General features: G+C 32.8%; 2 protein-coding genes across 2 annotated transcripts; one reads left to right on the top strand and one right to left on the bottom strand.

The window, feature by feature from the left end:
• Positions 1–2,857: 2,857 nt before the first annotated feature.
• On the top strand, positions 2,858–4,053 carry LOC141535585 (uncharacterized). The gene is made up of 2 exons (XM_074255538.1): positions 2,858–2,875; positions 3,301–4,053. Exons 1-2 carry the CDS (start codon positions 2,858–2,860, stop codon positions 4,051–4,053), a joined length of 771 nt encoding a protein of 256 aa, XP_074111639.1.
• Positions 4,054–7,958: 3,905 nt separating this feature from the next.
• LOC141535584 (uncharacterized) lies at positions 7,959–47,480 on the bottom strand. Its single transcript, XM_074255537.1, has 5 exons — positions 47,083–47,480; positions 46,859–46,995; positions 11,977–12,153; positions 10,754–11,102; positions 7,959–8,868 (listed from the first exon to the last, which is right to left on the bottom strand). Exons 1-5 carry the CDS (start codon positions 47,258–47,260, stop codon positions 8,342–8,344), a joined length of 1,368 nt encoding a protein of 455 aa, XP_074111638.1. The 5' UTR covers positions 47,261–47,480; the 3' UTR covers positions 7,959–8,341.
• Between the last annotated feature and the right edge of the window lie 12,909 nt (positions 47,481–60,389).

Raw genomic sequence — 60,389 nt, 5'->3', positions numbered from 1 at the left:
TATTTCTGAACTTATTCCGAACAGTCCACCAATTGATGAAATCAGCAGTATGCCAGAAGAGATGGAAACAAATGAATCTGTTGAGACAAGTAACACACCTGACGCGATAAAAATTAATAAATTTTCGGACCTGTGCTCCAGTACTGAAAAACAAGAAATTACTACATATTGTATCCAGGTTTCTAGTAATAGCAATGCATTGCAAAATTTTAATTTTTCTATACTGCTATCATGTAGTATGAATTTACCACCTTCTTGGATGCGTAATAATCTTACACTCAATGGAGAAACTCTCATTAGTTTTTCTTTTATAAGTTGTGAAATGATGAACGGAAAGTATCATAGTTTTAATTTAAAAGAAGTAATTGTCGACTCAACGCTAAAACTTCATACGCACATACTAGAGAAACCTTTAGTGGATTCTTCGTACATTAGTGTAAAGGATAGTATAACAAGTATCGATGAGCTAGAAAACTATATATACGAAATTCATGCTTTAAAAGTTTGTAAAGGCACTGCTATATCAGGACTTGAAGACTGTGAAAAAACAGCTCAATTGTATTATGATAAAAGGAATGTAATGAGGCACGAAAAATGTACTTTATTATGTTTTTCTATTCAGTGTAACGTTTGCCAGAATGCTAAAAGAGCTTTAGTAAAAAAAAAAAAGAAAACGTCATGAAAGCAATTTGGTCAATAAAAATTGCAAGGCCAAGAAACTCATGTAAGCTCGAAAAAAACAGGATTAGGAAATTCTTATATGAATAAACTTAAACAAAAATTGAATCGTTCTGTGGAACAAAAAAAAATTGCGAGTTGCCAATCAAAAACTTCGAAAAAATTTGAAAAATTGCCAGCGGGATATGTCCCGAATATCTGAAGATGGTGTACTTAAACAGTTACGCGATAATGATATTGCTAAAAACCAATGTGATGTCGTCCAAGAAATACTTAAAGCTTCGCATTGTAAAAAGTCTTCAGGCCGACGATATTCAGAAAACTGGTTGATGTTATGTATGCTACTATACATGCGTTCGGTATCGGGTTATAATTTTATACGTGACAATAATATTTTGCCGCTGCCATGTGTTAGCACAATGAGAAGGTAAATAATGATTTTTAACATTAATCTTGTCAATAACAAACAGTACTTATACGTATAATTGCCCAAGTTTCATTACATTTTCTTTCCTATGAAATAATTTCAATTTTTTTTCAGAAATCTCGCTGTCATTAACACTCAATGCGGCTTTGATTCTGAGTTTTTTGAAGCATTCGCCAATTTTTTAAGTAAAAAAGAAGAAATTAATAAACATGGTCTATTGCTACTGGATGAAATAGGTTGTCGCGAAAGTCTTAGCGTCCGTTCTCAAACTCTTACGTACGTTGGATTAGAAGACTTCGGTGAAGAAAGTACAAAAGTAGTTTCAATGAATGACAAAGCCAATCATGGTTTGGTATTAATGTTTCAACCTATATGTGATACTTATACTCAACCTATAGCTGTTTTTGGATCTCATGGGCCTGCGACTGGTCAAATTTTATCACAGCTAATTGTGAAAGCAATCATTTTATTGGAGAAGTCTGGAGCCAAGATTCATGGCGTTATTACTGATGGTGCAGCAACTAATCGAAAATGTTGGAGTATTTTGGGAGTGAGTGGTCGTAAACATAATTTTAAGAATTATTTTAAGCACCCGAGTGATGCAGACCGTAAAATTTATGCATTCTCTGACACTCCGCATCTTATCAAAACAATACGAAATCGTTTATATAATAACGGAAGCTTTCAGGTACGTGAGATTTTTTTGATTATCAATTTATCACTGATTATCAGAATACAGTGATTATTTGTTGTTTTTTTTTTTTTATATTTAGATGGATCCGGATAAGCCTTGTATCGAGTGGCAGCATTTTAAGGATATGATCGAAAAAGATAGTCAACTCCCTGGTAAATTACGAATGTGTCCAAAGATAAATAATGAGCATTTAAATTTAAATAGCTCATCAAAGATGAGAGTTAGACTTGCGGTACAAGTAAGTTGGAAATTTGTTTTTAACTTTATTTTTTGTCGGTAAATTTATATCAATTTCTTTCTTAGATATTCAGTCAATCGGTAGCTAATGCGTTACAAAAATATGCTGCTAATGATCCGCTATTAGATAGTTGGGAGAGTACAGCTGAGTTTTGCTTATGGATAAACCAAATGTTTGATGCTCTGAATCGGCACGCGAGTCGGGGAGTAATTCCAAATAATGAAGATTTTAAAGTAATTTTATTTGTTAATCCTTTGTTACTTTATAAGTAACAATTATAAGTTACTGTTTCTATTTATGACTTTTAATGGATTCATTATTGCAGATTATTGAGTCTTCGTTACAAAAATTGAATAAGTGGGAAGAGAGAGTTGACAACAAAGAAATACCTCAGGCTGCATTTTTAACTACTCCAACAGCTGAAGGACTGCGAGTTTCATTACAATCTTCCTTGGACATTATTCGATTGTTGACAGGTAAGTACGGGTTTTCTGCGGTTCCAACTGGTAGAATAAATCAAGATTCGTTGGAGGTTCGATCTATTTTTAAAGAATTAATATTTTACGATAATAATTCTGTTTATAAAATAATGCTTTAGCTTTTTTAACATCTAAGCTTTATTTATCTGCTTTCTATTAATTAGTGTACTTCTCTACTTTCTTTTAGACTGGAATTTATTGCCTTGAAAACTTTAATAAAAATCAAGTGCTATTTCAATGTCGCAACTAAACAGTGCTCCTTGAAAATACTTGGTTTGGTAGTCGTAGTGTTGATTCATAAATCACTATTTTCTTAATTATCAGTTAATTAAGAATTAAATATGCATTATTTTACGATTGTAATAAATAAACATACAAAAATAATCATTGATGTCGGTTTAATTATAAATCAAGTCATTTTCCATATTTAAATAGTCATAATTTTGTTTCCAAGTTACATTGATATTAAGCTGATTGAAGACAATAAATTCATACTAACTATAATAGTTTCACATTAGCAGCTACTAATAATAATTTTCGATTCTCTACAGATTTGACATCCCTGATTAAAAAAATGAATTAAGAATTATTGGAAATAACGAAATTCGAATTCTTTTCTATACTTTCAATACTTTTGAATTCCTCCTCTTATGGAAAATTAACATTGTCAATCGTTTTGAATTTTTTTTTTTAATCAGGGATGTGAAGTCGTCACAATGGGGTAGACAATTATATTTGTCGCGAATCCTTATCTATTTAATTTTTTCTTGGTAATATTTTATAGAGGTTTTTTGGCACAGTGAGGCAAGCGAGTGGATCAAATGACCATCCTACATTCCCAACCTTCCTTCAAATTTATAAAATTCTATCTATATTTAATATTTTAAAACCTCCTAAAAGTGGAAACTGTACTGTACTATCAAAAGAATCTTTAATTACTTTAACTGAACTCAAATGTATATACTCACAAAAGTCACTGACAGAACCATCTAAAAATATTTCTATTTTAAAAGAAAAATTGAAACAGGCTGTAAAGATTGATGATTCAGGCGATGATCACTTTCTTAACATAATTCATGATCATGGCTACAACGAATCAGACACTGTGAATTGTATTTTATATTATGCTACGGAGGTCGTTGTATCACGTATTTATAAAAAAACTACATGTGAACAATGTCGTAAAGGCATTCGCGATTATTCAGTTGACTCTAATGGTGAAAATATTTTATTAAATAATAAGTGTGATGAGAATTTCATACATCCTAATCTAAACTTTTATAATTTTATAAAGCTACTAGAAAAAATTTTTATAAAACATTGCGAATCTCTTCACATATATGAAGATGTCATGGCTGAAGCTATCGCCTCTGATATTTTAAAATTTCCATGCAATCAACATGCAGGAGAGCTTTTATTATCAGCAATAACATATTATATAAGATTAAGAATGCAGCAATATACATCGCAAATAAATAAAAATACCAAGAAAATGAACCAACTGAAAAAAAAACAAGCGAAATTTTGCTCCAATTAATTATACTCTTATATTTTAAAGTATTTTATGTTAATTTTCAAAAATTTGTAAAACCAGTATAAATTATAAAAATAAATTCAATTATTTTTTACTAATTTCACTGCATTTATTTTAAGCCTATTGTCTTTTTATTTATAATTTCATACTATTATAATATGATATTTAACAAAGAAAATATTAAACAATTACTTTTGTTTAAATAAAATTCTGTGTAAGTAATTTATTTATTCTATTCAATTCATTAATTAATTCAATAAAAATATTCATTACAAATATAACTTTGTATTAATTTTCAGAACTTTGCACAGTTGGGTAGCATTTTCCTCTTTCAATTTTACTTTTCGATATCGTTCGTGATAATAATATGAGATAATTTATATTTATTAATAATTTGCATTAATTATTATCAACTATTACTAATAAATGACAGATATTTGTAATTAAATGTTAGTTATTTATAAATATGAAGCATCTTCCAGTTCAATTACCATTATTTATTATCTGTGGTTTAATTTTTATCATTCAAATATTAGTTTCTCGTGTTATTATCATCGTTACTGCTTTACTAATGCCTAATCTATAATTACTATATAATTATAATCATAAAAATTATGATAGTAATAATTAAAATAAATTGCCTGATGTTTGAAAAAAATTTAATGCTCAAGTTCCCATACTAGCCGTGCAACAACACTACTAGCGCTCTCTGCGAATCGGGACAACATTCAATCGTTTTTTTTAACACGGAGTTGCAGGGGGCTGGTTTAAAGATTGATAATCGCTGATCAAAAATTGTAATAAAATATATTGTAGGTGATACGAAGTTCACCGAATTAGCTCGTTTTCTAATAAATTCAATTGAAAAGTAACCCACAAACGACCTGCTTATGAGTAAACTATGGTTTAGATTTTTGCCTGCAATGATTTTTTTATTTCTTTAATTTTAATTAGTTTATGCTGGAAGAATAAGTGAACGCTTACTTTTTAAATAATAATATTTTTATAAATTCAATCGAGAAGTAACCTTCAAACGACCTTTGAATAATTTAGAGTTTTGTTTGCAATAATCGTCATATTTTTTAGATTCTAATTTTTGGCGCGATACTCTAAAATTCAAAATTTTAATTTCTCAACTTTCAAAAATTGTAATTTTTTTGTTTCCTTGGAAAAAATAATTATTTCTTATGAAAAATGTAATGTTTCGAAAAATATGAAAGGGTATACTTTGACAGGTCAGAACGACTTTTATTGTTACTACTCGATGTTGGGAGAATAACTCTGCACTTATTTTTTTAATAATAATTTTTTTATAAATTAAATTAACAAGTTACCTACAAACGGATTGTTCATGATTCAGAGCTTTGCCAGTTATAATTTTTGAATTTTTATCTTCCCGCTATAAAAATCGAAGATTTTAAAAAATCGGGAAGTTATTGGTTTTACCCCGTTTTTCGAAAATTGAGTTTTCATTAGATACCCTGACTCTTCCCGCTATGGTGTACGTGCGGCTGTGTGTGTGTGTGTGTGTGTGTGTGTGTGTGTGTAAACTTCTTATAACTTTTGAACGGCTTGACCGATTTGATCGCGGTTGGTGCCTTCCGAAAGGGCTTGGCCAAACTTAGATTTTAAGTATAATTTGGATCGATTCGGATCAGTAGATATTGAGAAATCTTAAAAAAACTAAGAAAAAAAATTTTTTCAAATGTGGTTTTTTTCGGATAACTTTTAAACGGCTCCACCGATCGATTCCAAAAACTACTAAGCTATATAGAGAATAAAAAACCACGTCGATCGCCACCAAGCTGGTCGAAAGGGGTTGTTGATTCGTTCGAGAGATATCGTGAACGAAAGAAAATCGAAAAAAGTGTTTTTTCGGGATTACTCTTATTATATTATTATTATTCATATATAGATTTCTATATAATTTGTTTTACTCCGGTGGGTATTTTGTGATTACTATAAAACATTCTCTTTTTTATCCAAGAGTCTGTTATTCCAATGATTATAAATCTTTCAATAAACAGTATTTTGCGAATGAAATGATAGGAATTCTTAAAAAAAAATTTAATTTCATAAAAATTATTAGTTTTGTCAAGTTCATAAATTGTTAGCCGGGCCCTCCAGCAATATATAGTTCCATATACTAAACAAAAATAATATTATTACTTATATATTTATAATTAAAATAATTAATAAATTAGATGAAAAATTTTGTTCACTATAAACCGATCATGTACACAATTTGCATTACCTGTAGTTATAACCAACTCTTCGCTACAAGTGAGTCTCTTAGGTAAACAGGTAGTGAAACAGTCATTCAAGCGTCAGGTCCACGGTTCGATCCCCACACGTGCCAAATTTTTTTTTTTTCTATGGAACTAATTATTTATAATGATACCTAATCCCATATAATTATATATGGCTATTTTTCATACATAATTATATAATATAATTATAATTATCGATAATTTTTTTTACCTGGGTGGGCATATATAGTCTGATATGGCCAATTAGCATATCAGGCCTGATATGGACGGTTTATAACAGGCCTGATATAGTCTGATCAGAAAATTTTTTCACGGGTAAGAATAAAAAAGTATAATACTTATCCCACAAAAGGTCCATTTCATGAGAAGAATTAATAATTATTCAAAATTTACGTAAACATCCGTACGCACGGATGGCCCGGAATAATTATCAAATCTAAAATAATTTTGAAAACAAAGATGATCATTGAATAAAGTTTGATAGATTCTAAAGATTTTTCGATAACACCTTGCCACAAAATACCTGGCTGAACAGTGAGGAGAAAAAGATAATAAATATTCTGCTTTGATTGTTAGTCTCTGAGTAAAGGTGAAATTTGACTTTCTAAAGCACTCCTTGCTATGTAACAGACAGACTTTTTTATATGGATAAATATCCAATCTACCTGAACATTGTTATAATTGTAAGAAAAATGTTCCGTAATGTAACTGTTTAAACTTTATACGGATAGGGCACTATTACTATAATGAATAAAAAAATAAGTGATATTTGATCAAAGGTCTATTATATTGTAAAAATCAACAACTGTTAAAAATTTTCATTAAATTTCTTGGCACGGATAACCTGGAGTCAATTATTAAATAATTTATACTTTTCATGATTTTTTAAAGATTCCATAAAAATAATGCATTACTTATAACTTCTACGGCTAAACCAAGTATTATGTTGAAATTGCAGCTTTTAATTACCTGTAGTGATTTCTTTTTCATTTTAATTGGCTACAGAGAATGAGTTGCAACCATAGAAAGTATAATTTATGAATATTATCAATTATTTAATGAGAAGTGATGGTAAATTGTGACATACAATAACCTGATCAGACATGAACAGATCTGACTGGATCCGTTTATGCCTAGCCAAGTATGATCAAGCCTGGTCATTTTTTATAATTGATCAAACCTGAAGACTTATGCCTGTTCATATCTGATTAGATTTGATCATTTCTCTCCCGGAAGACCATTATTTATAAAAGTATAACTAGTGAATAATTTAAAGGGAAATCCTTAGCACACGGAAAAAGACAACTCGAAAATTTAAACATAAAATGTAAAATGAGTCCAGCTGTAATCATAACTAGAAAAATTACAGTTTGAAATAGCATTTTTCTAAATTCAATGTTTTAATTCAATATTCAGAGCTTGCAATGTAAATATTACATTTTACAATGTAATTCTTATAAAATCCGTAATAATTACAATCTTAAATTGTAATTTTTCCAGTTTTCATCACGAAGCGCCACGTTGCATTATACACTGTAATTTTTCGAGTTTTCTTTTTCCGTGCACATGTAACACGGAATTGTTTTTAATAAATGAGGGTGTGTTGGTGTGTGGACTAATATTTATTGCTATAAAACTCTGATAATTATTTACACGGAAATCCTTAGCACGGATAGCATGGAATTTTTCTTCCTATCATTTAGGTTGTCAAAATACATAATTTACATTTATAACTTACAGTTCTACTAATAAAATGAACGATGTTCATAACTAACACACCTATTCTGACACGGATGACCCAGTATTTCATATAATAATTTTTTCATAATCAATACCCAGTCGATTGTATTTTAATTTAGAGATTTTTAAGTTTGTAATTATATTTTTAATAAAGTTTTTAATTAATATTTAGAAGAAATAAGAAAATATATTCAGTTGCACCTTAACTCATTAATATAAAAAATTATTAAAAATGTACGGATAAGACTGACACGGTTGGCCCGGTATTATTTTCCAAAAGCTCACATGAGTTCATTTTCTTTATAAATGAGGTAATATTTATAATATTTTTGAGCTGCTTCTTCTGATGAACTTTTTATATTTTCTCCAAAATTTACAGATGATTTTGGTGCATTATATACAGTAAATAGTACTGCAGGATCCGTTGAGGCGATAAGCTTATGCCTAATGTCCCTTATATGATCCATGATTGCAGGCGGATTTTTAGGATCATTGATTGCTGTATACATTGTATATCTTTCAAATTCGTATTTTTCTTCATACCTCTCTTTTATATTATTAATTAGTTTTTCGACAATCTTCCTCTCATTTTCTTGTAATTCTTTTATATGATTTATTTTTTTAATTTCATCAATTAAATTTACTTCTTCATTGTCTTTTTTTATTTTTTTTTTTATATCTTTCCAGAATTCGACGTACTCTTGATTATTTTTTTTTGATTCGGTGTTTTGGTGGGGTTGTACATATTTTCCAGTTTGTACAGAATGTAGATCTATGCGTTCCTCTTGCAAAATCATTATAAGTGTAGCTACAAAACATAAAACATTATTCTCAATTACGGAGCTATTTACATTTCTCTGTTGCATTAGTGATGCAGTTACTTGCATTTTAACACTCAGTAAGAAATTTTTCGTCATTGTGTAAAATGTAAAAGTTTAGAGTAAACTTTAAACATTTTAACGTGTTGATTTAGTACGATTAATCATTTATATCCTTTCATCGATTCGCTTTCCGATACAAAAATATATTTTTCAATACTTGAGTAACACTTTTTTAATGCTACACTTACACAAAGCTGTGTTAATTTACTTCTAAGGTAGCTGTCGCGGTTAAACCATAACTTCGAAAAATTCTAAATTTTTGTATATTTATTAATAATATGATGATACAATTACCCTTAAAATTTTGTCGAGTAGCCGCCTATAACCCGAGATGAATTCAATTAATAGTTGGATATTTAACATTGATTGCATGTGCTCTTTACAGTTATGTACCAGTTTCTTAGTTTAAAAAAAAATTGTCAGAAACTTTTAAAAAACTGACAGACAGTCTTTTAATGTATTTGTTTTGGGTTGAAAAAAAAAATTTTTTGAATTTTCGACTGCTTAATTATTTATATACAATGTATTAAAGTTCAAAAATTAATAAAAAGTTATATACAGAGTGTGTTATATATATATAGGTGATTCTCTGTAAGGATGTTTTTTGCTGTCCCGGGCATTTTTTTATTAGAAAAATTGTTATTATTTAACTAAAAAAAATTTATTACTAAAGTAAAAAAACATTTCTATTTGGAGCGTTAAAAATTAAAATGAAATAAATTTTGATTTTTTTGCTATGAATTCGTAAACCACCGAAATATCAGTCCCCTGGGCTGTTCCACTCCCAAAATTAAAATTTTAAAATTAGATTCCAAGTTATTCGTCCATGATATATAATTTTGTCCATAATGTTTATATACTTAATTAGTTAACTAACAATATTCTTCAATAAAAAGTAAGGTAAATGTAAGGTTTATAAGGATCTAACTAGCCTTAAGTTAATAACCATAGAGCTGTTAGCGCTTTATCGGTATTTTATTTAGAGTCAAAGCACCGTTTATGCTGGAAATATGTGTCTGGGCCACTTCAAAACTCAGTCCCCTGGCAGCTATTTTTGTTTATAATTTATTTATAAAATTGAATCCATATGTCTTTATATTATTCTAATTAATGTATACATTCATTGAGAACTTAAAAAGTTGAATGCATTGAAATAATTTGCTTGATTTTTCTCAATTTGATAAAAAAAAATCAGTCCCCTGTCATCAGTTCCTTGTCATGTTACGCATGCAAAAGATACACAAATATCGAAAAATCAAAAATTAATTCGGCTGTTTGTTTATTATAATTAAGCTGATAGTTTTGTAGTCGTTGTTAATTTTTTTCCTAATAAAATCAAAAAAAATTTGGTTGGACAGTTTTGTACAGATTTAAGACGTCTTTACAGAGAATCTGTATAGAGAGTATAATATATATATATATATATATATATATATATATATATATATATATATATATGAATACTATATAGTTTACTTCTACTAGGGTACAGTCTTGCGTGAAAATTATGGATTACTTAGGTTTCAAGTTCATTTACTTTAGCGGTGCATAGAATCTCTAATTATCTGACAATATTCTACCATGACAACCCTGATGGTTAAGAAATCTAATTTGAAATGATTTAAATAAATTTGAGAACTACCTTTTAACATAGATTTGTGTTATTTTTACACAAAACAGTGTTACATACAGATACTGTTCAATTAATACTATGTTTGGATAAAAAAAAAGCATTAACATACGTTTTTTAGTAAAATTTGACGAAAAATTTTTTACTGTTCAGTAAAAATCAAAATAAATGAAAATTTTTACCAAGAAATTTGTTGCAGTGTGGATGTTTGCATACTAATCTATTAAGTTGACTGTGGTAAGACTCTATAACATTAGTTGTACGGTCCTCCCCCCTATCGAAATTACAGATTTGCACAGGTCCTTCTTTGCGTAACCATTGATCATCATAGTACTCGAAGTAGTCGTCAAAAAAATCACCAAAACTTTCTGTCACTTCTTTTTTAATAGCTTCAAACGTTTTGCTAATGCAGTTTGCAGGAAGCAGAGCTAAATATTTTAATAAATTTATAACATAGAAAGTTTCAGGATTTGACCACGTACTCGAGGATGTACTAATTAGTTTTTTGTCCCGTGCATTTTTGACTAGCGCCTATAAGAGATATTATTTATCTAGGTAACTGTATGAATTCAAGAATGAGTGGTTGTGCATGATTAATGTATTGTTAAAAGAAATTACTTTAAGATGATGTAAAATGACGATTTAAAAAGGCCATACGGCATTCTAAGTGAAAATAGATTTTTTGAAGCTGAAATTTTGAGTTTTCGTGTAGTCAATGTAGAACAAAAGTTGGAGGGGTTAAACGTGTCGTCCTAAAAGATGGAACTATAAGCTTGTCTTTTCTATATTTGTAAATATATCACAGAAATTGGAATACTGCCGTTAAAAATATTTTTTTTTTTAAGAAAAGCCAGCAAAGTAGCTTCTTACGTTGTCTATGACTATTAATTTTTATTAAATTGTTAGAAACATTAATGAAGCTTAAGTTTTATAGACCAAATTGACCGTTGTGTACGGTATTCGTGGCACAGATGGCACGGCCTTACTATATTTCGGTAAAGTTAGATAATTTTTTTATATTTTTTCCAACAATTTAATTCGGTTTTATCTCACTTTGTTATTGTATATGTTCCAAATAATCTTATACTTACTTGGCTATAATGAAAATAACAAGTTCTACTAGTTATTGCAGGGTAAATAATTTTCAACGCATTCCTCATGGCGATTTCATGGTCCGTTAAACTTTCCCGTGGTTGGAAATTGGGAAATTTACGAGCAAAATACCTGAATGCTTTTAAATAGCACTCCTGTGCTTTGTTCGTCATCAAAACCCAAAAAATAGGAAAAGCCTGGAAAAAATTTTGTAATAGTCATCAAAAGCTGTCATTTTCAACAATTACTATATTTGGGGTTACTGTGCGGTAATGGTTATCATAGCAACGATTATTATAATTATCAATAATACCTTTACACATTCATTCGTTGTTACCTTAGCCAAAATGCTCAGAAACTGCATATTGTTATTATTTTGCACGTTTGGCACGGCATCGAATGTCGCGTCAACATAAATGAGACCATCAAATGGACAGAGTTGTTGTACAAATTTTTCATCGAAGAAGTACAAGTTAGTGGCGGTGATCATCTGTTTTTTATAATTTTGAAATTCAAAACTGTCCATTCCAGTACTCAGGCTGTATTCCTGTTGATTGTGTTCATATTTCATGCTTTCATTGTTCGTGTTCAATGCAAGAAATTCCCCCAATTCTTCTATTGTATGGACATTCACGCCTATGTTCAGCCGTTGAGGGTTCTCTTCATTTAGAATGCGTTGAATTCTACGACGACTCGTTGGATTATACGGCGTATATTATATATTATATATTGTATATTATACAATGTATACAGCAATCAATGATCCTAAAAATCCGCCTGCAATCATGGATCATATAAGGGACATTAGGCATAAGCTTATCGCCTCAACGGATCCTGCAGTACTATTTACTGTATATAATGCACCAAAATCATCTGTAAATTTTGGAGAAAATATAAAAAGTTCATCAGAAGAAGCAGCTCAAAAATATTATAAATATTACCTCATTTATAAAGAAAATGAACTCATGTGAGCTTTTGGAAAATAATACCGGGCCAACCGTGTCAGTCTTATCCGTACATTTTTAATAATTTTTTATATTAATGAGTTAAGGTGCAACTGAATATATTTTCTTATTTCTTCTAAATATTAATTAAAAACTTTATTAAAAATATAATTACAAACTTAAAAATCTCTAAATTAAAATACAATCGACTGGGTATTGATTATGAAAAAATTATTATATGAAATACTGGGTCATCCGTGTCAGAATAGGTGTGTTAGTTATGAACATCGTTCATTTTATTAGTAGAACTGTAAGTTATAAATGTAAATTATGTATTTTGACAACCTAAATGATAGGAAGAAAAATTCCATGCTATCCGTGCTAAGGATTTCCGTGTAAATAATTATCAGAGTTTTATAGCAATAAATATTAGTCCACACACCAACACACCCTCATTTATTAAAAACAATTCCGTGTTACATGTGCACGGAAAAAAGAAAACTCGAAAAATTACAGTGTATAATGCAACGTGGCGCTTCGTGATGAAAACTGGAAAAATTACAATTTAAGATTGTAATTATTACGGATTTTATAAGAATTACATTGTAAAATGTAATATTTACATTGCAAGCTCTGAATATTGAATTAAAACATTGAATTTAGAAAAATGCTATTTCAAACTGTAATTTTTCTAGTTATGATTACAGCTGGACTCATTTTACATTTTATGTTTAAATTTTCGAGTTGTCTTTTTCCGTGTGCTAAGGATTTCCCTTTAAATTATTCACTAGTTATACTTTTATAAATAATGGTCTTCCCGGGAGAGAAATGATCAAATCTAATCAGATATGAACAGGCATAAGTCTTCAGGTTTGATCAATTATAAAAAATGACCAGGCTTGATCATACTTGGCTAGGCATAAACGGATCCAGTCAGATCTGTTCATGTCTGATCAGGTTATTGTATGTCACAATTTACCATCACTTCTCATTAAATAATTGATAATATTCATAAATTATACTTTCTATGGTTGCAACTCATTCTCTGTAGCCAATTAAAATGAAAAAGAAATCACTACAGGTAATTAAAAGCTGCAATTTCAACATAATACTTGGTTTAGCCGTAGAAGTTATAAGTAATGCATTATTTTTATGGAATCTTTAAAAAATCATGAAAAGTATAAATTATTTAATAATTGACTCCAGGTTATCCGTGCCAAGAAATTTAATGAAAATTTTTAACAGTTGTTGATTTTTACAATATAATAGACCTTTGATCAAATATCACTTATTTTTTTTTATTCATTATAGTAATAGTGCCCTATCCGTATAAAGTTTAAACAGTTACATTACGGAACATTTTTCTTACAATTATAACAATGTTCAGGTAGATTGGATATTTATCCATATAAAAAAGTCTGTCTGTTACATAGCAAGGAGTGCTTTAGAAAGTCAAATTTCACCTTTACTCAGAGACTAACAATCAAAGCAGAATATTTATTATCTTTTTCTCCTCACTGTTCAGCCAGGTATTTTGTGGCAAGGTGTTATCGAAAAATCTTTAGAATCTATCAAACTTTATTCAATGATCATCTTTGTTTTCAAAATTATTTTAGATTTGATAATTATTCCGGGCCATCCGTGCGTACGGATGTTTACGTAAATTTTGAATAATTATTAATTCTTCTCATGAAATGGACCTTTTGTGGGATAAGTATTATACTTTTTTATTCTTACCCGTGAAAAATTTTCTGATCAGACTATATCAGGCCTGTTATAAACCGTCCATATCAGGCCTGATATGCTAATTGGCCATATCAGACTATATATGCCCACCCAGGTAAAAAAAATTATCGATAATTATAATTATATTATATAATTATGTATGAAAAATAGCCATATATAATTATATGGGATTAGGTATCATTATAAATAATTAGTTCCATAGAAAAAAAAAAAATTTGGCACGTGTGGGGATCAAACCGTGGACCTGACGCTTGAATGACTGTTTCACTACCTGTTTACCTAAGAGACTCACTTGTAGCGAAGAGTTGGTTATAACTACAGGTAATGCAAATTGTGTACATGATCGGTTTATAGTGAACAAAATTTTTCATCTAATTTATTAATTATTTTAATTATAAATATATAAGTAATAATATTATTTTTGTTTAGTATATGGAACTATATATTGCTGGAGGGCCCGGCTAACAATTTATGAACTTGACAAAACTAATAATTTTTATGAAATTAAATTTTTTTTTAAGAATTCCTATCATTTCATTCGCAAAATACTGTTTATTGAAAGATTTATAATCATTGGAATAACAGACTCTTGGATAAAAAAGAGAATGTTTTATAGTAATCACAAAATACCCACCGGAGTAAAACAAATTATATAGAAATCTATATATGAATAATAATAATATAATAAGAGTAATCCCGAAAAAACACTTTTTTCGATTTTCTTTCGTTCACGATATCTCTCGAACGAATCAACAACCCCTTTCGACCAGCTTGGTGGCGATCGACGTGGTTTTTTATTCTCTATATAGCTTAGTAGTTTTTGGAATCGATCGGTGGAGCCGTTTAAAAGTTATCCGAAAAAAACCACATTTGAAAAAATTTTTTTCTTAGTTTTTTTAAGATTTCTCAATATCTACTGATCCGAATCGATCCAAATTATACTCAAAATCTAAGTTTGGCCAAGCCCTTTCGGAAGGCACCAACCGCGATCAAATCGGTCAAGCCGTTCAAAAGTTATAAGAAGTTTACACACACACACACACACACACACACACACACACACAGCCGCACGTACACCATAGCGGGAAGAGTCAGGGTATCTAATGAAAACTCAATTTTCGAAAAACGGGGTAAAACCAATAACTTCCCGATTTTTTAAAATCTTCGATTTTTATAGCGGGAAGATAAAAATTCAAAAATTATAACTGGCAAAGCTCTGAATCATGAACAATCCGTTTGTAGGTAACTTGTTAATTTAATTTATAAAAAAATTATTATTAAAAAAATAAGTGCAGAGTTATTCTCCCAACATCGAGTAGTAACAATAAAAGTCGTTCTGACCTGTCAAAGTATACCCTTTCATATTTTTCGAAACATTACATTTTTCATAAGAAATAATTATTTTTTTCCAAGGAAACAAAAAAAATTACAATTTTTGAAAGTTGAGAAATTAAAATTTTGAATTTTAGAGTATCGCGCCAAAAATTAGAATCTAAAAAATATGACGATTATTGCAAACAAAACTCTAAATTATTCAAAGGTCGTTTGAAGGTTACTTCTCGATTGAATTTATAAAAATATTATTATTTAAAAAGTAAGCGTTCACTTATTCTTCCAGCATAAACTAATTAAAATTAAAGAAATAAAAAAATCATTGCAGGCAAAAATCTAAACCATAGTTTACTCATAAGCAGGTCGTTTGTGGGTTACTTTTCAATTGAATTTATTAGAAAACGAGCTAATTCGGTGAACTTCGTATCACCTACAATATATTTTATTACAATTTTTGATCAGCGATTATCAATCTTTAAACTCTTATCTACTTCGATGAAGTAGAATAAATACTAGCTGTATGAAGCGCGGTCAAAATTTTGTAAAGTTATTAAATGAAACTCGGTTCTGATTATCGCCTGAAAATGAAGATCCCAAAAAATGAACCCGGATTTTATGAAATTTTTTTATGTTTATATATACAAAAGATTTTGGGTTATAGCCAGACTAACCTACATCAATACATATATATAATAATAATTATTATTTATAAACAAAATCGGACCATTATAGCTAGAATGCGACTCAATGGCGATTATTTACAGCTCTTTTAAATTTTTATTATAATTGGCTGAGCCTAAATTATATTTATTTATTTTGTTTATAATTTTAGACCATCCATGCTGAGGTGAACCGCGCTAATTAATGACAACGCTTTGATTTTTATCTAATAATCGATCGGATAATGAAATTTTTAAATATATAATTTATCATTGTAAATATCAGATATTAAAAAAAAAAATGAACTCCAAAATGAATATCTTTTAGATGAATGGGAAAGACATGTTAAAGACAGATTATAAATTTCGGAGTACTTTTATTAGTAAATATAAATTATGTACATAAGAACCCTCAAAAAAAAAATCTCTATATATATATTTAAATGTTTATTTATCAGGAAACAATAAAAATATTTATAGGAATATGACATTTTTTGAATAAAAATATTAATTATTACTCACAAATGTAATTGTAATTTAACATCCTGTATTTTCTTATTTTAATCCAATGGTTATTATAAAAATTGAAACACTTTTATTTTTTAACAATTTATAGTTTATTGTTATTTATTATTATTATTATTATTATTATTATTATTATTATTATTATTATTATTATTATTTATATTTATTTTAAAACTGATGATAAATATTTCACGAGCAATAAAAAGAAATTATTATTAAAATAAATAATTTTATTTAAATAGTTATAATAAAAATATTGATTGCACAGATACTTTTAATTTAAATCACTGAATAATTATTATAATTTAAAAAACAATAAATTAATATTTTTACCATAGTTTTATATGACTTGTATAATGGAGTACATATCATCTACTTATATACAAGAGAAAAATGTATGCTTTCACAGGGAGCTCTTTAATGCTACGAGGATCCGGTGTTAAAGTTGTAAATGCATGTGTATCCGCCATCTATTAGATTTTCAATACATTAATTTAGGAAATCTGTTTTACTCTCAATTTCCACGATTAGTTTTGTCGCAACCAGGTGGCACGACGCGATAATGTTTAGTACAACCACTTGGCCAACCTTAACATACGAAATCTCATATACAGGTATGCAAAATGTCGCACACCCGTATGCATTCTAAATATTTGCACTGCGCATGCGTCAACTTTACGTATATAGACTTTTAGCGCGGTCTTTTGAAAATTATAGTGACAAGCACATCTCATGTGTAAAAAATTAAAAAATTTACGGGTGTAATTTTTTAGGAATTACTATTTAATTAATTCAAATAATTAAAAAAAAATTGTTAGACGTCAGCCAATATCAATGTCATTAAGTAAATAAATAAGTAACTAATAAATATTCATTTCATTCTAAATTTTTTAAAAATATCGAGAGAACTGTTAATCAATGCATGTACATTTTTTTTATTTTCATCAATTTTATTTTCATGAATACTACGAACTATTAAAAAAAAAAAAAAAAAAAAATCCATAACAAGTAACAAAAAATTTCAATATTTTATTAAAATAAAACTTATTATAAAATTAATAAAAACTACACGTTGCCCTTTTGTCCTGTGACCTCTATAATTGAAATTACAAGAAAAATACACTTACTCTAACACTGTGCTGGTCAATATAATTTTCAAAAGTCCGCGCTGAAAGTCTAAACGTAAAGTTGACGCATGCGCAGTGCAAATATTTAGAATACTAATATTCAGCTTATTAAAAATGTTAATTAAACAAGAAATAAACAATTTGAAGTTGGAACAAAGGTTTTTTGTACATGAACAATCATAATCAAAGGTTATTCCCATTAGATAGTGTACCATTCTATGATTTTGTGGTCATTGCCGATAGGTTGCATTGTTATCCAATCAAGTGGATTTCAAATAATTGTAATCTTTAGGTGAAAAGTCTTACAATTATGCGCATGGTGTATTGTGTCATTTACTTACAACAATGTCATAATAACAATAACACTAATAATAAAAATTATGAGACTGTAATTAATTGTTATGTCATGGCTTACAACGACAGTTTCTTTTTTTTAATGTCTTTTTTTTTAAAATACATTTTTTTTATTTTATGGTTTCTTCGAATTTTATTTCAAAGCATAAAATTCGAGAAACATTTAATGAGAAAAACATTATGTGTCTCGTCCGGTCTCTCTAAAAACTTTTCCCGACGTTAGAAAAAAATCCTAAGTACACAAATAAATGGGAGTTTTATTGCCCTTAGTTTTCAAATGCATCACTGACAAAGTCTGGGAAAGTTTTTAGTTTGTTTTAAATAAGATAAACTTAGAAAAAAAATCCTAAGTAAAATATAAAGATCGAAAATAAAAAAAAAAGATTAGATAATAAATAATTTTTAAAAATAAAAGTAGTTAAATAACAAATTACAAAATAACGAATAATAGTAGATAAAATAATGTAACGTAAATTAGAAATAACTTAAATAATTCTTTAATGGAAAATAATAATGAAAAAAAAAATGTTAAAGAAATAATAATTAAAATAATATAAAATTTTAGATAAAAATAGAAGATTAATAATTAATTATTAATAATGAAATAAACAATTAATTAATAAATAAATTAGTAATAGTTATAAATAAAATAAAAGATTTAGTTAAATAAAGAAACTATGTATTTGTGTGCATGTAAATGTGCTTGCACGTACACGGATATATAGAAATATATATAGTCTATAAGTTAGAGAGAGAGAGAGGGATAGCGTACCCTCAGAGCCCAATAGAGGAGAGTTCAAGCGAACATCTTCGGGAAACTCGGAAGAGAGGGTAGAAGCCGAGGAAAATAGGCCACTAATTGGTTACTGTTTTCCCCCAAATCTTAATTTTTAAAACGCCAAACTTCGAGGCCCGGAGATTCTCGCATGAACTCGCTCTCTTCGTCCTCCAGAGTTTGTCAAGTGCGGATCGCCAATAAAAATTGTAAAATTTAGTGTTTTGTTCTCTTGAATTTAAGGTATAACTTAAAATAGAATCAGTGTAAAAAAATTTTAAGTGTAATTAAAGTAATTTCGAAGTAAAAAAAACCAACGGTTCAATTCTGCGGTCGCAATTAGGCGGAAATTAAGGTTTGGAAAATTTTATTTACTAAAATTACCGGTAAAATTCTGTAACACGACTAAACAAATTTAAATAACGAACAGCCAATTAATTTAGTTTAATTGATTGTATTTATGGTAAAAACTAGATAATTTTGTATCATCAAATTTTGTTCTATTTGTATCTAAATAAATAGTTTAAATTTAAAATTTTTATTAAAATCATTTCGATAATATTATCTTTTGCATCCCTTCTGAGTCCCGGTCTAGAGGCTTCGGCTTGGACCAAAAATAAATAAATTAATATTTTACGTACTTCATTGAGACGTAACATAATTATATCGGTAATACCAAATTGAGGTTAAAAATATCATTATCATAATTATTACTGAATGAATTATTGTTATTATTAAATTAATGTGTATTAGAGTATTAAATCCAAATCAACAACTTTATTAATTCAAAAAAATGTTAAAATTTTTACTGTATATAAATAAAAATGTAAAATCCCTATTAATAAGATAGTTAACCGCTTTTAACCGCGGAGTTTACGCGGATCAGTCACGTTAAGTTTTTTAATGCTACTAGCTACTATGAGAGCAACAGAATTTCAATTTTTTTATTAGGATTTGATTATCAAAATTAATGAATAAACAACCAATCATATTAGAATAGCTTTGCCTGCATTAATTTATTCATTTATGAATTTTCAATTTTGCGCGGGAAAAATTTAATTTTGAAATTAAGAATGTTAAAATACTTTATAAATACAAAATTTCTAGAACAAACTATCAAACAACTTCATATGTGGATGGATTTCAAACCTATTCTTTCTATTGAATTTCATTTATTAACTAGACTAAATACACAACAGGCTAAAGATTGTTTGAGTTTTACTTTCTTCCCTCAGGCCAGCAGTTCACGATTTAGGCAATTCTCATTGGATAGTGTACACATTCTACGACTTTGTAGACGTTGCCTGTAGGTGGCATTGTTATTCAATCGATCGGATTTCAAATAATTGTAATTTTTAGGCCATAGGTATTACAATTATGCGTATAATGCATTGTCCCCTTTATTAACAATAATGTCATTGTAACAATAACAATAATAATCATTATAAAAATGAAATTTATTATATCGGTAATGATAAATTGATGTTAAAAGTATCATTATCATTGTTTATCAATACCAAAATAATTATTGTTATTGTTAAATTAATGTGTAGTAGAGCATTAAATCTAGATTAACAACTTTTTTAATTCAAAAAAATGTTAAACTTTAACTATATATACATAAAAAATTTCAAATCCCCATTGATAAGCTAGTTAATTGATTGAATCCGAAGAGTTTACACGGGTCAGTCACGTTAAGTTTTTTAATTCTACTAGCTACTATGAGAGAAACAGAATTTTAATTTTTTTGTTAGGATTTGATTTTCAAAATTAACGAACAAATATATGTTAACAAGTTAACAAAATAACCTTTTATATGATAACAGCTTTACCTGCATTAATTAATTTATTTACATATTTCTAATTTTGCGAGGGAAAAGTTCAATTTTAAAATTAAGAGGCGAGCAAAAAATTACACTTAACAAAAAGATATGAAATCCGAACAAAAACAGTTTCACTGTAAAAAATTGCGCCAAGTCCACGTTCATAAAACTCATCTCAATAACATCTGCACTTTGCAAAAAAAATAAGACTCGTTACAATAATTTTCATTCTATACAAAAAAAAGGTAAATACAAAAAAATACCAAGAAAGCGTCATAATGTTGAAAAAATTGAAAAAAATTTGTTGAAAATTTAAAAATTAAGAAAAAATTTTTTTATCGTACTTGGTGCGCGTCATTGAGTACCCCAAATGTTTTCGAACGAATTTCAACTCGAGAAAAAAAGATTTCGCTTGAATTTATGTAATGTAAATATGTATAATTATATAATATATATATATATATATATATATATATATATATATATATATATATATATATATATATATATATATATATATATATATATATATCAGCTCTAATTATATAATATATGATTTCATACATTGTTATGTTTATAGATTCACATCAGTGAAGTATACTCAACGAATTAAAAACACTGCTTACTGGATTAATATCAGTTTCAATGAAAAAATCCGTTTCGAAAATTTTTTTCAGATTTTTAGTGAAAATATCTGTCAATATGGTAGTCTGGTGAAGATATCTGAAATAACACAAAATTTTTTAATTCAATGTTTTTCAGTTCCGTCATTAAGCTTTCATGAAGAAACTTGATCATGCTTCGTTCAATTGTAATTAACACATTTTGATTGGCAATCACATCGCATTTTGTCAATTTAGTCGGCCATACGTTTTATTTTTTAATCAACTCAATTTTCGCAGTGATTCCACGACAGAGTCAATGTATGCAGGCGTATTCACTTGTAAGCAAATTGCATAACCGAACAGGAGAGGGCGTTTTATTGAAATCATAAACGATGGGCGGAGAATTTAAAAATTTCAAATAAAATACGTATGCCATGTTGATTTTACCTAACTTTTGTTAAACGTATCATAAAATAATATTTCATTAATTACATTTATGCATTTTATAGGTTGACTTACTTATAAATGTTGAAATATTAAAAGGATGTTCATGTATCCTGAAAAAATTTGGGGTACTCAATGAGGCGCGCCGAGTACGATAAAAAAATTTTTTCTTAATTTTTAAATTATCAACAAATTTTTTTCAATTTTTTCAACATTATGACGGTTTCTTGGTATTTTTTGGTATTTAACTTTTTTTTGTATAGAATGAAAATTATTGTAACGAGTCTTATTTTTTTTGCAAAGTGTAGATGTTATTGAGATGAGTTTTATGAACGTGGACTTGGCGCAATTTTTTACAGTGAAACTGTTTTTGTTCGGAGCTTCTGTACAGTGTACTCAACGATTTTCATGAGTTTTTTTTCTTAATCACCAATGGACAACGAGAAATGAGCTTTAAAATGTCAAACTTCTGTAAAATTCTCCACAAATCGCCACTTACGGGGCTGTTTCTCGGTGTCTGTGGGGTGGATCTATCGATTATCAGTCTGGAAATCTTTCATAGAGTCTCCTGTATTTTATTGAAGAGTTTCCTTCCTAAATCTCCGGTGGACACCGAGAAAGGAATTTTAAAACGTCAAACTTCTGTAAAATTCTCCAAAAATCGCCACTTACGGGGCTGTTTCTCGGTGTCTGTGGGGTGGATCTATCGATTATCGGTCTGGAAATCTTTCATAGAGTCTCCTGTATTTTATTGAAGAGTTTCCTTCATTAATCTCCAGTGGACACCGAGAAAGGAATTTTAAAACGTCAAACTTCTGTAAAATTCTCCAAAAATCGCCACTTACGGGGCTGATTGTCGGTGCCCATAGGGTTGATCGATCGATTGAGGGTCTGCAAATCTTCTGTACCGTGTACTCTACGATTTTCATGAGCTTTTTTTCTTAATCAGTCATGGACAACGAGAAATGAGTTTGAAAACGTCAAACTTCTGTAAAATTCTCCAAAAATCGCCACTTACGGTGCTGTTTCTCGGTGTCTATGGGGTGGATCAATCGATTTCTGGTCTGGGAATTTTCCATAGAGTCTCCTGTATGTTATTGAAGAGTTTTCTACCTTAATCTCGAGTGGACACCGAGTAAGGAATTATAAAACATCAAACTTCTGTAAAATTCTCCAAAAATCGCCACTTACGGGGCTGTTTGTCGATGCCTATAGGTTTGATCGATCGATTAAGAGTCTGTAAATCTTCTGTACAGTGTAGTCTACGATTTCCATGAGTTTTTTTTCTTAATCACCAATAGACACCGAGAAATGAGATTTAAGACGTCAAACTTCTGTAAAATTCTCCAAAAATCGCCACTTACGGGGCTGTTTCTCGGTGGCTGTTGGGTGGACCTATTGATTACCGATCTGGAAATCTTTCATGGAATGTCCTGTATGTTATCTAACAGTTTCGTTCCATAATCTCCGGTGGACACCGAGAAAGGAATTTTAAAACGTGAAACTTCTGTAAAATTCTCCAAAAATCGCCACTTACGGTGCTGTTTCTCGGTGTCTATGGGGTGGATCAATCGATTTCTGGTCTGGGAATTTTCCATAGAGTCTCCTGTATGTTATTGAAGAGTTTTCTACCTTAATCTCGAGTGGACACCGAGTAAGGAATTATAAAACATCAAACTTCTGTAAATTTCTCCACAAATCGCCACTTACGGGGCTGATTGTCGGTGCCTATAGCGTTGATCGATCGATTGAGGGTCTACAAATCTTCTGTACCGTGTACTCTACGATTTCCATGAGCTTTTTTTCTTAATCACCCATGGACAACGAGAAATGAGATTGAAAACGTCAAACTTCTGTAAAATTCTCCAAAAATCGCTACTTACGGACTGTTTCTCGGTGTCTGTTGGGTGGATCTATTGATTATCGAACTCGAAATCTTTCATGGTATGTCCTGTATGTTATCTAACAGTTTCCTTCCATAATCTCCAGTGGACAACGAGAAAGGAATATTAAAACGTCAAACTTCTGTAAAATTCTCCAAAAATCGCCAACTTAAGGGGCTGTTTCTCGGTGTCTGTCGGGTGGATCTATCGATTATCGGTCTGGAAATCTTTCATAGAGTCTCCTGTATGTTACTGAAAAGTTTCCTCCCTTAATCTCCACTGGACACCGAGAAAGGAATTTTAAAACGTCAAACTTCTGTAAAATTCTCCAAAAATCGCCACTTACGGAGCTGTTTCTCGGTGTCTATGGGGTGGATCAATCGATTTCCGTTCTGGGAATTTTCCATAGAGTCTCCTGTATGTTATTGAAGAGTTTCCTTCCATAATCTCCCGTGGACACCGAGAAAGGAATTTGAAAACGTCAAACTTCTGTAAAATTCTCCAAAAATCGCCACTTACGGGGCTGTTTCTCGGTGACTATGGGGCTGATCGATCGAATAAGGATCTAGAAATCTTCTGTGCAGTGTACTCTACGTTTTTCTTGAGTTCTTTTTCGTAATCACCAATGGACACCGAGAAGTGAGATTTAAAATGTCAAACTTCTGTAAAATTCTCCAAAAATCGCAACTTACGGGGCTGTTTCTCGGTGTCTGTTGGGTGGATCTATTGATTACCGATCTGCAAATGTGTCATGGAATGTCCTGTATGTTATCTAACAGTTTCCTTCCATAATCTCCAGTGGAAACCGAGAAATGAATTTTAAAACGTCAAACTTCTGTAAAATTCTCCATAAATCGCCACTTACGGTGCTGTTTCTCGTTGTCTATGGGGTGGAACAATCGATTTCCGGTCTGGGAATTTTCCATAGAGTCTCCTGTTTGTTATTGAAGAGTTTCCTTCCCTAATCTCCAGTGGACACCGAGAAAGGAATATTAAAACGTCAAACTTCTGTAAAATTCTCCAAAAATCGCCACTTACGGAGCTGTTTCTCGGTGTCTATGGGGTGGATCAGTCGATTTCCGGTCTGGAAATTTTCCATAGAGTCTCCTGTATGTTATTGAAGAGTTTCCTTCCCTAATCTCCGGTGGACACCGAGAAAGGAATTTTAAAACATCAAACTTCTGTAAATTTCTCCACAAATCGCCACTTACGGGGCTGATTGTCGGTGTCTGTAGGGTTGATCGATCGATTGAGGGTCTACAAATCTTCTGTACCGTGTACTCTACGATTTCCATGAGCTTTTTTTCTTAATGACCCATGGACAACGAGAAATGGGATTGAAAACGTCAAACTTCTGTAAAATTCTCCAAAAATCGCCACTTACGGGGCTGTTTCTCGGTGTCTGTTGGGTGGATCTATCGATTATCGGTCTGGAAATCTTTCATAGAGTCTCCTGTATGTTATTGAAGAGTTTCCTTCCCTAATCTCCAGTGGACACCGAGAAAGGAATTTTAAAACGTCAAACTTCTGTAAAATTCTCCAAAAATCGCCACTTACGGTGCTGTTTCTCGGTGTCTATGGGGTGGATCAATCGATTTCCGGTCTGGGAATTTTTCATAGAGTCTCCTGTATGTTATTGAATTGTTTCCTTCCTAATTCTCCCGTGCACACCGAGAAAGGAATTTTAAAACGTCAAACTTCTGTAAAATTCTCCAAAAATCGCCACTTACGGGCTGTTTCTCGGTGTCTGTTGGGTGGATCTATTGATTATCGATCTGGAAATCTTTCATGGAATGTCCTGTATGTTATCTGAACAGTTTCCTTCCATAATCTCCAGTGGACACCGAGAAAGGAATTTTAAAACGTCAAACTTCTGTAAAATTCTCCAAAAATCGCCACTTACGGTGCTGTTTCTCGGTGTCTATGGGGTGGATCAATCGATTTCCGGTCTGGGAATTTTCCATAGAGTCTCCTGTATGTTATTGAAGAGTTTCCTTCCCTAATCTCCGGTGGACACCGAGAAAGGAATTTTAAAACGTCAAACTTCTGTAAAATTCTCCAAAAATCGCCACTTACGGGGCTGTTTCTCGGTGTCTATGGGGTGGATCAATCGATTTCCGGTCTGGGAATCTTCTGTAGAGTCTCCTGTATGTTATTGAAGAGTTTCTTTTTCCTTAATCTCCACTGGACACCGAGAAAGGAATTTTAAAACGTCAAACTTCTGTAAAATTCTCCAAAAATCGCCACTTACGGGGCTGTTTCTCGGTGTCTGTTGGGTGGATCTATTGATTATCGGTCTGGAAATCTTTCATAGAGTCTCCTGTATGTTATTGAAGAGTTTCCTTCCTTAATCTCGACTGGACACCGAGAAAGGAATTTTAAAACATCAAACTTCTGTAAAATTCTCCAAAAATCGCCACTTACGGTGCTGTTTCTCGGTGTCTGTGGGTGGATCTATTGATTATCGGTCTGGAAATTTTCATAGAGTCTCCTGTATGTTATTGAAGAGTTTCCTTCCTAATCTCCAGTGGACACCGAGAAAGGAATTTTAAAACGTCAAACTTCTGTAAAATTCTCCAAAAATCGCCACTTACGGGGCTGTTTCTCGGTGTCTGTGTGGTGGATCTATCGATTATCGGTCTGGAAATCTTCCATAGAGTCTCCTGTATGTTATTGAAGAGTTTCCTTCCTTAATCTCCACTGGACACCGAGAAGGAATTTTAAAACGTCAAACTTCTGTAAAATTCTCCAAAAATCGCCACTTACGGGGCTGTTTCTCGGTGTCTATGGGGTGGATCAATCGATTTCCGGTCTGGGAATTTTTCATAGAGTCTCCTGTATGTTATTGAATTGTTTCCTTCCCTATTCTCCCGTGCACACCGAGAAAGGAATTTTAAAAGGTCAAACTTCTGTAAAATTCTCCAAAAAATCGCCACTTACGGTGCTGTTTCTCGGTGTCTATGGGGTGGATCAATCGTGTTCCGGTCTGGGAATTTTCCATAGAGTCTCCTGTATGTTATTGAAGAGTTTCCTTCCAATCTCCGGTGGACACCGAGAAAGGAATTTTAAAACATCAAACTTCTGTAAATTCTCCAAAATCGCCACTTACGGGGCTGATTGTCGGTGCCTATAGGGTGATCGATCGATTGAAAATCTTCTGTACCGTGTAACGATTTCCATGAGCTTTTTTCCTAATCACCCATGGACAACGAGAAATGAATTTTAAAACGTCAAACTTCTGTAAAATTCTCCAAAAATCGCCACTTACGGGGCTGTTTCTCGGTGTCTGTGGGTGGATCTATCGATTATCGGTCTGGAAATCTTTCATAGAGTCTCTGTATGTTATTGAAGAGTTTCCTTCCATAATCTCCAGTGGACACCGAGAAAGGAATTTTAAAACGTCAAACTTCTGTAAAATTCTCCAAAAATCGCCACTTACGGGGCTGTTTCTCGGTGTCTGTGGGTGGATCTATCGATTATCGGTCTGGAAATCTTTCATAGAGTCTCCTGTATGTGTATGTTATTGAAGAGTTTCCTTCCCTAATCTCCACTGGACACCGAGAAAGGAATTTTAAAACGTCAAACTTCTGTAAAATTCTCCAAAAATCGCCACTTACGGGCTGTTTCTCGGTGTCTATGTCTATGGGTGGATCAATCGATTTCCGGTCTGGGAATTTTTCATAGAGTCTCCTGTATGTTATTGAAGAGTTTCCTTCCCTAATCTCCCGTGGACACCGAGAAAGGAATTTTAAAACGTCAAACTTCTGTAAAATTCTCCAAAAATCGCCACTTACGGGGCTGTTTCTCGGTGTCTGTTGGGTGGATCTATTGATTATCGATCTGGAAATCTTTCATGGAATGTCCTGTATGTTATCTAACAGTTTCCTTCCATAATCTCCAGTGGACACCGAGAAAGGAATTTTAAAACGTCAAACTTCTGTAAAATTCTCCAAAAATCGCCACTTACCGGGCTGTTTCTCGGTGTCTATGGGTGGATCTATCGATTATCGTCTGGAAATCTTTCATAGAGTCTCCTGTATGTTATTGAAGAGTTTCCTTCCTAATCTCCACTGGACACCGAGAAAGGAATTTTAAAACGTCAAACTTCTGTAAAATTCTCCAAAAATCGCCACTTACGGGGCTGTTTCTCGGTGTCTATGGGGCTGGATCGATCGATTTCGGTCTGGAAATTTCATAGAGTCTCTCTATGTTATTGAAGAGTTTCTTTCCCTAATCTCCACTGGACACCGAGAAAGGAATTTTAAAACGTCAAACTTCTGTAAAATTCTCCAAAAATCGCCACTTACGGGGCTGTTTCTCGGTGTCTGTTGGGTGGATCTATTGATTACCGATCTGGAAATCTTTCATGGAATGTCCTGTATGTTATCTAACAGTTTCCTTCCATAATCTCCAGTGGACACCGAGAAAGGAATATTAAAACGTCAAACTTCTGTAAAATTCTCCAAACATCGCCACTTACCGTGCTGTTTGTTCGGTGTCTATGGGGTGGATCAATCGATTTCCGGTCTGGGAATTTTCCATAGAGTCTCCTGTATGTTATTGAAGAGTTTCCTTCCCTAATCTCCGTGGACACCGAGAAAGGAATTTTAAAACGTCAAACTTCTGTAAAATTCTCCAAAAATCGCCACTTACGGGGCTGTTTCTCGGTGTCTGTTGGGTGGATCTATTGATTATCGATCTGGAAATCTTTCATGGAATGTCCTGTATGTTATCTAACAGTTTCCTTCCATAATCTCCAGTGGACACCGAGAAAGGAATTTTAAAACGTCAAACTTCTGTAAAATTCTCCAAAAATCGCCACTTACGGTGCTGTTTCTCGGTGTCTATGGGGTGGATCAATCGATTTCCGGTCTGGAAATTTTCCATAGAGTCTCCTGTATGTTATTGAAGAGTTTCCTTCCCTAATCTCCGGTGGACACCGAGAAAGGAATTTTAAAACATCAAACTTCTGTAAAATTCTCCAAAAATCGCCACTTACGGTGCTGTTTCTCGGTGTCTGTGGGTGGATCAATGGATTTCCGGTCTGGGAATTTTCCATAGAGTCTCCTGTATGTTATTGAAGAGTTTCCTTCCCTAATCTCCCGTGGACACCGAGAAAGGAATTTTAAAACGTCAAACTTCTGTAAAATTCTCCAAAAATCGCCACTTACGGGGCTGTTTCTCGGTGTCTGTTGGGTGGATCTATTGATTATCGATCTGGAAATCTTTCATGGAATCTCCTGTATGTTATTGAACAGTTTCCTTCCCTAATCTCCAGTGGACACCGAGAAAGGAATTTTAAAACGTCAAACTTCTGTAAAATTCTCCAAAAATCTCCACTTACGGGGCTGTTTCTCGGTGTCTATGGGGTGGATCAATCGATTTCGGTCTGGAAATCTTTCATAGAGTCTCCTGTATGTTATTGAAGAGTTTCCTTCCTAATCTCCACTGGACACCGAGAAAGGAATTTTAAAACGTCAAACTTCTGTAAAATTCTCCAAAAATCGCCACTTACGGGGCTGTTTCTCGGTGTCTATGGGGTGGATCGATCGATTAAGGATCTGGAAATCTTCATAGAGTCTCCTGTATGTTATTGAAGAGTTTCCTTCCTAATCTCCCGTGGACACCGAGAAAGGAATTTTAAAACGTCAAACTTCTGTAAAATTCTCCAAAAATCGCCACTTACGGGGCTGTTTCTCGGTGTCTGTTGGGTGGATCTATTGATTACCGATCTGGAAATTTTTCATGGAGTGTCCTGTATGTTATTGAACAGTTTCCTTCCATAATCTCCAGTGTGGACACCGAGAAAGGAATTTTAAAACGTCAAACTTCTGTAAAATTCTCCAAAAATCGCCACTTACGGGGCTGTTTCTCGGTGTCTGTTGGGTGGATCTATTGATTATCGATCTCGAAATCTTTCATGGAATGTCCTGTATGTTATTAAGAGTTTCCTTCCATAATCTCCAGTGGACACCGAGAAAGGAATTTTAAAACGTCAAACTTCTGTAAAATTCTCCAAAAATCGCCACTTACGGGGCTGTTTCTCGGTGTCTATGGGGTGGATCAATCGATTTCCGGTCTGGAAATTTTCCATAGAGTCTCCTGTATGTTATTGAAGAGTTTCCTTCCCTAATCTCCGGTGGACACCGAGAAAGGAATTTTAAAACATCAAACTTCTGTAAAATTCTCCAAAAATCGCCACTTACGGGGCTGTTTCTCGGTGTCTGTGGGATGGATCGATCGATTATCGGTCTGGAAATCTTCTGAGTCTACTGTATGATTTTAAGAGTTTCCTTCCTTAATCTCCATGGACACCGAGAAAGGAATTTTAAAACGTCAAACTTCTGTAAAATTCTCCAAAAATCGCCACTTACGGGGCTGTTTCTCGGTGTCTATGTGGGTGGATCAATCGATTTCCGGTCTGGGAATTTTCATAGAGTCTCCTGTATGTTATTGAATTGTTTCCTTCCCTATTCTCTCCCGTGCACACCGAGAAAGGAATTTTAAAAGGTCAAACTTCTGTAAAATTCTCCAAAAATCGCCACTTACGGGGCTGCTTCTCGGTGTCTGTTGGGTGGATCTATTGATTACCGATCTGGAAATCTTTCATGGAATGTCCTGTATGTTATCTAACAGTTTCCTTCCATAATCTCCAGTGGACACCGAGAAAGGAATTTTAAAACGTCAAACTTCTGTAAAATTCTCCAAAAATCTCCACTTACGGTGCTGTTTCTCGGTGTCTATGGAGTGGATCAATAGATTTCCGGTCTGGAAATTTTCCATAGAGTCTCCTGTATGTTATTGAAGAGTTTCCTCCCCTAATCTCCGGTGGACACCGAGAAAGGAATTTTAAAACGTCAAACTTCTGTAAAATTCTCCAAAAATCGCCACTTACGGGGCTGTTTCTCGGTGTATGTGGGGTGGATCGATCGATTATCGGTCTGGAAATCTTCCATAGAGTCTCCTGTATGTTATTGAAGAGTTTCCTTCCTTAATCTCCAGTGGACACCGAGAAAGGAATTTTAAAACGTCAAACTTCTGTAAAATTCTCCAAAAATCGCCACTTACGGTGCTGTTTCTCGGTGTCTATGGGGTGGATCAATCGATTTCCGGTCTGGGAATTTTCCATAGAGTCTCCTGTATGTTATTGAAGAGTTTCCTTCCCTAATCTCCGGTGGACACCGAGAAAGGAATTTTAAAACGTCAAACTACTGTAAAATTCTCCAAAAATCGCCACTTACGGTGCTGTTTCTCGGTGTCTATGGGGTGGATCAATCGATTTCCGGTCTGGGAATTTTCCATAGAGTCTCCTGTATGTTATTGAAGAGTTTCCTTCCTAATCTCCCTGGACACCGGACACCGAGAAAGGAATTTAACGTCAAACTTCTGTAAAATTCTCCAAAAATCGCCACTTACGGGGCTGTTTCTCGGTGTCTGTGGGGTGGATCTATCGATTATCGGTCTGGAAATCTTTCATAGAGTCTCCTGTATGTTATTGAAGAGTTTCCTTCCCTAATCTCCAGTGGACACCGAGAAAGGAATTTTAAAACGTCAAACTTCTGTAAAATTCTCCAAAAATCGCCACTTACGGTGCTGTTTCTCGGTGTCTATGGGGTGGATCAATCGATTTCCGGTCTGGGAATTTTTCATAGAGTCTCCTGTATGTTATTGAAGAGTTTCCTTCCTAATCTCCAGTGGACACCGAGAAAGGAATTTTAAAACGTCAAACTTCTGTAAAATTCTCCAAAAATCGCCACTTACGGGGCTGTTTCTCGTGTCTATGGGGGTGGATCGATCGATTATCGGTCTGGAAATCTTTCCATAGAGTCTCCTGTATGTTATTGAAGAGTTTCCTTCCTAATCTCCACTGGACACCGAGAAAGGAATTTTAAAACGTCAAACTTCTGTAAAATTCTCCAAAAATCGCCACTTACGGGGCTGTTTCTCGGTGTCTGTGGGTGGATCTATCGATTATCGGTCTGGAAATCTTTCATAGAGTCTCCTGTATGTTATTGAAGAGTTTCCTTCCATAATCTCCAGTGGACACCGAGAAAGGAATTTTAAAACGTCAAACTTCTGTAAAATTCTCCAAAAATCGCCACTTACGGGCTGTTTCTCGGTGTCTGTGGGTGGATCTATCGATTATCGGTCTGGAAATCTTTCATAGAGTCTCCTGTATGTTATTGAAGAGTTTCCTTCCTAATCTCCACTGGACACCGAGAAAGGAATTTTAAAACGTCAAACTTCTGTAAAATTCTCCAAAAATCGCCACTTACGGGGCTGTTTCTCGGTGTCTATGGGGTGGATCAATCGATTTCCGGTCTGGCAATTTTCATAGAGTCTCTGATGTTGTTATTGAAGAGTTTCCTTCCCTAATCTCCCGTGGACACCGAGAAAGGAATTTTAAAACGTCAAACTTCTGTAAAATTCTCCAAAAATCGCCACTTACGGGGCTGTTTCTCGGTGTCTGTTGGGTGGATCTATTGATTACCGATCTGGAAATCTTTCATGGAATGTCCTGTATGTTATCTAACAGTTTCCTTCCATAATCTCCAGTGGACACCGAGAAAGGAATTTTAAAACGTCAAACTTCTGTAAAATTCTCCAAAAATCGCCACTTACGGTGCTGTTTCTCGGTGTCTATGGGGTGGATCAATCGATTTCCGGTCTGGGAATTTTCCATAGAGTCTCCTGTATGTTATTGAAGAGTTTCCTCCCCTAATCTCCGGTGGACACCGAGAAAGGAATTTTAAAACGTCAAACTTCTGTAAAATTCTCCAAAAATCGCCAACTTACGGGGCTGTTTCTCGGTGTCTGTGGGTGGATCTATCGATTATCGGTCTGGAAATCTTTCATAGAGTCTCCTGTATGTTATTGAAGAGTTTCCTTCCTTAATCTCCACTGGACACCGAGAAAGGAATTTTAAAACGTCAAACTTCTGTAAAATTCTCCAAAAATCGCCACTTACGGTGCTGTTTCTCGGTGTCTATGGGGTGGATCAATCGATTTCCGGTCTGGGAATTTTTCATAGAGTCTCCTGTATGTTATTGAATTGTTTCCTTCCCTATTCTCCCGTGCACACCGAGAAAGGAATTTTAAAACGTCAAACTTCTGTAAAATTCTCCAAAAATCGCCACTTACGGGGCTGCTTCTCGGTGTCTGTTGGGTGGATCTATTGATTACCGATCTGGAAATCTTTCATGGAATGTCCTGTATGTTATCTAACAGTTTCCTTCCATAATCTCCAGTGGACACCGAGAAAGGAATTTTAAAACGTCAAACTTCTGTAAAATTCTCCAAAAATCGCCACTTACGGGGCTGTTTCTCGGTGTCTATGGGTGGATCAATCGATTTCGGTCTGGGAAATTTTCATAGAGTCTCCTGTATGTTATTGAAGAGTTTCCTTCCTAATCTCCACTGGACACCGAGAAAGGAATTTTAAAACGTCAAACTTCTGTAAAATTCTCCAAAAATCGCCCACTTACGGGGCTGTTTCTCTGTGTCTGTGGGATGGATCGATCGATTATCGGTCTGGAAATATTCCATAGAGTCTCCTGTATGTTATTGAAGAGTTTCCTTCCTTAATCTCGGACACCGAGAAAGGAATTTTAAAACGTCAAACTTCTGTAAAATTCTCCAAAAATCGCCACTTACGGGGCTGTTTCTCGGTGTCTGTTGGGTGGATCTATTGATTACCGATCTGGAAATCTTTCATAGAATCTCCTGTATGTTATCTAACAGTTTCCTTCCATAATCTCCAGTGGACACCGAGAAAGGAATTTTAAAACGTCAAACTTCTGTAAAATTCTCCAAAAATCGCCACTTACGGTGCTGTTTCTCGGTGTCTATGGGGTGGATCAATCGATTTCCGGTCTGGGAATTTTCCATAGAGTCTCCTGTATGTTATTGAAGAGTTTCCTTCCCTAATCTCCCGTGGACACCGAGAAAGGAATTTTAAAACGTCAAACTTCTGTAAAATTCTCCAAAAATCGCCACTTACGGGGCTGTTTCTCGGTGTCTGTTGGGTGGATCAATCGATTTCCGGTCTGGAAATTTTCCATAGAGTCTCCTGTATGTTATTGAAGAGTTTCCTTCCCTAATCTCCGGTGGACACCGAGAAAGGAATTTTAAAACGTCAAACTTCTGTAAAATTCTCCAAAAATCGCCACTTACGGTGCTGTTTCTCGGTGTCTATGGGGTGGATCAATCGATTTCCGGTCTGGGAATTTTCCATAGAGTCTCCTGTATGTTATTGAAGAGTTTCCTTCCCTAATCTCCGGTGGACACCGAGAAAGGAATTTTAAAACGTCAAACTTCTGTAACATTCTCCAAAAATCGCCACTTACGGTGCTGTTTCTCGGTGTCTATGGGGTGGATCAATCGATTTCCGGTCTGGGAATTTTCCATAGAGTCTCCTGTATGTTATTGAAGAGTTTCCTTCCCTAATCTCCGGTGGAGACCGAGAAAGGAATTTTAAAACGTCAAACTACTGTAAAATTCTCCAAAAATCGCCACTTACGGTGCTGTTTCTCGGTGTCTATGGGGTGGATCAATCGATTTCCGGTCTGGGAATTTTCCATAGAGTCTCCTGTATGTTATTGAAGAGTTTCCTTCCCTAATCTCCGGTGGACACCGAGAAAGGAATTTTAAAACGTCAAACTTCTGTAAAATTCTCCAAAAATCGCCACTTACGGGGCTGTTTCTCGGTGTCTGTTGGGTGGATCTATTGATTACCGATCTGGAAATCTTTCATGGAATGTCCTGTATGTTATCTAACAGTTTCCTTCCATAATCTCCAGTGGACACCGAGAAAGGAATTTTAAAACGTCAAACTTCTGTAAAATTCTCCAAAAATCGCCACTTACGGTGCTGTTTCTCGGTGTCTATGGGTGGATCAATGGATTTCCGGTCTGGGAATTTTCCATAGAGTCTCCTGTATGTTATTGAAGAGTTTCCTTCCCTAATCTCCCGTGGACACCGAGAAAGGAATTTTAAAACGTCAAACTTCTGTAAAATTCTCCAAAAATCGCCACTTACGGGGCTGTTTCTCGGTGTCTGTGGGGTGGATCTATCGATTATCGGTCTGGAAATCTTTCATAGAGTCTCCTGTATGTTATTGAAGAGTTTCCTTCCTTAATCTCCACTGGACACCGAGAAAGGAATTTTAAAACGTCAAACTTCTGTAAAATTCTCCAAAAATCGCCACTTACGGTGCTGTTTCTCGGTGTCTGTTGGGTGGATCTATTGATTACCGATCTGGAAATCTTTCATGGAATGTCCTGTATGTTATCTAACAGTTTCCTTCCATAATCTCCAGTGGACACCGAGAAAGGAATTTTAAAACGTCAAACTTCTGTAAAATTCTCCAAAAATCTCCACTTACGGTGCTGTTTCTCGGTGTCTATGGAGTGGATCAATAGATTTCCGGTCTGGGAATTTTCCATAGAGTCTCCTGTATGTTATTGAAGAGTTTCCTTCCTAATCTCCGGTGGACACCGAGAAAGGAATTTTAAAACGTCAAACTTCTGTAAAATTCTCCAAAAATCGCCACTTACGGGGCTGTTTCTCGGTGTCTATGGGGCTGGATCGATCGATTAAGGTCTGGAAATCTTCGTGTACTCTATGTTGTTATTGAAGTTTTTTTCCTAATCTCCAATGGACACCGAGAAAGGAATTTTAAAACGTCAAACTTCTGTAAAATTCTCCAAAAATCGCCACTTACGGGGCTGTTTCTCGGTGTCTGTTGGGTGGATCTATTGATTACCGATCTGAAATCTCATGGAATGTCCTGTATGTTATTAAGAGTTTCCTTCCATAATCTCCAGTGGACACCGAGAAAGGAATTTTAAAACGTCAAACTTCTGTAAAATTCTCCAAAAATCGCCACTTACGGGGCTGTTTCTCGGTGTCTGTTGGGTGGATCTATTGATTATCGATCTGGAAATCTTTCATGGAATGTCCTGTATGTTATCTAACAGTTTCCTTCCATAATCTCCAGTGGACACCGAGAAAGGAATTTTAAAACGTCAAACTTCTGTAAAATTCTCCAAAAATCGCCACTTACGGGGCTGTTTCTCGGTGTCTGTGGGGTGGATCTATCGATTATCGGTCTGGAAATCTTTCATAGAGTCTCCTGTATGTTATTGAAGAGTTTCCTTCCCTAATCTCCAGTGGACACCGAGAAAGGAATTTTAAAACGTCAAACTTCTGTAAAATTCTCCAAAAATCGCCACTTACGGTGCTGTTTCTCGGTGTCTATGGGGTGGATCAATCGATTTCCGGTCTGGGAATTTTCCATAGAGTCTCCTGTATGTTATTGAAGAGTTTCCTTCCCTAATCTCCGGTGGACACCGAGAAAGGAATTTTAAAACGTCAAACTTCTGTAAAATTCTCCAAAAATCGCCAACTTACGGGGCTGTTTCTCGGTGTCTGTTGGGTGGATCTATTGATTATCGATCTGGAAATCTTTCATGGAATGTCCTGTATGTTATCTAAAGTTTCCTTCCATAATCTCCAGTGGACACCGAGAAAGGAATTTTAAAACGTCAAACTTCTGTATGTTACGGGGCTGAATAGGGTTGATCGAGATTTCCTCTGGAAATCTTCCTCTGTATGTTATCTCCCTAATCTCCCATGGACACCGAGAAAGGAATTTTAAAACGTCAAACTTCTGTAAAATTCTCCAAAAATCGCCACTAACGGGGCTGTTTCTCGGTGTCTGTGGGGTGGATCTATCGATTATCGGTCTGGAAATCTTTCATAGAGTCTCCTGTATGGTATTGAAGCGTTTCCATCCTTAATCTCCACTGGACACCGAGAAAGGAATTTTAAAACGTCAAACTTCTGTAAAATTCTCCAAAAATCGCCACTTACGGGGCTGTTTCTCGGTGTCTGTGGGTGGATCTGTCGATTATCGGTCTGGAAATCTTCCATAGAGTCTCCTGTATGTTATTGAAGAGTTTCCTTCCTTAATCTCGACTGGACACCGAGAAAGGAATTTTAAAACATCAAACTTCTTTAAAATTCTCCAAAAATCGCCACTTACGGTGCTGTTTCTCGGTGTCTGTGGGTGGATCAATGGATTTCCGGTCTGGGAATTTTCCATAGATTCTCCTGTATGTTATTGAAGAGTTTCCTTCCCTAATCTCCCGTGGACACCGAGAAAGGAATTTTAAAACGTCAAACTTCTGTAAAATTCTCCAAAAATCGCCACTTACGGGGCTGTTTCTCGGTGTCTGTTGGGTGGATCTATTGATTACCGATCTGGAAATCTTTCATGGAATGTCCTGTATGTTATCTAACAGTTTCCTTCCATAATCTCCAGTGGACACCGAGAAAGGAATTTTAAAACATCAAACTTCTGTAAAATTCTCCATAAATCGCCACTTACGGGGCTGATTGTCGGTGCCTATAGGGTTGATCGATCGATTGAGGGTCTGCAAATCTTCTGTACCGTGTACTCTACGATTTCCATGAGCTTTTTTTCTTAATCACCCATGGACAACGAGAAATGAGATTCAAAACGTCAAACTTCTGTTTGACAATTATAAATGTTGTTGTTATACTTACATTATACTTTTGAGCTCAAAAAGCTCAAAATAACACATTACTTGTATTTTTGAGCTCGAAGAGTTTAATAATATCATTAGTGCAGTTTTATGCACCTTGAAATGGACCTAGCTGAAAGTTGCACGGATGGCCTTCAGGGTCTACCGTATTCCTAATTTTTTTTTTTGATTTTTTAGTTTGATGAATGAAGGAATATAGGGGTATATGAAAGGAGTATTTAACAGAAATCTCAGCTCTAATTGACCCTCTAAACTATGTTTTCTGGATTCTTCGTCACATTTCTAAAACTTAAGCGAGGCTAAAGTAGTAGTTTTAAAGAAGTTATTCGCTTGATTATCCCCTATATACCGTGAGAACCTTGAAGGAATATTAAAAACAAAATTACAACTTAAAAAGACCCTCTGGCCTACATTTTTTGAATTTTTTTCCTGATTTTTAAGTCTTTTGTATTAGTCAAGGAGTAGTTTCTCTGGAGTTATTGGCTTGAAAATTTTTTATATTCTGTGAAGAAGTGGATGAATTATTTGAAGAGAATCATCGCTTTAAACGTCCCTTTGAACTATTTTTTCGAAATTTTTTTTCTGATTTTTAATTCTTTTGGATTAGTGAATGGTTACTTTCGACGAAGTTATTTGCTCATTTTCTTCTACTATTTTGTAGGGATGTTTGGAAAGTATTTACGAAAAATCACAGCTTCAAATCACCTTTCGAACTTTTTTTTCTGAATTTTTTCTCCAATTCCTGCATCTTTTGGATAAGCGAATGTATAGTTCCGGGGAAATTATTGGCTTGATTATTTTTTAGATTTTGTGCTCTGAAGGACTATTTGAACTATTATTTCTGAATTTTCTTCAGATTTCTAATTCTTTAGGCGGCTGGAGGGGTAGTTCTAAGGGAGTTATTGGTTAATTTTTGTTTTATATTTCGTGAGGATGTTTTGGAAGTAAATAAAAAAAAATCATAGCCTCTAACAACCCTTTACTTTTTATTCTGAATTTTTTTTTACATTTTTCCAAGTTTATTGGATAGGTGAAGGGGTTATTCCCAGAGTGTTATTATCTTTTTTTTTTTTTAATATTCTGTAGGGATGTTTGAGAAGTATTAAAAAAAATCACAACTTCAAACGATCCTTCGAACTTTTTTTTCTGAATTTTTTCTTAATTTCTGAGTCTTTTCCATCAGTTAAGGAGTAGTTTCAAGGAAGTTATCGCCTTGTTTATTTTTGATATTCCATGAGGAAATAAAAGTAGTATTTAAAAAAAACCCCAGCATCAACCACCATTTGAACCATTTTTTCTGAATTTTTTCCAGATTTCTAAGTCTCTGGAAGGCTAAAGGGGATGTTCCGAGAAAGTTATTGACTTAGTTTTATTTTATATTTTGTTGGAATGTTTTGGAAGTACTTAAAGAAAGTTGTAACAGTTTTACCTGCTCAGGTTAGCCCCTAATCAATTTTAAAATTAACTAACAAAACTAACAACAATAAAAATTATCAGGGCGCCACCAGGATTATTAATCACGGTTCCTGGAACCGGTCCAGAGCTGAGAAAATCCTATCTTAGGGTAGAGAGAGTGGAGGAAGGTTGCTGTTAAATAACAAAAATTTAATTAACAAGATCGATCGATATTTATTAACAATAAAAGAAAAAAAAACTTAACAGAGTTGGCTTAAAATTAGTTAACAAATTTCACTCACACACACACTAACCACACTTAACAATATCCTTAATCTCGACGAGCCCCTTTCGGCGTCTACCCATCGATTTCTAACACGTGCCCCTTTCGGCGTCTACACGTGACGGGCCCCTTTCGGCGTCTACCCGATTTCTAAACCTACAATCACCCGCACAGGGACGAATCATATACCGGGCTCGTTGACTCGGCTCACAGGAGTAACAGCCCAGCGACGAAACATAGACCTAGATACTCCTGCAGCTTATACACACTTTACTACAGAACAACAGCCCAGCGACGAAACATAGACCTAGATGTTCTGCAACTCACACATAACCCACACTTGTCTCACACTCACACTACTAACTTGACTCTACTTTATAAATTTTACTTTAATACAAATTGACTGTAACTAATTTCAATTAAATATCCCAAATCAAATTATTCAATCATTAGTAATTTAATAAAACGATAATTTTCAATTAACAATCAATTTCTAACTAACTACGACAATTCTCAAATTCCAATTGTTAGTTTTAATTCTATTAAAATATTAGATGGATTAAAACTCCTCAGTAACTTATAGTCATGGTCTTAACAATATAACAATAACTATTTAAAACAAAAGGTCTTAATACCTTGGATTAACTTTTGATAATTAAATAAATCACAATATAAAATTCTCAATCACGTTCAAAATTATTAACATATGTTAATTAATTAATTCTGACTAAGTTTTTACTGTGACAATTTTTGACTCAATTAACTAATTTCTAGGACTTAATGTCCACGCCGATAATTATCAAGTTTCAGTAATTTCAATTTGACTACTTCCACGGACTTAATCCCAAAATTATTAAATTCATACTTGACGGAATAATTTAATAATATAATATTCTCAATAATTTTCCACTCTATATTATCCTCGATAATTAATTCTCAATATAGAATTCTTAATAATTAATTCTTGATATAAAACATTATCACTAGCGTTCTACTCGTCTTATAACTTATAAAAATTTGACACGAGTCGAAATAGTCAAATTTGTTTGCTAAAACATTCGCTAGTCAAGTCTTTGCTTGACCTTGGGTATTGGAATTTATGCGACACACAACTGACGCTTGACGAAAATTCCACGAATAAAAATTTGTCTATTTTTCTCAATGACAAAAATCAATCAATTTTACTCAGTTAATTATTGAACAATTAATTTAATGAATTTTCTTAGATGTTAGTTAATTGATTGAAAACTTTTAGATATTAAAAATTTCCCCCGCAAGGTCGATCGAGTGATCTCCGGGTATAAACCCCCATGAAAATCACTAATCCAAAAACTAGCAAATGTTCTACGATTTAATTATTTAATAAAATTTTCGTCGATTAACGATCCAATTGATAAATAATTAGGAGAAGTAACTGGGTATTGGATAAACCGCGGTCCACTTCCTTCCCACAGAGCAATAATTGACACCTTGACGAACAAAACGATGATCTAACTCACTCGTTGAGGATGATGTCCTAGTTGTAGTTGGCTTCCTTCGTCTCGTCACTACTCTCGGGAACGGTCCTTTTTGATTTCCGTGGCACTCAGTCTGGCGGTCACACTACTTCTCCCTGTTCCGCTGTACGGCTCACCTATTTTAACCCAAACTCACCCCCTCCTATTCTCTCTTTAGGCTCGAAGATCGAGACGCGCCAGTGCTATGTCGAATAATTATCGATATTCGGTGACTTATCGATTAAGGGTAATTTTACCCTGTTACAAAGTCGCATGTGTAATCAACCCTTTATTTATTTTTTTTTTTTAATTATTTTTAAGATTCTTCAGTCTGTTGGATGGGTGAAGGGGTAGATCCCGAGAAATAATTGGCTTGATGATTTTTTAAATATTGTGAGGAAGTGAAATGAGTGTTTAAAAAAAATTACAGCTCCAGTCGACCTTTTGAACTAGTTTTTCTGAATTTTTTGTCAGATTTCTAAGACTTTGGGGAGGCTAAAGGGGTAGATTCGAAGAACTTATTGTCTTAATTATTTATTATATACTATGCACGGAAAAAAAAGTTTTCTGCTCGGCACTATCCACTGTATCGTAAACGGCGTATTGCTATTGTCACGTTACAACTCGTGAACGACGCTAAACTGTATCGTAGTATTTGCGTTTTAAGTCCGAACATGCACTATACTAGAGATATCAACATTAGGGATTTAATGTTTAGTCATTTTTACAATATGGAATTCATGAGCCACGATTTAATGAATCGCGGTTACAACGATTTAATTATATCGTTGATATTCTCATCCATATAGCAACGGTCAGTGAACATATGGTAAATATAACGACACGGATCCCGATAGTTACGATCCACACTCGATGCGCCGGTCCTTAGCGTCAGTTTCTAACCTCATTTTATTGTGTAATCTGTAGTTATTTACGCGACATTAATTTATAGATTTATATATATTTACAGTGATATTTTTCTCATGGTGCTAATATTCGATTAATTATGGACGAATTAATTTTTTGTTTTTGTGATCATTTTTAAAATAACAGTGAATGTTTTATAAATTTAAAACATGAAATGATTCTGAAATTAACGGGTATTAAAATTGTTTGAGTTATAAGAAAAATTTTATTTTCAATTGAAAAAAATTTTCACATGATTGTATTTTTGTTTTTTAACAAAAATAACATAAAAAATAAACAAAGCCAATTGAGTTTCTATGTTATCGTGCCGTATACTATCCGGTAGGTCGCTATGCAACAAGTCGTGATTCAACTTGACTATCCGTAGCTCGTGTCTGGCGCGATCCAACGTTACGATCCGATGTATCGTAACGTGCGTATCGCATCAGCAGCGATACTGTATCGTGCTCGGCAGAAAACTTTTTTTTCAGTGTGGGAACGTGAAAGGAGTATTTAAAAAAAATCACAACTTTAAGCGACCATTTGAACTACTTTTTTTGGGTTTTTTCCCAGATTTTTCAATCTTCTGAATTCGTTAAGGGGTAGTTTCAGGGTATTTATTGGTTTGAGAATTCTTCATATTGTGTGAAAAAATAGAAGTATTTAAAAAAAAATCACAGCCTTACGCGACCCTCTAAACTATTTTTTCTGAATTTTTTGTTGGATTTCTAAGACTTTGGGGAAGCTGAAGGGGAAGTTTTGAAAAAGTTTTTATCTTGAGTACTCGTTGCATGATGATTTTTTATGTTCTGTGAGGAAGTGAAAGAAGTATTAAAGAAAATCACAGCTTTGATCAAACCTTTGAACGATTTTTTTGGAATTTTTTTGTTTTAGATTTTTAAGTCTTTGGAATGGGTGAAGAGGTAAATCCGAGGGAGTTGTTGGCCTAGTTTATTCCAATATCCTGTAAGGATGCTTAAGAAGTATTTAAAAAAAATCACAGCTTCAAGCAACCCTTAATTTTTTATTTTGAATTACTTTTCAGATTTTTTAGTTCGTTTGATAAATAAAGGTGTCGTTCCGGGGAATTTTTGGCTTGATTGTATTCTCTATCCCGTGACGAAGCAAGAGGAGTGTTAAAATGAAGCCACAGCTCTAATCAACCCGCCGAACTATTTTTTCTGGATTTTTTGTCACATTTCTTAAACCTTAGGAAGGCTGAAGTGGCAGTTTTGAAGAAGTTGTTGGCTTGATTATTCTTAATGTACTGTAAGAACGTAGGAGTATTTAAAAATAAATTAGACCTTTGAACGACCGTTTGAACTACTGTTTTTGAATTTTTTCCCAGATTTCTAACTTCTTTAACTAAGTGAAGGGGTAGTTTTGGGGGAGTTATTGGCTTGATAATTTGTAATATTCCGTGAGTGAGTGGAAGGAGTATTTAATAAAAATCACAGCTCTAAACGACCCTTTGAACTATTTTTTCTGAATATTTTATCTGATTTTTAAGACGTTTAGATGGGTGAACGGTTACTTTCGAGGAAGTTATTGGCTCAGTTTCTTAGAATATTCTGTGAGAATGCTTCAGGAGTATTAAAAACGAATCGCAGCTCCAAACAACCCTTTAAACGATTTTTTCCGGATTTTTTTCAGTTTTGTAAGTCGTTTTCATAGGTGAAGGAGTAATTCCGAGGGAGTTATTGGCTCATTTTTTTCTCATATTCTGTAGGGATGTTAAGAAAGTATTCAAAAAAAATCACAGCTTCTAATGACTCTTCGAACTTCTTTTTCTGAATTTTTTTCTCGATTGCTAAGTCTTTTGAATCAGTTAAGGGGTAGTTTCGAGGAAGATATCGGCTTGATTATTTTTCATATTCTGTGAGAAAGTGGATGAATTATTTGAAAAAAATCACAGCTTTAAACGACCCTTTGAACTATTTTTTCTGAATTTTTTTTCAGATTTCTAAAACTTTTGGATTGGTGAATGGTTAATTCCGAGTGAGTTGTTAGCTTAGTTTTTTCGAATATCCTGTGAAAATGCTTGAGAACTATTTGAAACGAATCACAGCTCCAAACAACCCTTCAAACGTTTTTTTCTGAATTTTTTTCAGATTTTTAAGTCTTTGGGATGGGTAAAGGGGTAATTTCGAGGGAGTTATTGGCTCATTTTTTTCTCATATTCTGTAGAGATGTTTGGAAATTATTTAAGAAAAATCACAGCCCCAAACAACCCTTCAAACTTTTTTTTCTGAATTTTTCCTTAGATTTCTGCGTCTTTTGAATGAGTGAAGGGATAGTTCCGGGGGAATTATAGGCTCAACTATTTTTTACATCCCGTAAGGAAATGAAAGCAGTATCAAAAGAAAATCACAGCTACACACGTCCATTCGAACTATTATTTCTGAATTTTCTTCAGATTTCTAAGTCTTCAGGAGGCTGGAGGGGTAGTTCCAAAGGAGTTATTGACTACTTTTTGTTTTATATTCTACTAGCTGTTGCCCGCCCGCTCCGCTGGGCTTTTTATAGAAATGTAGTTTTAGATCTAGACTTGAAATTCAATTGGAGTATTATTTTGACTTGCACAGGTTCCACATTCCATCGAATCGGAAGTAGAATTTATTAAAATCCGTATTGAGATGATCTCTGTATGACAAATAAAAGATCCGTACCAAATTTGCAGCTTTTTGAAGCTATATTTTAAAAATTATGATTTTTTATTGTTAACACCCACCCCCGCGATCTTTATTGGAGGAGATTCGATGTAAAATCCATTCTTAGATCATTTTTGTATCACATGTAGACGACTTCTATTAAATTTGGAGTCTATAGAAGCTATAGCTTGGAAATTAAAAATTTTCATTGCTAATACCTACCCCCGCAACCTTCTGTGAGGTGAGATATCGTAAAATTCATTGATAGATTATTTCTACATCTCTTACAGAAGATTCCTACCAAGTTTGAAGTCGATAGGAGCTATAGTTTAAAAACGGGAATTTTTCGTTGTTAACGCCCCCGCAGACCCCCTTGTGGGTGGAATCTCATAAAATCCGTTCTTAGCTGATCTCTACTCCGTGAAAGGAATATTCCTGCTAAATTTCAAGTCTCTAGGTCGTATAGTTCCAGAGATATCGTGATGAGTGACTATATCTATAGAAAGTCTCCTATATATATATATAGATTAGGGTGGTCCTTATGTTGGGTTTTTTGAAATTTTTTTTCACGATAGTTCAAAATCGGTTCAAAATCTATAAAAAAAAATCATGCCAAGTTATAGCTCTTAATTTTAATATTAACCCGCGCCCCCCGACGGTCAAAGTTTTAAAGGAAAATAACATGGGAAAAGTTATATTTTTACTTTGGAATTTTTTACCTCATAAACTAACCAACAAATCACATCAAAAATATTTTTTCTAATGCAAAATTTAACGGTCTACAAAAAGGTCTCTTATCATTTTTTGATAATTCTAACGGTTTTGAAGTTATTCGAGGTCTAAATTGAAACTATAATCTTTTTCATAGTTTTTTCTGGTCATTTAATAATTCAACAATCATAGACGGGTTATTATTCATATTAGATTACTTTTTTACTTATGCATATAATTTTGAACTATAATTTACGTGAAAAGTATTAATCAATTAAAGAAGTGTATTATTAATATTTTAATGAATCGAAAATGTACAAACATTACCATTTTTATTTTTAATTACAGATACTTTCATGAAGTTTTTACATTAGTTTTTTTAAGTGCGTCAGGAAACATTTGACGATGATCTTTAACCAATTGTAACACGTATTGCATTTGTTTTTCATCCTTAGTATAACGATTACAAAAATCTTGCACTAGTTTAACTCCTCTTTCAGCACAGTCATTCACAACCGATAGTTCTTTAGCGAATCGTAATGCAGTTTCATAGTGTTCATTATGAGCCCCTTCAGAAGGATGAATCTTTAAAAATTCTGTTTGTAACTCGAATCTATTGAAAAAATTGATCGATTCTGCAGTTACGAAAAAGTCAATATCATTATATAATAATTCAGTTATGCTCTTAGTTTGAAAGCGTTTAACACTACATTTTTCACTAGTATAATCCAAGTTTTCTTCCGGAATATCATCAATCACAATTGTTTCTTCTTCTTTACGCAGCTTAGCGACAATTTTTAATTTTGTTTCTTGTGAAACTTCCTCATCAAAAATAGCCATGGTTGCTAATTCTGGTGATAAATACCACAAGTGATTCATAAATCTACTAATTGCCACAGTAGCAAGATTACTGTTGATTGCCTTAAAGTTGTTGAGTTCTTTTATAAACTGTAGATCATGGTACGGAGCTTTGACACTATTTGACGACGAAAACCAAGCTTTGACATAAACCATTGTCACAAAAACATATATTTGCCGTAGTTTATTATCTTCACGTTTTTTCAATGACAATTGCTCCCGAAGCATGTACATTTTCAATATATAAATAGCTTTTGCCATCCATCGTGCATGGTGACAAGCTCCTGGCTTACGAAAACTAAATTTTTCGGGGATGACACCGATAAAAACTAAAGTAAGCTCTAATAACTCTTTGTAATCATCACGAGGCAGTTGTGATGCAAGAGTTTCAGTCGCAAAAGTTCTAATAGATTCAATTTTTTCATTTGTCAAGATATTATCATTTTTCGGATCATCTAAACCTGTTTTGTAACTGAGTTTATTTAAATCTCCCCATTGCTTTTGGAATCGGATAAAAAGTGGAACATTAGGACCAACAGTATTTGGAAAAACAGCTTCGAAGACATATCTTAGGACTATTTCAAATATATGATGCCTACATGGAAGATAAAACAAATCTCTTTCTAACAATTTTTCCAGTAATGCAGCAGCATCATTATGAAGGCCTAAATTTGAAGGAGTAGTGTCACAGCATATTGCTTTTACAGATATGTCGAATCCCCAGTCACATAATGTCTTATGAACTACAGAAGCTTGTGCCATTCCAGTTCCATCTTCACTCGTTGGTACACCTAACATAATTTCTTTACTTTCTGAAGTAATTATTACAGGCAATCGATGAACAGTTTCTGTATTTAACAAATTAGGTAATAATTTTCTATCCCAATGTACAACAATAGATGATAAGTTTAAGTCTTGGAAATATTTTTTTATTTCTATTGATTTTGACTCTCGCATAGTAAGCTGACATCGGCGAATAGATGATCGATTGACAATAATGGAATTAATATCCACTTCTAATAATTTTAAATCGATAAGCGACTGACAAATAGCTGTAGTTATAAACACAGCATCTCTGTCGCTTACTTTACAACGGTCAAAAGTAGCTACAACTCTTTCATTGAGAATATTGTGAGTTCCTCTTATATTTCTTGATTTAAATTGGCCGGCTATAGTTGGAATGTATACTTCTCCACTAGAGACTGATTGAGCACTTCCTTGGCTTGATAAGAGTTCAACGTTTTTGTCTACAAAAAAAGATAATGATAAGACAAAAAATATCGTCACTATAAAATAATAAAATATCAATGAGTAAGTTGATTATTATAATTTACCAAATAATGATTTTTCTTTTTCACTTTCCAATTTAGGTTTTTCGAAATCCAATTGTTTCTCTAATTTTTTAAAACCAATTTCATCGTCATCGCATTTCGTCTTAATATTTGCAATAAAACCAATTCGTTCATCTGATCTCTGATTATTCAAGAATTCTTTGGAATTTTCATCAACCATTTCAAATACATTTGACGGTGCGATGTCAAATAATTTTTTTAATGAACAGGAAAATTCATTTTGTTTTTTCACAGCAACTTCACTCCGATTTCTATGTTTAAGAAGTATGCGCCACTCATCATACAGTTTTTTCAACTTATCTCGACATCTTTGCACATCTTGAACGGGAATTCGAGCTTTCTTCCAAAACACAATAATTTCATCAATCACTGCAGCAACACTATCTGTGATAGTATTAATTAAAATACGTGTATAAAAAAATAACACTTTCAAAGCTTGCAATTTCGATGGTAATTTGTTACCTACGATTTGAACGTCAACATCACCAATCAAAAAAATGTTTTGACGTAAACGTGATAACTCCATATTTAACTGATTACTTAAATATCGGATAAATGAACTCAAAAAATTTATTTATATATCAAAAAGGCATCAGTACTAGTAATTGAACGATTTTGATCAAGCTGAGAAATAAATGTAGGTTATGAGTAATCTGAGAATTAATTTTAGTGTTAGAGATTGAAGTAAAATCTAATAGATGGCGGCATGATCGGTTTCTAAAATGTTTTTAACCAGAAATCAAAATTTGAAATTGGAGTTTGTTGATATTTGTACCAATAACAATAAAAATCGAGACAATAGGTCCCGAATTTCTTTTGTATCCAAAAAAGTTAAAAATCTTTAAAATGTTCGACAGTTCAGGCTAAAAAAATGAATTGGTGTTACTATTATTCCAAAGTTACAGTTACTTTGAAAATTTTCTAAACAAAAAAATCCAATGAGATTATAAAGAATAACCGGTTCATGATTTATGAACTATTAAATGACCAAAAAACATAAAAAACTATGAAAAAGATTATAGTTTCAATTTAGACCTCGAATAACTTCAAAACCGTTAGAATTATCAAAAAATGATAAGAGACCTTTTTTGTAGACCGTTAAATTTTGCATTAGAAAAAATATTTTTTGGTGTGATTTTTTGGTTAGTTTATGACGTAAAAAATTCCAAAGTAAAAATATAACTTTTCCCATGTTATTTTCCTTTAAAACTTTGACCGTCGGGGGGCGCGGGTTAATATTAAAATTAAGAGCTATAACTTGGCATGATTTTTTTTTTATAGATTTTGAACCGATTTTGAACTATCGTGAAAAAAAATTTCAAAAAACACAACAGAAGGACCACCCTAATATATATATATATATATATATATATATATATATATATATATATATATATATATATATATATATATATTACGGTATTAATTATTTATCAATGACAAACAAAATGTATTTAATTATTTGTATGTATATATATTTTGCGGCTGTGGACCGACATGTGCTTTATTGTACCGTATCTACCCTGTGTCCCATTACACGGCGGAACACAGTGACTTGAGGAAACCACAGAGAAAACTCACGCCAGTACAATCGGTGATAGGCAAATTTTCATTAATCACTAAAATTCTGCATTGTAGTGATCAATGAGCTTTTAACTCATACCTAACAACAATGATGTTCATGCAGGCCAATCGTATTCTTAAGAAGATCACCCATCAAAGTACTAACCACTCTAAAAGCTGCATAGATTGGGTGATCAACTGAATCATACGCCAGCTGCATAGCTATCACTGCTGCACTTATATTAAATAATATTATTACAATTACAATAATAAACATTAATATTTTTTTAAAAATAGAGAAGGTAGCTTGAAAATGAACCGAAATTTAGAGCTAAATGTCCGTCAATGTAGATCAATAATATTATTTTCTGGACATTTTCTAACTTCCTTCTTAATTTTTTCAATCTTCTCCTTTTTAGTAGATTTCATAGAAATCTAACTATTGAATTTGTCATCATGTCGGAACTTTCGAAAAATTTTGCTACCTCCGTACTCAGCTCGACGAGCTGAATCAGAAAATATATACAGTTCAAAAGTTTATATATGTATGTATATATGTATATATGTATATATATATATATATATATATATATATATATATATATATATATATATATATATATATATATATATATATATATATATATGGGATATAACGCGGGCTTGTCGGCACGATGACGTCTACAATTTTTAACCGATCGTTATAAAACTCTACATATTCATTTTTTGGCTCAAAACAAAGGTCAAGTTCGAATATGAGCTTAATCGGATGAGTATTTTCGAAATTACAAGATTTTAAAATTTTGAAAAATCAAAATTCGCATATTTTCACTGCTTCTCCCCCAAATCGGATGAGTATTTTCGAAATTATTATTATTTATTATTATTATCATTATTATTATCTACATTCAATTTCAGATCTATAGTGTTTTCATGAAATCTACTTCCATTTCGCCTGCCGAATGGCCATTTTTTCCCTTGTTCCTCATTTCTTCTCCTTATCCACTTCTTCACCTACTCTTCCTTTTAGGACTTCTTCGTCTTCTATCTCAGTTGATTCCGTCGCGATGTTTTTTTCATCTGATGGGGTTGTATTAAAATTAAATTTATTTATTATGTTTTACATAAATATCTCAATTAACAAATAGAAAATTACTTTTTAATTTCCACTCCTGCTGTTGTTTAGCCTGTTTAACCAAACGCATCATTCGTTCTTGTTCTTTTCTCTCAAAGTAAGTTCGTATTTCTTGCAAGTATAATAAAGCGTTGTAAATTCCGTCAATTAACGATTTCTAGATAAATTCAAATAATTTTTATTACATTTATAATTAACTCTTGAACTTTATCATCACTTTATTTTATTTTTTATGCACATTTATCTCTCTAATCTCTGCAAAGGAAAATTCACTTATATTATCGTATTCTTCAAAGCAACCAATCCCTTCATGGAATCTTCTGTCACTTAAAGTGATTCGGACTGTTGTGAAACATCCAATATAAGACTTTCTTGATTCTTTTGATAGTTAATGTCAAATTATTAATAAAAATTTGTAATTTACAATTTAATTATATATCAATATATTTTACAAATCATTACTTACCTAAAGTTTGAGCTTTTATCTCATGAGACCAGTTTTTAGAACCAAACACATAGTCAGCACACAAACATAAACTTTCAATACTTTCTCTGTCGGACATTTTTATTTCACTTCTCAACCGCTTATGAACTGACGTTTTATCATAAGATTAATTAGGTTATATAAAAACAAATGTAATTAATTAAATAAAAAAAAACAATTAACTTTAACCTTTTCTATTTAAACAGTAAAAAAATAATCATTTGGAGTCTGTAGAAGTTACAGGTTGGAAATAGAAATTTCACATTTTAACACCCACCACCGGAAACTGTTTCAGCGGTGAGTTGTTGTAAAATCTGCTCTTAGATTATTTCTGCATCACATATAGATGACTCTAGCTAAATTTGGAGTCTGTAGGAGTTATGGCTTAAAAAATAAAAATTTTGATTGTTAAACCACCCCCGCAACCCCCTGTAGGGTGAGCTACCGTAAAATTCGTTCATAGACTATTTCTACATCTCTTACAGAAGATTCCTACCAAATTTGGAATTTATAGGAGCTATAGTTTAAAAACGGAAATTGTTCATTGTTAACGCCCCCGCAATCCCCTTTGGGGGATGAATTTCTTAAAATCCATTTTTAGTTGACCTCTACATAACGAAAGTAATATTCCTACCAAGTTTCACATTTCTAAGTCCTATAGTTCCCGAGATTTCGTGATGAGTAACTATAGAAATTGGAATACTTCGATTATCATCGAAATTTTTAACGTTTTAGCAGACTTTTTTAAAATTTTCTTACCTATAAACATTCTCCTGACAATTCTGAAGACAACAAAAGAAAATTAACCCAATCGGTCCAGCCGTTCTCAAGTGATACTCGATCATAGATACGGCATTTTATTTTTATCAAAAAATGAGAGTGGGTGTGCAGGGGTGCGTGGGAGTTGGTGGGTGGATGCGTGAAAGTTTGTAAGTAGATTCTTAGCTGAATGTAAAAGAACATTATCCGTTTAGTAAACTCCGTTGAAATCCATGAAAACAAAAGAATCAAGAGAAAACGCTTGTCTTTTGTTTTTATTAGCGGGATAAATGTTCATAAAAGTAAAACAGCAATAAAAAAAAGAAGGAACGTTAGAATTCTAAAAATAAATAGCCATAAACCATCTAGGAAAAATTTCGCATCGAATGGTGGTAGTTTCATGTCGATACGATCAGTGGTTTAGGCGTGATTGAGCCTCAAACGAAGACCATTTTCATTATATATATATATAGAAGATTAGGATGTTTCAAAAGTAATCAAAAAAAAATCACAAGTCTTCATTTTTTATTCTGAATTTTGTATTTTAGATTTTTAAGTTTCTTGGATGGGTAAAGGGGAAATTCCTAGGAGGTTATTATGGTGTATTTCTTTAATATTCTGTAGGGATGCTTAAGAAATATCAAAAAAAATCACAGCTTCAAACGATCCTACGAACCTTTCTTTCTGCATTTTTTCTCAGATTTCTGCGTCATATGGATGATCGAAGGGGTAGTCCCAGTGGATTTATTGGCTTGTTTATTTTTGATATTTCGTGAACTATTTCTGAACTATTTTTTCTGAATTTTTTGTCAGATTTCTAAGACTTGGGGAGGCTGAAGGGGTAGTTTTGAAGAAGCTTTCGACTCGATCATTCTTTCTACACTGTGGGAACGTGAAAGGAGTATTTAAAAACAATTAGAACTATGAGTGACCCTTTGAACTACTTTTTTTGAATTTTTTCTTGATTTCTATGTCTTTTGAATCAGTTAAGGGGTGGTTTAGGCGGAATCATTGACTTAATTATTGTCTATCTCTCAAGAGAAAGCGAAAGTAGTGTTTAATGAAAATAACAGCTGTAATCTATCCCCTGAACTATTTTTTCTGAATTTTTTGTCAGATTTCTAAGACTTCGGGGAGGCTGAAGGGTGAGTTTCGTAGAAGTTATTGACTTGATTATTCTTTATATACTGTGAGGACGTTAAAGGAGTCTTTCAAAAAAATTATAACTTTATACCACCCTATCAACTATTTTTTCTGAATTTTTTTTCGATTTCTAAGACTTTTGGATGGGTGAAGGGTTAATTCGGAGGGAGTTATTGGCTTAGTTTTTTCGAATATCGTGTGAGGATGCTTAAGAATTATTTGAAAGAAATCACAGCTTTAAACAATCCATCATTTTTTATTCTGATTTTTTTTCCGATTTTTTAGTTTGTTAGATGAATAAAGGGCTAGTACCTGGGAATTTTTGGCTTAATTATTCTCTATATCCCGTGAAGAAGCGGAAGAAGAATAAAAAAAAAAATCACAGCTATAAACGACCCTCTGAACTATTTTTTCTGAATTTTTTATCAAATTTCTAAGACTTTGGGGAGGCTAAAGGGGTAGTTTCGAAAAAGTTATTGTCTTAATTATTCATTATATACTGTGGGAACGTGAAAGGATTACTTAAAAAAAATTACAACTTTAAACGACCCTTTGAACTACTTTTTTTAAAGTTTTTCCAGATTTCTCAGTCTTTTGAATTTGTTAAGGGGTGGTTTCGGGGTAGTTATTAGCTTGATAATTCTTCATATTCTGTAAGAAAATAGAAGAAGTATTGAAAAAAGAAATCACAGCCTTACGCGACCCTCTTAACTATTTTTTCGGAATTTTTTGTCGTATTTCTAAGACTTCGGGAATGCTGAAGGGGTCGTTCTAAAGAAGTTATTAGCTTGATTATTCTTTAGATACTGTGTGAACGTAGAAGAAGTATTTTTAAAAAATTACAACGTTAAACGGCCCTTTGAACTACTTTTTTAAAATTTTTTTTAAGATTTCTTGGTCTTATAAATAAGTTAAGGCGTCATCACCCCGAAATTCCGGGATAGTTATTGGCTTGATTAATTTTCATATCCCGTAAGGAAGTGGAAGAAGAACCCAAAAAAAATCACAGCTTTAAACGACCCTTCAAACTATTATTTCTGAATTTTTTTCTGATTTTCAAGTCTTTTAAATGGGTAGATGAGTTATTCCGATGGAGTTATTTTATTGGCTTAGTATTCTTTAATATCCTGTGAGGATGCTTAAGAAGTGTTTAAGAAAAATCACAGCTTCAAAAAAACCTTAATTTTTTATTCTGAATGTTTTTTCAGATTTTTTAGTTTGTTGGATGAATAACGGGGTAGTTCCGGGGAATTTTTGGCTTTATTATTTTCTTTATTCCGTCAAGAAGTGAAAGGAGTGTTTTAAAAAAATCACAGCTCTAATCGACCGTCTGAACTATTTTTTCTGGATTGTCACATTTCTAAAACCTTGGGGAGGCTGAAAGGGTAGTTTTGAGAAGGTTATTGGCTTCACTTTTTTTTATATACTGTGAGAACGTAGAAGGAGTATTTAAAAAAAATCTACAACTTTAAACGACCCTTTGAACTACTTTTTCTAAATTTTTTTCAAGATTTCTAAGTCTTTTGAATAAGTTAAGTAGCAATCACAAGGGAATTATTGGTTTGATTATTTCTCATATCGCGTAAGGAAGTGGAAGAAGAATTAAGGGGGGAAATATGTGTAGAGGCTAGAAAAAATCCAAAATTTTTTTTTTCATAAATCGCTTGTAAAACTATTGAAAAATATACAGTTAAAATTTCAGGTCAAAATTATTATTCGTTCAAAAGTTACAAGCGGTTTAGTAAGTGCGCTCGGTACAGCGCCCGAAAACATAATTACCTGAAGGGAGCGGTCGGTTAGGGTCGAGTAGGTAGTCATTCATATACTTCCAGGTATATATTTTTAAGAGAGAAAGGGAAAATGGGCAGATGTTCTTTTATTTTATTCGTATAGAAGCTACTAGAAGTATTAGTGTCCTTGTAACAAACAATAGTGTAATATTAGTTCACAACCGACCTTCGTAGCGTGTGTTTACAGTATTAGTAAAAAATGTCTTCGTATCCAAAAACAGAACGTAGTGATAGTGCTCGTCGTAGTAGACCACGCAAAAGATCTTTTTAGGGAAATCAGTTTTTAAATACTGACTCAAACGAATGTGGTGATAATAACGAGAGTATAAGTGCCAAAAAGCTATCAAATACAATGAGTGAAAATGTAATTGTTAACCCATTACATTTTTATAGAATCATAGAATTTTTTACCGTCTTCACAGCTTGATCGGATATTCTTATATGTCGAAACTGTAAGCAGAATGTTAAATTTGCTGAAAGTGGAATACGAGGCCTCGGATTCAAGCTCGTTGTTAATTGCATGTGCGGATCGAAACAAATTCCATCAGGTCCTTTTATAAATAATAGATTTGAAATAAATCGTAGGATAGTTTTTGTCATGCGACTCTTGGGTGTTGGCCGAGAGGGAATTAATTTATTTTGTAATTATATGGACATAGGTACTGGTATCTGTGAAAATACTTACAACTCGATATATGATCATATTCACAGTGCTGCTAAAAAAATATTTGAATTTTGTTGTAAGAAAGCTGTAGATAAAGGAAAAAAAAGAAAATGAGAAGCACGAAAGACCTCTCCTGAATTTTAATGTATCTGGTGATGGAACTTGGAGGAAACGAGGATTCAAATCATTATTTGGCATTACAACTCTAATAGGCTATTATACTGGAAAGGTTGTAGATTTAGTTGTTCGGAGTAGTTATTGTCATGCGTGTGCAATATGGAAGAACAAACCGAAAACTTCACCGGAATATATAGCTTGGGAAGAAAACCATGATGAAGAAAGCTGCACACAAACACATGAAGGATCTGCGGAAAGTATGGAAGTTGAAGCTATCAAAACGATGTTTACAAGGTCAGAAGAATTACACGGAGTAAAGTACGGTAATTATATAGGCGATGGAGATTCCAAAACATTCTCAGCAGTGATAAAATTGAACCCGTATGGTGATGAACTGACAGTAACTAAAAGCGAATGTATAGGTCATGTGCAAAAAAGAATGGGAACGCGACTCCGGAGCATAAAAAAAGAAAAACATTTGGGCAGAAGAGGAAAGTTGACAGAAGTTTTAATAAAAAAATTAAGCACTTACTATGGACTAGCAATTAGGAGAAATGTAAATAGCGTTGAAGACATGAAAAATGAGATATTGGCAACTTATTTCCATATGATATCAACAGATGATAATCCACAACATGACAAATGTCCAAAGGGTGTAGATAGCTGGTGTAAGTGGAACGAAGCTAAAGCTCTGACGACAGAACCTCCAAAACATCCGAGACCTTAGCATCCTGACGTTCAAAAAGCGATTTTTCCAATTTATCAGGATTTATCCCGGGTAGATTTATTGGAGAGATGTTTAGGAGGCCATACTCAAAATGCTAATGAAAGTTTTAATTCAACTGTTTGGCGTATGGCCTCTAAACATTTGCATAGTGGTTTAAAAACTATTGAAATTGCTGCATACTTGGCTGCTTGCTTATTCAATGAAGGCAGTTCAAGTATTTTATTAGTCATGAACGAGTTAGGTCTCATCGTTGGGAACAACAGCTACAATCACGCACAACAATCCGACAGTCAGCGCGTAACCCGTCAGAATCAACGCAGCTCCTTGGACAGTAAAGAAGCCCGAAAAGCACAAAAAAAAAAGCTACAATCTCAAAATGAAGCATATGAAGCTGAAGAAGGCTTACAATATGGTGCTGGAATAGCTGATTAATTAGTAAGTTGTTTCAATTCGTTTAATACAACTTTATATTAACCTTTTGGCACCGTGGCTTTATTGATCGGTAACAATTTATCGAAACAAAAATTTTTCATACAAAAATTTCTCACATGCAAAAAATTCTCACACAAAAATTTCTTGATCAAAAAAATTCTCACAGAGCAAAATATTATCATTTAAAAGTTTCTCAAATATTTTATTATCACTTTATCATTAAAAATTCATAATTAAATGAATATTAATTTTAATAATAATTAATAATACCAAATAAATTTTGACAATGAGAAATATTGCCTTTGTGAAAATATCGAACAAGAAATTATTACTGATAATTTATGTCGCAAGAAATTATATAATGAAACGGAAAAACTGGCAAACTAATTTTTTTTTTAATGCATTTTCTTATATTCGCTTTTTTTTTTTAAATAAAATGTATATAATAATTAAATCCGTAGTCGTCACAGACATAATGACAACTCAAAGTAAATGGTAATGGTCTTTTGTTGAAAACATTAATTTTTAGGACTTTAAAATAAAATTTTTTTATAAAAATTTGAATTTCATTTAACTATTTCATTGGTTTTTACTTACTTCTAAAATTAACTTTCTTTTTCATAATTTTCAACCAACTTAAAATTACAACAAGATCAACAGTAATCCTTGATAAAATTCAATATCGATAATCTATATTAAAGTACATGAAAAATGTAATCTATTTTTTTTCTCGCTTCTTGCATTTCAAAATATTTAAACTATTTTATTGGACTCAAACGAAAAACCGTAGACAACAGTATAATAAAGTAAAATAAACTTATAAAATGTTACTGTAAATAAAATTTGTATTTTTGTACGCACATACTTTCAAAAATTACTTCTTGTAACGACATTTGTTTTGTTGTACCCTGGGCATTAACTTCTAATTATCATTTTTTCATTATTGTTATCAGTTCATTAAAAATTTAACAAGTGATTGTGAAGCTGAACCACATGTTAAATATCAAATTTTCTCCGTACACGTGTCAGGTTTTCAATCTTTTGTTTTATGACTCGTATTTTTAAAAATTTGGAAAATAATTCAAAAAATTTTAAGATTATGAAACTTTTTCAATTTTCAAATATCTTCATTTTTCGAAATCTAATATATTTTATTTGTTGGTTTCTTTTTTTTACTAATTATAGCTTATCATTAATTACAAATTTTTTTTCGGTTTGTCTATCGTCCCAATAGGACCACGTGCCTGAATTTAACAAGTTTTGATATATTAATTATATTTATTTTTAGTGAAGAAAATTCCTTTTTTTTTTTAACCAAACGCTCTTCGGTTCAGAAATTTGATTTTTTTTTCTGTAATTGGCAAAATACATTGAAAATTCTTCTTTCACATTTTTTGACTTCCCGCTAAGAAAATCGAAGATTTTCCAAAATCGGGAAATTATTGGTTTTACCCCGTTTTTCGAAAATCTAGTTCTCATCAGATCTTGACGTTTGGAGGTCCTAGGAAGCTTCGCTGAACGTTTTCGCGATGATGTCCGTATGCATGTATGCATGTATGCGTGCGCGCGCGTGCGTGTGTGTGTGTGTGTGTGCGTTAGTATGTAACCCTTTTATAACTTTTGAACGCCTTGGCCGATTTCATCGCGATTGGTGCCATTCGAAAGGGCTAGACTAAACTTAGATTTCGAATACACTTTGAACCGATTCGGACCGGTAAATTTTGAGAAATCAAAAAAACTACAAAAAAATTTTCTTTCAAATGTAGTTTTTTTGGAATTACATTCAAACGGCTTTACCGATCGATTCCAAAAACTAATCAGCTTTTAACATAAAAAAAACCACGTCGATCGCCACCAGCTTGGTTAAAATCGGTTAATTCGTTCATGAGTTATCGTTGTCGAAAGAAAACCGAAAAAAGTGTTTTTTCGGAATAACTTCGAAATTCCAAGTTCAATCAATTTGAACTTAAAGATTCCTCATGAGGCTTGAAAAACTGCGTCGAATGCCGTCAACCGCGTGAAAATCGGTTCATTAATTCAAAAGTTATTGAGGTTTGAAAATTCCAAAAATAGTTTTTTATTAAAGTCCTATCAGACTTTTGACCTCGGATTGCTCAAAATTACATTAAAATTTTATTTTTGAGCTCGAAGAGCTCAAAAACATAACAAATGGAATGTTGAGGGCTTAGGTATAGAGATAGCGAGAAGTCGCAGGGATGGCCTTTAGTCAACCGTTTTCCTAATTTTTTTTATTTCTTTGATTAAAGATTTATTTCTCGTGATAAATTTTATAATCTTCGAGAGTTCTTGGTGAATAAGCATTAATTTTTCTAAATTTGTTACTTTTCAGCTTAGATTCTTATGCTGGCTCAGAAAACGCCATGTGTTCAAACGTTGATGTATATAAGACTTATAGGGCCCAATTTCTGACACTTAAAGTGTGACAGTTGCTGTTGTATTAAATTGTTGTTATAAAACTCAACTTAAAATACTTTTATAGTTTTTTCATCCCCTTTTACGTATTTTGAAGAAATTCAAATAATTATTGAATTAAATGCAATACCGTTATTAATTCAAGTAAATATTTGAAAAACTGATGCTCAAGAACTCGAAAATTCTCGTATCGTAGTTTCTGATACTCAAATTTTAATTATCGTTCTACCTTTGATATTAATTATTACATAATTTAAGAATAATTGCCTTTATAAAAATAAAACGAAAATTAAAAAAACTAATCTGGAAAGCGGTTGGACCCGCGGACTAACCCTAGAACTTTCCCCTATTTTTGAGCTGAAACTGCTCGAAAATATACCTTTATAAATATTTTCGAGCTCCAAATATATTTTATACACATCTCAACCCCTACGAATTTGAAAAGTATCTATTCATCTTACTAATTCTACCAATTACAAAATATGACTTTGACGGTGTAAAAATTATAATTTGGTTAACTGGAAGTAATTTTAAAATTTCTCCTTATGAACAACATATGATTTGAATATTAAATTTCGAGCTCTTCGAGATCAAAATATATTTTACGCTACCGAAGTGCCTCGAGCTTGAAATAGATCTTTTTTTTAAAGTGCGATATCTTTGAAACGCGTCTTTCGATTTTTATAGAAATAGTGGCATTCGACGCAGTTTTTTAAGAGCAAAAAATTATGTTGAAAGTCAAAAATCGATTGGATGAGTATTTTTGAAGGTATTTGAAAAAAAAAATTTTTTTTGTTCTAATTATATGAATTACTTTGAAACTGCTTGTTCAATTGACTTTAAAATCTAATCAGATGTAAGTCTTGATGAAACCTGTCAAATGAGACCTCACACATCTCAATCGGTTGGTTCGTTCTCGAGATATCGCATGGCAAAAATTAATTTATACACATACCCAGCGGGACTCCCGGCCGGGAATAGTCAGAATGGCTTCCTAGGACCTCAAAACGTGGAAATCTGATAAAACTCGATTTTTGACATTCAACATGAAAACTATCTTCCAAATTTTTTGTTTGAAATTCTTAGATTTTCCAAAACAAGCGGGCAGTAAAAAAATTCTCTATAAAAACAAAAAAAGTTCAAATCAATTTCTGTTTGCTTTTAAGCTATAAGTGAAATTATGAAACTTTTTTTTACTTATTCAGTAGTAAAAGTGAATTCATCTATGTTAAGTATATTTGATCAATGCATTTTAGTGATTTATACACCAGTAATTTTTTACATTTTAACAAGAATAATTCAGAAAAAAATGTTCAGAAGTAAATATAACAGAATAAATATTTAACTTCGATATTTTGTCGATATACTAACAAATGATTGATCTTATTAAATAGTATATTACACCCCTTGGGAAGGAAAATAAGAAAAGTCTCACATCACATGTAATTGTTGGCCGAGGCGTAGCCAAGGTCGAAAAACATGTGATCTGAGGTTTTCTTTTTTACTTTCCAAGGGCTTTCCAATCTTCTCGATGTTTTTTTTAGTCAATCGAAGATCTTGTATAGCGTCAATTAAATTTCGAATTATATTAAATATCTCAGAAGACGTAAATTATATGTTAAGTTCATAAAACTCAAAAAATGATTTGTTGAATCATACTTCATTTATAAGGAAAAATTGTAGAATTTCTGTCGGTCAACCAAATTAGAAATTTGACATTTTTAAAGTTATATTTACAAATTGAAACAATTATAAAAACTAACAAATCTATTTTATTTATATAAACCTTTAAATGTGTATAAAATTATATGTTGATCTCGAATATAGTGGGATTTCCAGGGTTTGCCCGTTAGTCCAATTACTTTTTCAATTTTTTTGATAATAGAAATTAATGAATTGTCTAGTTTTTATTATTATCGTACTGCGCGACTCCCATTGCGAAGTATTAGACAGTGCTTAACGATCGAAAGATTTTTATTTTTTTTCTGCCACTATTTTTTTCCCCAATTAAATGAGCATTATGAGTCGTACACGATAGATTT

This window comes from Cotesia typhae, unplaced genomic scaffold, assembly GCF_013202065.1.
Source record: "Cotesia typhae breed Kobodo isofemale line unplaced genomic scaffold, CoteBio_Ctyphae scaffold_141, whole genome shotgun sequence".
NCBI classification, from domain to species: Eukaryota; Metazoa; Arthropoda; class Insecta; order Hymenoptera; family Braconidae; genus Cotesia; species Cotesia typhae.
The sequence above is the reverse complement of the archived record's forward strand: the minus strand, read 5'-3'. Positions and strand labels throughout refer to the sequence as shown.

Coding starts and splice junctions, on each gene's coding strand:
- LOC141535584 (XM_074255537.1), bottom strand. CDS start 47,260: ATGGTTGATGAAAATTCCAAAGAATTCTTGAATAATCAGAGATCAGAT. Junction 46,996..47,082: donor AAAAGAAAAATCATTATTTG/GTAAATTATAAT, acceptor CTTTTTTTGTAG/ACAAAAACGTTGAACTCTTA. Junction 12,154..46,858: donor ATATTCTCAATGAAAGAGTT/GTAGCTACTTTT, acceptor TATAAAAAACAG/ATGATCACCGCCACTAACTT.